Source organism: Andrographis paniculata, unplaced genomic scaffold (assembly GCF_009805555.1).
Source record: "Andrographis paniculata isolate CXL003 unplaced genomic scaffold, ASM980555v1 Contig71END, whole genome shotgun sequence".
Classification (NCBI taxonomy): domain Eukaryota; kingdom Viridiplantae; phylum Streptophyta; class Magnoliopsida; order Lamiales; family Acanthaceae; genus Andrographis; species Andrographis paniculata.
In genome coordinates this window covers 2,278,241-2,350,329 of record NW_026137608.1, presented here as the reverse complement: position 1 = coordinate 2,350,329, position 72,089 = coordinate 2,278,241, and the positions used below count along the sequence as shown (strand labels likewise).

At 36.1% G+C, this 72,089-nt stretch overlaps 4 protein-coding genes across 5 annotated transcripts; 1 reads left to right on the top strand and 3 right to left on the bottom strand.

Moving 5' to 3' along the window:
- Positions 1–17,957: 17,957 nt before the first annotated feature.
- Positions 17,958–19,097, bottom strand: LOC127264800 (uncharacterized). The gene has a single exon (XM_051294344.1). The coding sequence runs from the start codon at positions 19,095–19,097 to the stop codon at positions 17,958–17,960; it is 1,140 nt and encodes a 379-aa protein (XP_051150301.1).
- A 15,391-nt stretch (positions 19,098–34,488) lies between these two features.
- On the bottom strand, positions 34,489–47,021 carry LOC127264984 (uncharacterized). 2 transcript variants are annotated; one of them, XM_051294606.1, is made up of 20 exons: positions 46,378–47,021; positions 46,083–46,278; positions 45,725–45,894; positions 43,959–44,108; positions 43,701–43,814; positions 42,839–42,899; positions 41,546–41,865; positions 40,391–40,522; positions 40,021–40,128; positions 39,809–39,895; positions 38,373–38,501; positions 38,136–38,256; positions 37,941–38,063; positions 37,210–37,344; positions 36,684–36,832; positions 36,369–36,509; positions 35,946–36,263; positions 35,379–35,515; positions 35,019–35,158; positions 34,489–34,870 (listed from the first exon to the last, which is right to left on the bottom strand). In XM_051294606.1, exons 1-18 carry the CDS (start codon positions 46,432–46,434, stop codon positions 35,420–35,422), a joined length of 2,607 nt encoding a protein of 868 aa, XP_051150563.1. In that variant the 5' UTR covers positions 46,435–47,021; the 3' UTR covers positions 34,489–34,870; positions 35,019–35,158; positions 35,379–35,419. The 2 variants fall into 2 exon arrangements, with proteins under 2 accessions (XP_051150563.1, XP_051150562.1); XM_051294605.1 differs by having other exon boundaries at positions 34,490–34,870; positions 43,674–43,814.
- A 9,253-nt stretch (positions 47,022–56,274) lies between these two features.
- LOC127264799 (uncharacterized) lies at positions 56,275–57,267 on the top strand. Its single transcript, XM_051294343.1, has 2 exons — positions 56,275–56,605; positions 56,717–57,267. Exons 1-2 carry the CDS (start codon positions 56,275–56,277, stop codon positions 57,265–57,267), a joined length of 882 nt encoding a protein of 293 aa, XP_051150300.1.
- A 3,068-nt stretch (positions 57,268–60,335) lies between these two features.
- Positions 60,336–63,943, bottom strand: LOC127265022 (receptor protein kinase TMK1-like). Its single transcript, XM_051294671.1, has 2 exons — positions 61,173–63,943; positions 60,336–61,099 (listed from the first exon to the last, which is right to left on the bottom strand). The coding sequence occupies exons 1-2, from the start codon at positions 63,511–63,513 to the stop codon at positions 60,582–60,584; spliced, it is 2,859 nt and encodes a 952-aa protein (XP_051150628.1). The 5' UTR covers positions 63,514–63,943; the 3' UTR covers positions 60,336–60,581.
- Positions 63,944–72,089: the final 8,146 nt, after the last annotated feature.

Genomic DNA, 72,089 nt, shown 5'->3' with positions numbered 1-72,089 from the left:
GATAGTGGAGCTACTTGCCATATATGCATAAATGATGAGTTGTTTGAAACCTTAAAGCCTTTAACCTCAAAGCCCAAAATCTTTCTTCCCAATGGATCATTTCTTACTGTTTCTTATGCAGGAACAGTAAAGCTAAGTTCTCATATCATATTAAAAGAAGTATATTACCTTCCTGCCTTTAAATACAATCTTTTATCTGTAAGTGCTTTACTTAAACAATTTGTCTGCAAACTCACCTTTTTGTCTGACATCTGTGAAATTCAGCACCTGAGCTCTAACCAAGTTTTGGCCATTGGGAAACAAGAAAACAACCTTTACATTTTAACCAAAAAATTCTTCCCTACCAATCACTTTACCTCTGCCCTTACCTCAACAAAAGAATCTCTACTTTGGCGTAGAAGGTTTGGACATGCCTCAGATGATACTCTTAAGCACTTACCTATGTCCATTGTTTTTAAATGTAAACCATGCGACATTTGTCACAAGGCTAAACAAGCTAGGTTGCCCTTTAATAAAAGTATCTTTTATGCTACATGTAATTTTGAACTTGTGCATATGGACTTATGGGGACCTTACATAACACCCACCATGAGTGGATGTCACTATTTCTTAACCATTGTGGATGACCACTCAAGAGCTACTTGGACATACCTCATACCAAAACAAGCAAAATGTTTTTCAAATTATTGAAACCTTTATCCTCTATGTCCAAACTCATTTCAATCACACCATCAAAAGAATCAGGACTGATAATGGTTCTGAATTTCTAAACCAGCACTGCAAAATGATATATCAAAGATTTAGTATCGTGCATCATCATTCCTGCCCTTACAGCCCACAACAGAATGGTAGAGCTGAAATAAAACACAAACACCTTCTTCAATTAACCAGAGCCTTGCTATTTCAAGCAAACTTGCCATCAAGATTTTGGGGCGAAGCCCTCCTACATGCTACTTATATTCTTAACAGACTGCCATCTTCTGTTCTTGGTTGGTCTACCCCTTATGAAAAACTTTATATTACAAAGCCTGATCTATCCAATCTAAGAGTATTTGGATGCTTGTGTTATGCTGTCAATAATAAACCTACTAGAACCAAACTTGACCCAAGAGTCTACAAGTGTTTGTTTCTTGGTTTCCCAGTTGGCCAAAAGGGTTTTAAGCTCTATGATATAGAAAGCAAAAGGTGTCTTACTGCTAGAGACGTTGTTTTCTATGAAAATGAGTTTCCTTACCAATCTTTTGTTAATCTTGCAGTTCCTCAGCCAAACACTGATCTTATATATCCAAATAAACTTCCCTTTAGTTACCCTTTAGGCACTCCCACTCTACAACCAACACCAAATCCAACTACCAGCCAAAACACAGAACCTCAAGAACTGCCACCAGTTACATCATCTTCATCACCCATCTACCCAAACACACCATCCTCCTTCCCTGATTCCACAACCAACAACCCCATATCTACTCCTACATTGACTCAACCAACCCAAGAAGTCCTACATGATCCAGCCTCTAATTCTTTCCCATCCACTCCAGCTAAACCCAAAAGACAAATCAGAAACCAACCTGGATGACAGATTATATCAGCCCCCTTGCCATCATGCCTTCCAGCTCTAACTCATCATCTTTATGTATGTGGCATGGTGCCTTTACTGTTGATATGCAGGAACCAATATCATTTGTGCAGGCTCACAAAGATGCTGGCTGGAGAGCCGCTATGGAGGAAGAACTTGAAGCTTTACACAGGAACAATACATGGGAAGTCATTACATTGCCCAAAGGAGCAAGACCAATCTCCTGTAAATGGGTGTATAGAATTAAGAGAAATGCTGATGGAGAAGTACAAAACTTAAAAGCTCGACTTGTCGCCAAAGGATACTTACAGATTCTAGGGAAAGATTATAAAGAATCATTTGCACCGGTTGCTAAAAGTGTGACAGTGAGGATATTCTTGGCAATAGCTTCCACCAAGCATTGGAAAGTTCACCAACTTGACGTGAACAATGCATTCTTGCATGGCTACCTTAAAGAAGAAGTTTATATGACACCACCTCAAGGAAGTCATATCTCCAGGGAAAGTATGTAAGTTGAACAAATCCCTCTACGGACTCAAGCAAGCTCCTAAGCAATGGTACAAGCAATTTGCTGCTAAGATTGTTGAGTATGGCTTTCAACAATCCACATTCGATCATTGTTTGTTCACTCTATCTCGTGGTCACTACTTTATTGCTTTGTTGGTGTATGTTGATGACATTCTTCTCACCGGCACTGACTTTGTGGAAATCATAGCAGTCAAGGAATTCCTTCATCAGAAGTTTACTATTAAAAATCTTGGAGAGGCTGATCTGTTCCTTGGTATCCAGATCACAAACACACCTGCTGGAATCAGTGTCTCTCAACAGAGGTTCACTGACGACATCCTTGATGAAGCCGGTCTTCGTGATACCACTCCTTGTGCCACACCTTTCGCTACTGGATGCAAATTACAGCATGATAAGGGTGATCCTCTACCAAATCCAAAAAACTACAGACGCATTGTTGGTCGCTTGCTCTATCTCACAATGACTAGGCCAGACATTTGCTATGCTGTGCAACAACTCTCTCAATTCATGGCATCCCCGACATCCTTACATTGGAAGGCTGTGCAAAGGATTCTCAAATATCTCAAAGGTACCAAGCATCTTGAACTTCTTTTTCCTTCTACTGGGGATCTCAATTTGGTTGTCTACTCGGATGCTGACTGGGGATGTTGCTTAGACACCAGAAAATCTCTCACTGGTTACTGCATATATCTGGGCTCTTGTCTTATTTCTTGGAAGAAAAAAAAGCAACCCATAGTCTCTAAATCCTCCGCTGAAGCCGAATATCGTGCATTAGCTTCTACTGTGTCTGAACTACTTTGGCTCACCTATCTCCTCAGGGATTTTCTCATTCAGGTGTCCCTGCCCATACCACTTTACTGTGACAATCAATCCACCATTCATATGGTTCACAATCCAGTGCATCACGAGAAAATCAAAAACATTGATATAGACTGTCACTTTGTTCGGAGTCACTTCCAATCTGGACTCATCGCACCTACATTTGTGCCTTCTTACCATCAACTAGCTGACGCCTTCACTAAACCTTTGTCTTCTGCAACTCTTCAAAAGTTTCGTGTCAAGATGAACTTGGGCTCCTCAATCCAAGTTCCTCTTGAGGGGGGAGTGAAAGAAGAAGAAGATGGATATGTAACTGATTGGGCTCCACCTTGATGGACTAATAATTTGATCATCCAATTCAATCACGGTCCAGCCCATAGAATTGTCTGGAATCATCGTTCTGTTATTCTCTCTCATGTAATCTCTGCTACCACTACAATTTTACACAGAGTTTGTTAGGAATCTGTCAGAATCAATTGTATATATAATCTGTGTATCAATTAATGGTTGTGATATACAAAATTTTACCTTACTGCTTCATCTGAGTATTCTGTTCTTCTCTGTGCTTCTTCCTTTTTGCTATGTAATTCTTCAAGGCGAAGGGTCCGTCGGCCCACCACAATCGTCGCCCTCGTCGCCAGAAAAGAAGGAGAAGAAGGGTCCACAGGTCTGCAGTCACTGTCGCCGTGTTGTCGTCATCACAGCCGTCATTGTCTCGCCGCCGTGGCCGGAGAAGAAGGAGGCGAAAGATTTGCAAAGAAGATGAAGTAGGAGGAGTGGGAGGAGAAGAAAAAATTTTAGGGGAAAGAAATTTTTTTGAATTTGGGGAGAGGGAAAGAGTAGGGTTAAAATGCAGTGGGTTATACAAAAAAGGGGGGATGGGCTTCAACCCACCCCCAAAATCCCCCCATTTTTGCACAGTGTTGCTCTATTTTTTAAGTACTCCATTCCATTTTTGGAGTGCAGTTTTTGTGGTGTTTTTAATATTTTTGGTATTGTTTTGGTGTATTGTGTAATTTTAATTTTTTAGTAGATGATATATAATTTTATATTTTAAAAAATTGTATGTAATTTTATTTTTTTGAAAAATAATGTATAATTTTATTTTTTAAAAGTGATATAATTTTAATTTTGGAAAGTAATATATAATTTTATTTTTTTTGAAAAATAATAATGTATGTTTTTGTAATAAATTGTTATGAAATAATAATATTATGTTATCTTTGTTTAATTATTATATCATATTTGTCTTGATAGCATTTAATTATTTATTTAAAATTATTTTATTTGTAATAGTTATTAATTATAAATATTAATTTTTATATATATAATTTTTAACTAAAATATAAATTATATGTGAATGGATATAATGTAAAAATAAATTAAAGTTGGAGTGTAATTTATAAATATGAAAAATTATATAACATAATATAAAAAAGAAATATATAGGGAATATATTTTTTAGAGTAAAAATTGAAGTTTATGGTTAAAGTAAAATTACTGTAGATCAGCTGCATTTTTACTGTAGTAACTGAAAAATGAAGTGGAGGGTTGGAAATAGCATAAGAAGAGAAAAAAATGAAAATTTTGAGGAAAAAGAAGATGGGGAAAGAACCGGTGTGGCAGCCGCATTTGGGCGTTTTTTTTTTTTTTTGAAAATTAAAATTTATAACATAAACTAAGAGGGCCCACAACTCCAATTGAAAAAACAAAAAGGCCCAAAAGCCTTAGGTCAGCCCAAACTAAATCATTTTGGGCCCAATTAAATCCAACCCAAATAAGTTCAATCCAATGGCCCAAAACAAAAATGGCCCAACAAATATTAATAATCCTAAAAGGGCCCAAGCAATTAAACTCCAAACCCACTACATTAACAATTATAGACAAGGACTTTGAGAAATTCCTACAAACTAAAAAATAGAATTGGACCTTTACACAAATCCTAACAATCTTAACCATATACACAGCAAAAAAAAAAAAAAAAAAAGTATTTAGCCCACTTAAACCCATAGTGTAAAATCTCTCTGTTGTAATAAAAAATAAACTTCCTGAATTGACATAACACAATCTGAAGGCAAAGAAGCAAGGGAGAGCCCACCTCAAACCTGTCATCGCAGAGACTGTTAATTGCTTGACTGATGAGCCCGGAGGTTTGGAAGGCCCACTTTCAACGACAACAAATCTTTTGAGAAACCGAGGGGTATCTTTCACTTTGAACACTTTGGTCGAGTTTGGGGTGCAGGCTTAATTCGCGAGCCAATAGGCGGCTCTATTACCTTCTCAAAAGATATGTGTAATCTTAAAATCCATGTATTACAACATTAATTTGATGCGGATGAGGGTGTGTTGGAAGGTTCATCTGCCGGTAGGTGTAGCAACATTTGTGATAAGATTAATGCACACCTTAGAATCGGTTTCCAACTAAACAGGAGTAAGGTTTCTCTCCGTCGCCAACTCCAGTCCTCGAAGGATGACATGAAGCTCTGCGTGTGTGTTGTTTGTGTAGTGGAAATGTTCTTAGAATACAAAAATCATTGATCCTGTGTGGTCACGGAGGAGTCCTCCAGTACCAGCCAATCCTGAATTGTCATGCGCCGCACCATCTGTGTTATATTATACGACCCAAGAGTTGGTTTATGCCATTTGACCAAAAGAGGAGGTCTCTCGGCCTATGTGACAAACAACAATCCCATCCGGGCAGCAACGGCATAATCACCTTTCCAATGTGCTCGTTGTAGTTTTCCACAACAATAAGCAGTCCTGAGATATAGTTAATCTTCAAAATGATCCTATAATTAGAAAAAATTAGTGGCACAATGTTTTGGTCATTTCTTTTGGTCCAAATAAACCAAAGGACAAGCATAGGTAATATCATTCGAATGTGCATATTATGCAACCATGAGCAGGAAACCATCCAATAAATTAATTTGGGGGTTTGGATTTTGAGTTGAGATTTGAATAGTAAAAATTTTGAATTTGAATAGTTGTATGATGTGATGTTTTAAATGTAAAATTGATTTTTATTATAATATAAAAAATAAAAAATAGATGTTTGATTTGATATTTTTGGGGGGAAAAAATTCGATGACTAATGGATTTATTGACAAATCCCCCAAACAAACACACCCTAAAAGTTGTCGTATGAAAGTAGAATTGAAGGGAGAAAGGGTAAAAGTAGTATAGAAGTACCTCCATACCTTAGAATATTGCATCCCGATCATGAAAAGATTTTCCACCAACTCCACCCCCCGACAACATTGCACTTAGACGCAAGACATATACCGATTTTTTTAAGAGTAAATCAAAGAGAGAGTTTGGACAAAAGAAGGCACATAATGAAAATGGACATTGTAAGGGTGATGAGAGGATTCCAGATTTTTCTAAAGAGAAGACTTCTAATACTGACATTCCAGATGTTGTTCCAAGCCGACATAATAGAAAATCGACCCGTAATGGAATCCTTCCAGATAGGGTATCACTCGCAGCCGCAGAGATGGGCACCGAAATGATCATTTCCACAATATGGTTCAGAAGTAAAGTAGCAAGCTGGGCAGTATTCCATTGCCTATTCTGCCAGAAATTACTCACTTTAATATAAGGATGTAGACCTTCCATCAAAGCCGATAAAGGTTTATCCCCGCACCAATGATCATTCCAGAAGAAACATGCGCCATCCCCAAGAACCCAAAATATCTTAGACTGAGCATCAATACAGATAGAACACAATCTTTTCCAGTAAGAGTTGTCATGATCTTTAACCGGGCAGTTACCAGGGAAGTAACCCTTCTAATATTTTTGTTTTATCATTTGAGCCCAAAGAGATGGTTGTTGTCTCAGTCTCCACCACAGTCTATAAGCAAAGGTTGTAGTCACATCTTCCAATCTTCTCAAACCAAGACCACCTTCATTTTTAGGTTTACAAACACTTAGCCAAGAAATCCAACGTCTCGATCTTCTTCTATTGTAGGAGTCCTAAAAATATTTGGTGATGAGCTGCTCTAAAGCATGAATTATATTCTTAGGAGGGTGAAGAATTTGGATCATAAAGATCGGCATTGAAGAAAGCACACTTTTAATAAGCTCAAGTCTCCCTCCATGATCCTTTTATTCCCAACAAACAAATGAGCTCCCAGGTATGTAATAGAAAGGTCAGCACAGTTGAAAGCAATGTGAGATTTCAAATCCAGTATGATATTATTAGGACAACTTTTGGGCAGTATCATAAGACTTTTCTCCTTGTTAATATTTGGCCCGTGCTAATATCATATTCAATAAAGAAATCCACAATTTTGCTAATACCAGTGGGGCAGAATGTCGTGAAAATGATGATATCATCCGCATAAGCCAAGGGAGTCAATTTACCTTCCTTTTTTTTTTTATTATAATACATTGAGGCCACCTCATTGAACAGCTTGTTGTATTTCTTGGAAAGTAATTCCGCAACAATAATAAACAAGGCAAGGGATATTGGATTTCCTTGGCGTGAACCCCGGGTGGATTTAAAGAACCCTTCCAGTTTTCCATTGATCAACATTGACAACCAGCAATTATTGAAACAGTTATCAATCAGATTAACCACATTGAGGCTGAATCCTAATTTTTCAAGGATAGTACGGAGAAAATTCCAATCAACTATATCATAAGTCTTGCTCATGTCCAGTTTCAGAACTATATTGTATAGCCTATGCCTCAAGTTAAGATTATGAATCATTTCTATAGCCATCAAAATGTTATCATAAATGGACCTGCCTTTCACGAAACCATTTTTGTTGGGCTAGATGATTTGGGCAGAAGTTTGACAATGCGGAAATTCAATAACGTAAAGATGATCTTGGTTGTGCATCGAAGGGATTAATCTGAGAGGCCGAGCTGGTACTAAACGCCATCATCTCCGATGTTCAACTAGATTTAGCTTCATACGTTTTGGGTTTATTATACAGTGGTATAAATGAGTTTTTAGGGAAGCTCTCTGTTTTGACTTCCCGTGAGCCAGTGGCAGCCAATCCCTTATGGTTCATCGAGCTATGGGCGCGGCTACACTTTCATGGTTTAATTAGTCCGCATCTTGACCTTCCGTTAGATCGACTCACAGTTTTAGGCCCACACTTTATGTTGTACCCTTCTTCCAAGGGTAATCTCCATTCCGTGACATATTCCCTCCTCTATGAGACCGATCGATCTCCAGGTGAATTTTTTCCTCTAGCTAGCTACCCTGCAGTTCCCAGCACTGATGTTCCTACAGACGCCGACGCCCTCTGCACGGTATGTTGGAATAAGTGTTTGACCTTCCGGGTCTTGATTGGAGGCTTAGCAGTGGGTTCCCGATATAATCCGTTACTTGGAGAAGTTTACCAACCCCAATATTGCACCCGCCAATTCGGGTTGGCTCAAGGAATCCCTTTGTTCGGGTTTCTTTTACAGACCTCTCTCAACCGGGGTCAAAACTTAGGGTCATCCACTGTTGATGCCTGGTGCACTTACATTCATAAGTTGGAAGGTCTCCCGCATTCGTCTTATCCTCTCGACCCGAGTACCTTACCTTCCTTTGTCCGATGGTGGGCAGACTTCCTTACCCACATGAACCTAACCACTTTACAACTATCATTGGTTAAACTAGTAGACGAGCATTTGAGTGATGAGGATTCGCCCGATGCTATTTCCAAGGGAGTAAAGGAGCTACCCGCCCCCCCAGTTACAAGTAATCTTTCCATTTACCATGCGATTTGGTGATGTATAGTTATGTAATTATTTTTCCTTGTATCGCAGGCACACCTTCTATGTCGAGTATTCGATCTGTATCATTCTCCGCAGTTCGGCGCTCCCGAAAGTTGATCTCGAAGCCCACCGTGCCCAAGTCGCGACACAAACAGTTTATTAAACGGCAGCTCCGTCGCCTCCTTCACCTCAGGTAACGCCTGAACGAACTCTCACTCAAGAGACAGGTTTTTATTTCCTTTATGATTGTGCAGGTTTCTCCAAAAAATGCTACTCCTTTATCTGCTTTTGCCCCGGTAAAAGAATCGCCTTTGTCACCATCTCCTCTTCAGGTATACTTTCTTTCCCTTCTCTTTAACTTATGATCATGTGATGTATTATAATATTTGTTGTCATGTAGACCCTCCAGACGGAGGCTATTTCTGAACCTGCTGCCAAGTCAACGGAATGATTCGTTTCTCCACCGTCTTCTTCCAAGTACTAGCTAGTGTATGTTATTGGTTTACTTTCACAACCCGCTCTAATTGGTACAACCGTGAAGGTCTCTCACGAAGAGATAACCCCGGAGGCGGTGATCGAGTCTGCCCAAACTCATTACCCGGCTCCAGCCGGACCTAACAGTATAAAGATGTCCGCATCCTAGGCTATCCGTCCTATTCCAAGGATGATCCTTGCCGACATGGAAGCGTATTTCGCTCAATATCTAGCCGGGGACATCCTTCCCCCTCCAGTTTTCATTGGGCTAGATCAGGATCCTTTTACTGCTTATCAATCCTCTCTACCGGAGAATTCGGGGATTCTGGACTCCTTGCAAGTATTTGTTTTGGCTATAGTTGCATCTACTCCTCTGCATTGGGACCGTAGAAGGCAGCAGGAGGATCTTGCTAATCGTTTGGGTGAAGCCTCCGAATGACTGAAGGTGTTGCAGAGCCTCCGCAGCATAAATGACGGCAAGCTCAAATAGCTGACGGTCCTAGAGGCGGAGAAAACAACTTGTGCCCATAACTTCTTAGATGAGAAACAACGAGTTGAGAACGAGATGACCTATGTAGCCTCCTGATGAGGTCGCTCTGTGGGCTGAATTGTGCCGAATTTAAGAACAATTGAATAATATTCCATTGAAATTGGATCAGGTGTCAACGAGCCTTTCCGCCAAGGCTGTCTGGAGAATGGAACTATATGATTGGACGCGGGCCTTGGATGAGCCCTTGTCCGGGCTTCACGGACAAAAAATAGTCTTCGAAAAGAATTTCTAGCAAACCGAGAGAGGATTAGAAGAATTGCATCTGGCTTAGCCTAGAATGATAGCCCAGTGGACCTCTTCGCATCCCGAGTAGCCGAAAGGCCTATTGATGATCGGTTTGTCTATGTTCTGATATCGGTCATTACCATTAGGGAATTGGGAACCATAGATACAGTGTCTGTATCATCAGCCGAGGGTGTATCTGTTGCCAATGTCGGGCTTGTGAATATAAATGTTAGCCATGATTTAGGCTTAAGATGACCTTCATGTCGATTAATATATCATCTTGTTGTAGTTTTCCTTGCGCGTGACTTGTTTTGACTTGTTTTTTTGTTCCTTTTGTGTTAATCTGCAAGTGCATGGGATGAACTGCCTTCATGGGTACTGAACAGTATGGCACATGTTTTGTTTTATTGATGATCGGTTTGTCTATGTTCTCATAGTCTGCTTTTACGTCTTGATTGTCCTCGAAAGATCCATAATTTCACAATCTCTGATCAAACAGGTTCCTCTTCTTCCAGTTCCCAAAAGGAAGGATAAAATCTTTTTAATATATTTTCCATTGATAAATGTTTTCAGTTCCTCTCCTTCGGGTTACATCACCCTAGATGTGCCATTAGGCGACTTGGCCGATACTGTGAATGGCCCTTCCCATTTGGTACATAGGGGACCATTTCTCAAACTTCGCATCTTTTGGACCTTCCGGAAGGATGCCTTTCCAAACCATGTCTCATTCTTGAAAGTTTTGGGACCTCACACGCTTCTGGAAGGTCGATTTGGCTTTCTTTTTTTGAAGTCAAATGAGATTCAAGGGTCTGCAACCTCTCTCGGGAAGAGTATCGAGCTCTTGGAGCAGGGCTTGGTCCTGCTCTCCCATCGGAAGGTGGTTCACCTTCAAAATTCGGAGGACAAGCACTGTAATTTTCAATGGAAGCACGGCATCATGACCGTAAGTCATTTTATAAGGGGTATTGCAGTCACGGAGGATTTGGTGTTCCAATATGCCCATAAAGCCTCTTCCAGAGTGTCATGAAAACCCCTCGGATTGTCCTCTGATGCCTTCTTGATAATGGAAATTAAGATTTTATTCGTTGCCTCGGCCTGCCCGTCTGAGGATAATCTGGAGAGGAATGAAGTACTTGGATCCCATATTGGGCTATAAAGGCCTTGACCTTCATGCTCATAACTACAGTCCTTAGTCGGTGGTTATCGTCTTAGAAATGTCAAGCCTGTGAATAATGTTATTCCAAATAAAACGTATAACATGATGCCATGATTGGGAGTAGAGTGAATCTCGGATAGGAACAAGCGAACCACAAGTATTCAGCATGTCATTTGATTTAACAAGATTGGAGTTGTCTGGGTATTGTCAACTTAGTTCGCTTAGCAGGGATTTTTTTTTTGATTAAGGAAACCTTCAGCCAAAGGGCGCGGAGAATATATATATATTTTGAATCGTGAGTTTCAAACAAACATTGTGTCTGCTCATGATCTTATTAGGTTCTCACACGCCTAGGCCTTTTTAGTTCCTTTGTAATGATAGGTCCTCCCTGCTTCGCTTGCATCGTATCTTAAACCAAATTTAAGGACTTCTCTTTTCAAGTTATGCCTTATGAGCAAAGTTGAAAGACCTGGTCATTTGCCTTACTGAGTATGGAAAAGTTGAAACGAAGGGGGCACTAGTTTTTTTCACAGGTCTCTTTCGCTGTTACTTAGTCTAACACTAGTGTTCAAGTTATGGTGAAGTTCGAAGGACAAGTACTTAGTCCGATGTGCTTAGGTTGTCTAACTCTACTCTAGAACATATCACAAAGTTAGCCAAGCAGAATATCACAGGAATTTCACATAAGAGCACATACTTCAGGTTATGTTAGGCATACAATAAAGAAAAATTGTCACGAGTTACCAAAAATTGTTGTTTCCTTGATTGATGTTGTGTACAGCCCTTGCTATTCTCAATTTTTTTTATATGGGGGAGGACCTTTCTTTACTTCTTCTTTTCGCTTGTTGGTCCCCGCCCTTGAGGAAGGTTGCGTGATATCTGCCGCACTAGGTCTTCCAATCGAAGGAGACTCCTGCCTGTATCAAGCTGTTGTTCCATTAGGATGGCGTTTTGTTAGGTAAGAGCTGCGAGACCTTTCATAATTTCCTGCAGCGTCGTACCCATGCTTGCAGCCAAAGTCTCTAGCGCTTCCACCCTCTCTTCTAGTGCGGCGGTCGCTTTCTTTCCAGCAGTCAGTTCAGCACCCAGACTCCTAGCATATGTGTCTATTAATGTCTGAGTCATCATGTATTGGGTGAGAATGGCTGAGTCGAGTTCATCCAATCTTCTTTTAATATTTTCCAGTGATGAGCGGGGAGCTGATGGTCCAGCACCCGCCGCTTCTGGTAATTGTCGCTCGCTCTCAGCTGAACTGATTTCCACTGGCTCTTCCTCTTTTTGGGGATCGGGTGCTGGCTCAGGGGAGACATCCCTGAGGAATACTAGCTGCCTCGCTGCTTCGTACTCCAGCTGCTCTGCTTTCTTCTGTTGTAAATACCTTCTGAATCGCAGCTGGGGTTGAGTCAGCGGTTTCCAGTATTTTAGCAGCTTGACCAGCACTTTCATTTTCCTTTTTCTTTCTCGCTCGAGCTGCTGCATTCGTTCGATTCGTTGTACTGCGACAAGCAGCTGAGCTTTCTGTTCTTGAAACTTCCTGTCCTGTTCCTCCTCCTCCTCCTCTATAAGTGTTTTATCAGATTTGGTTGAGGCAGGAGTCAGAATTTCGGCGGGTGTCCCGATCATGGTAGGTGTTCCTGGGCTGCTCGGGGATACCTGCAAGATAGGAAGATTTAAAATCACTGCCTCCACCTCCTCGGCTTCATTGGCAGCTTCAGCGGTTGTGGCAGCGGGGACCTCGGCGGGATATTCTTTGTATGACTCAACGGTGACATCAATCCCACCAATAGTTTCTTCGGTCAGTATAGTCTCCCGCTCCTCCTCTGCTCCAGCAGCAGTAGGCTCCACCGTTCCCGGCTGGTTAACGGGTGTGGTTTCCTTGCCTGTTCCAACAGTAGTTGGCTCGCCTGCCCCCTGTTGGTCGAAGGGAACAGGTTCATCGCTAGATGGGCTTGGCAGCCTTGGTGACACCTCCTCTATTGCTGGCCGTGCCGGCGAAGGTCTCTCGGGTTGGGCGGTGGGTTCTCTGATGACGATCCCCTTCTGTAGCCTGGAGAGGGGAATCGTGTCCTCGCTTGACTCTACATCCACCGCTTTCCCCTTCCCTTTCTCCTGCCCCGTCGCTCGCCGAGGGGGCGTTGGATTTTTTCGCAATGCTTCTTTTACCCTCGGCTTCTTGACAGGCGGTGGAGCATGGTCTTCTTGCTTCTTTGACCTCTTTTCGCCAGCGGCCGCTCGCGGCGCCTTTCCTTCTTTATTGCTCCTGGTTGCTTCAGCCCCAAATAGATTTTCCTCAATCTCCCGAGCGAAGCGGAGGGCTTCCTCTTCCTCATCGCTGGGAGCTTCATTGGAAACTGTTCTCTCAGAGTCGGGCTCGGTATGGGGTGTCACATCTTCTCTTATGATTTCCCCCCTTCACATATCTCATCTCTCTTTTTGGTGGAGGGGGCGCTGCCGCTTGTGCTTTCCTCTTTTTCTGTTTGGGGATGAGAGTGAACCCCTTGGACTCCAACCAATTTTTGTGGAAGGCCGCTGGGAACAGCGGCTTCATTTGGAGCTCTAGGGCTAGAGTGGGCAAATCGACACCCGCGCAACGGCAAATTTCTGTGATCAGGGTCCCGTGACCCAATGTTCTGTCTCCACTTCTTCGATCCCAGATATCTAAGCCGATGATCGCGCCTAAATACACATCGTTCGATTCCTCCAAAATTGAGCAAAGGGCAACGAGGTAGTCAGGACGACTGTCGGTGGTGTGAGCAGTGATCATTATTCTGCTCAACGACCACTTCACCCATTCCTTTTTCTCTTCGTCCACCGACCCGAACTTCGGGTTCCTTTTCTCATATGGAGGGGTGGTGGCGAAGGTCCTGTATAGCGACTGCAGTTCAAGTGAAATGCAGACCTCCGTTGCCTTCAACTTATCTTGCATCTCCTGGGCGGGGTAGTGGTGTTCCCATCCCAAGAGTCGGTTGATCTTCCTGGCTGAGCAGTCTACCCATTTTCCCCGAATGTAGACATGCTTTAGACTCTCAGCCTGGTTCAGATTAGCGTAAAACTCCCTCACCAGTGATACATCCACTGGTTCATTGGGGTTTCTGATCAACCAAGACAGGCCCCGCTCCTCCAGCCAGTCAGAGAGCGGGCCTGTGATCTTTTCGGGGTCAAATCCTCTCTCGTAGAGGATCCCCATCGCCTTCATCCGCTCGTACGCCGCCGCTGTGTCAATGTTGGAAAAGTGCAGCTTGTCATACTGCTTCGATCTTAACACGTCCTTTGCAGCGTCGGCAGCATTCTTCTTGGAGATATTGCTCCGGAATGCCTTCATTTTCTTTGGCGGTGCTTCTAGGCAGGCAAATTTGTCTTTGAGCTCCTTCAGCTGGTACTCCTTCAGCTACTCGTATTCCGATTCTTCTAATTCCAGCCACCAGTCGCTCACCGGATACCTCTGCTCTGTTTCCTCAGTGTATTCGAAACTGAGGTATTCCTCCGGGAACTCTGGGATGAATTTTCGGAATGGCAGTGACTTCAGCTGCCTGAGCTTCCCCCAGTCTTCTGTTAACTCCAACAGTCTCCTCCTCTTGTAGTATGCCTGAGGTGGCACTGGTTCTACTAATTCTGCCCCTGAGGTTGTTGTCACCACCTTACGTCCGTCCGTGGATTTGATCCTTTGGACTCTTTGTTCGATCCTCTCCTCAACTTTCTCAAACTCCTTCTTCAACGTTTCTTGCTTTGCTGGATCTATTTTGCTAAGCCTGTCCTGAACCTAGGGTTTCCAGAATTATTGTTTATCATACGAACTCTATGGATCCTGCCTCATTGTCTTTAAATGTAAATAACATCCATATATAGGCAATCACATTCACAGTTCCGGTGATTTTAACCCTAAATCCTCCCCCTCACAACGAAACAGAACATTACTGTAAGCGTTACGTTGTGAAAAAGGGAGAAAATCACAAACAAGACCTAACCTACAGATTAAAGTAAAATTCATCCGTAGAAAGCAAGTATATCAGTTATTGTATCTAAATCTAGCATATAACAGACTTAGATTCACAGAAATCAAACAGATAAACATTTTCGCAAAAATGAAGAATAGTAAAATATCGTGAAAATAATTTGCGATTCTGTGTTTCTAAACGTTAAATCGGCGAGAATCAACCGTAAAATAGAGTTTATGTACTAAGGTTAACCTAGATCTTACCTTAGATGAAGCTATTATTGGTTGAAATGGTGAGGTTTTGAAAAATTTTCGCTTTGAGAGTGGCGGTTACTAAAGCTTCGGGAGGAAGTTACTGTAGGGCAAAAGTGGAAAAATGATTGTGGACTGGGGTATTTATAGATTTTCTTATGACTCTCTAGAGAGCAAGCAGAGCGATGCCAAGTTCACTGTAAATACTTATAAAGGTATAGGGGAGGGTATTTCAGGGCGGATGAGCGGGTAAAGCAACTGACAAAGAAGCGATAATGAAGGTGGTGCTGAGTGAGCGATAATGCTCCCCCAGTGAATATCAGGGTGAAATAAGCGAAGCGGTGGTTGACTTGGGTCAGGCTTAGATTAGAAGTTAAAATGCTAACATTAAACTATTCCTATAAAGCGATAATCCTATTCTAATGAAAGCGATGAAATTATGAAATCTTTTTATGAAAGCGGTAAAGGAAAGTTTGTAAATTTTTTAACTATGAAAGCGATAATTTCTAACTAGGAAAGCAATAAAAGAAAGCTGTAAGTTGGCGGATATAAGATTAGGCTTCTGGATTCTTTTTACGAAATTCTATCATTGCTTGAGCTTCTGAACCTCCATCAGATTAATCTCTGCATTGGCCTGCTGCAACACAGGCCCTTCAATATACGGTTTCAGCCTCGCTCCATTCACCAAGAAGGAATCTTTTTCTCCGAGGGTCTCCACATTGTTAATCCTTATGGCTCCACTTGGCAGCACTTGTCTGACAATATACGGCCCAGTCCACCGTGACTTCAATTTCCCTGGGAATAAGTGAAGCCTAGTGTCATATAAAAGAACTTTGGATCCCACCATAAACTCTTTCTTTTTCAACTTCTTGTCATGATAGAATTTCATCCTTTCCTTATAGATCTTCGCGCTTTCATATGCAAGGTATCGGAACTCGGTCAGACCGAGCAATCTTTTAGCGCGCTTCTCCTGCGCTGGGAGAAGATCAAAATTGAGATACTTGATAGCCCAGTACGCACGATGCTCTAGTTCCAGCGGTAGGTGGCAGGCTTTTCCATATACAAGCCGATAAGGGGACATTCCAATTGGAGTCTTGAAGGCTGTTCTATAGGCCCACAGCGCATCATCCAATTTCTCTGCCCAATTCTTGCGACTTTTATTTACTGTGGTCTGGAGGATGTGTTTGATCTCTCTATTTGAAACTTCCACTTGACCGCTCGCTTGTGGATGATAGGGGGTAGTTAGATGCTGGCGAACACCATATTGTTGTAGGCTAGATTGTAGTGCCTTATTCACAAAATGGGTGCCTCCATCGCTTATTATCGTTCTAGGGACCCCAAACCTTGGGAATATGGTATATTTTAGGAAGCGGATCACTGATTGAGCATCAGTTGTGGTGAGCGTTTGCGCTTCAACCCATTTACTCACGTAATCCACCGCCACCAGAATGTATTGTCTCCCATTAGAAGGTGGAAAGGGACCCATAAAATCTATCCCCCATACATCAAATATGTCCACAAACAAGACTCCAGTTTGGGGCATCTCATCTTTCTTCGAGATGGACCCCAATCTTTGGCATTTGTCACAAGATTTGGCAAAGGCATCTGCATCTTTTTGTAGGGTAGGCCAAAAGAAGCCTGACTGCAAAACTTTGGCCGTTGTGCGCATGCCAGCGAAATGCCCTCCTACATGGGACCCATGACATTCGTTCAAGATCAGCGGGATCTCAGACTCCGCTACACAGCGACGGATTATCCCATCTGAGCCGATGTTGAACAAATAAGGTTCATCCCAAAAATAATCCTTTGCCAAACTGAGCAATCTCTTCTTTTCCCGTTGTACAGTGTGTGCGGGAAACTGTCCTGTAGTTAAAAAGTTGGCCAGGTCAGCGAACCATGGCTCTTTCGCTTGCACCAGAAACAACTTCTCATCTGGGAATTGTTCATTGATCCCAGGAGATTTGTCCTCCTCTTGTCGCAACCTACTGAGGTGATCCGCCACATGATTTTCCTTTCCCTTCTTATCCTTGATTTCGATGTCGAATTCCTGGAGCAACAAAACCCATCTAATCAAGCGGGCTTTTGTCTCCTTTTTCTCCATCAAATATTTAATGGTTGCATGGTCAGTGTGAACAATGGTCTTGCTTCCGATAAGATACTGTCTGAATTTCTCAAAAGCGAAGACAATAGCTAGCAGCTCTTTCTCCGTGGTAGTGTAATTCTTCTGAGCAGAGTCCAACGCTTTACTTGCATAATAAATGACGTTAAGTTTAGACTCCACCCTTTGTCCTAGTACAGCGCCGACGGCATAATCACTCGCATCCGTCATTAGCTCGAATGGCTCACTCCACACTGGTGCTGAAATTATAGGAGCAGAGGTCAGCTTATCCTTCAGTATTTGAAAAGCCTCCTCACACTCGCTTGACCAGTAGAATTGAGTATCCTTGCACAGTAGTGATGTGAGTGGTTGTGTGATTTGACTGAAACCCCTGATAAAACGACGGTAAAATCCCGCATGACCCAGAAAGCTTCGCACTCATTTCTCATTCGAGAGCGATGGAATTTTTTCGATTACACTAATTTTTGATCTATCTACCTCTATACCGGCAGACGAGATCTTATGGCCCAAGACAATTCCTTCATTCATCATAAGGTGACATTTCTCCCAGTTCAGCACGAGATCAGTCTCTATGCAACGGAGAAGTACTTTTTCCAGATTATTCAGGCATCAGGAAAAGGTCTTGCCATACACCGAGAAATCATCCATAAAAACTTCAATACAGGAGTCCAGGAGATCACTGAAGATATGGTACATACATCGCTGGAAGGTGGCCGGAGCGTTGCAAAGTCCAAACGGCATCCTCCTATAAGCGAGAGTCCCATATGGACAAGTAAATGTAGTCTTCTCACAGTCCTCCGGTTTGATGGGAATTTGATGATAGCCTGAATAGCCATCGAGGAAATAGTAGTATTCGTGACCTGAAAGCTTCTCAAGGCATTGATCAAGGAAGGGAAGTGGGAAATGATCCTTCTTTGTGGCTAAATTCAGTTTTCTGTAGTCGATGCAAACCCTCCATCCAGTGACAGGTCTTGTCATCAAGACCTCCCCATCGTCGCTTGTCTGTTCAATGAATCCTCCTTTCTTGGGAACCACCTGGGTTGGGCTAACCCACTGGCTGTCACTGATAGGGTATATGATTCCTGCATCGAACAATTTGATCACCTCTTTTTTGACTACTTCTTGCATATTCTCGTTCAAACGCCGCTGAGGCTGTCTACATGGCTTTGCATCAGCTTCCAGCCTTATATGGTGCATACACACCGCTGGGCTGATTCCCTTGATGTCTGAGATTTTCCATGCAAACGCCGCTTGATTTCTTTTGAGAAGTGAGATGAGCTGAGCCTCTTGATCCGGCAATAGTAAGGCGGAGATTATCAGCGGGTAACTCTCCTCCGGCCCAAGGAATATATATTTGAGGTGCTCAGGTAATTTCTTCAGCTCATCCTTATTGTTGGTCTCGCTCGCTGGTTCCCTCGTCGCTTGTTCAATGGACTCAGTGGGCGCTTGAATATCGTCGCTTGCCTCAGCTGAATCTTTTTTATCTTCCAGTTCGAGCGATCCATTATCTGAAATTCCTTCCAGATTATCAAGTGTAATATGGTTCTCAAAATTTATTATTTCATTTAACTCATTAATAAAATCACAATCTTCTTCCTGAGGTTGACGTAGCGCTGAGTTCATGGAAAATGTGACTTTATCACCACCAAAACTCAAGGATATTTTTCCTTCAGCAACATTTATTGTAGCTTGAGCGGTGGCTAGGAAAGGTCTCCCTAATATGATTGGAATGTCGTGGTCTTCGCTCATTTCCATAATAATGAAATCTGCAGGGAAAATAAATTTGTTCACTTGCACGAGTACATCACGAATGATTCCTTTAGGCAATCTTATTGACTTATCGGCAAGCTGAATTACAGTTCTGCATGCTTCTAACTCATAAAGCCCTAATTTAGAGAAAAACAAGAAGGGCATAAGATTGATACTTGCACCTAAATCACATAATGCCCTAATCGGCTCTAAATTTCCTATTGTACAAATAATGATAAAACTCCCAGGATCGCTGAGTTTCTTCGGGAGGTCCTCCTTAAATACGGCACTGCACACACTTTCCAGCTGCACCACTGCCACTTCATCAGGAAATGCCCGCTTGCGATTGATTATATCCTTGATAAACTTAGCGTAATGTGGCATTTGAGACAAAGCATCAGCAAACGGTATAGTAATTTGAAGACTACGGAAAGTATGTACAAACTTATCAAACTCCTTGGAATTGTCCTTCTTCCCAAATCATGCGGGAAAGGGGGCTCGAGCCAAAGGCTGAGCGAAACCCCTTTCATTCGGGTCAGACTCCTGAGCGGCTGGTATCGCTCGAGGTTGAGATGGACCTTGCTCCTTAGACGGAATTTCTTTAATCTCATCCTGCACAGGCACATTAGCAACAATAGGGGAAGAAGATTGATTAATACCTCTGTCTGGCAGTGGTGGCGATTGCGTCCGTTTCCCTCCTCTAGTTTCGATGGCCTTCGCTTGGTTCGGGACAGTCTCGACTGTCCCAGGCAACGTTCCTTTCTGCTTCAGCTTCAGCGCTTCAGCAATCTGCCCGACTTGTACTTCCAGCATTTTGATCGAAGCAGATGTATTTCTTTGGAACTCCTGATTCGCTCGCTCTGTGTTCCTCCAGAGTTCCTCCAGAGTTCCTCCAGACTCAACGGGGCTTGTGCCGCTGTGGGAGGTTGAGCGAATGCATGTGCCTGCTGTGGGAAATGGGGGGGTTGATTGTATTGTTGTTGATGTGGATAATATCCCCCTTGGATATATTGTTGCGCAGCGAACTGTTGTGGCCTCTGAAATTGTTGCTGAGGACGTGGTCTAGCGGGGCCTTGAACTTGCCCTTTTTGGAACTGCTGGAATTGGAAGGCATTTCTGCCAGCCATATAAAAGACCTCCGCCGGGTTCTGAGCTTCCTCATTTGAACACTCAGCAACCTGCGAACATTGTTGGTCTTCATAAGCTCTTTCCTCGCATTCCGCGGCCTCATGCAGTGCTTGTTTTCCTTTATTACACAGGTCCTGCTTCATGAGCTTAGACAGCTCCTTCACTTGGATTGACAAACTGTCGATCCTTGCATCGTGAGATACGGAAGCAGGGACCTGGTACAGACCCCTCGATGGCTCGGGCCTGTTGGACTCTGGCCAACTTGACTGATTGGCCGCCATCTTCTCTATCAAAGCCCTCACTTCAGAGGCACAACGCCCCATAAGCGAGCTTCCTGCCGCTGCATTTAAGGACATTCTGAGTTCATGAGTAATTCCTGAGTAAAAAATCTGAAGCTCCATGAAGTCTGGAATTTCATGATGAGGGCAGTTGCGGAGTAGTTATTTGAATCGGCTCTAGGCTTTTGGAAGGGTCTCATCACTCGCCATCTTGAAGGTAAGTATTTCATTCCTCTGGCGAATGATCTTTGATACAGGATGGTATTTGCTCACGAAGGCCTGCGCTGCTTCCTTGAATGAGCCAGGGATCGGATAAAGATTATCAAACCATTTCCTGGCTTCTCCTGTTAAAGAAAAGGGAAACAGAATCAGTTTGGCAGCGTCCTCCGTGATGCCGTGCGATTTGGAGGTGGCAGCGATCCTATTAAAGTTCTGTAAGTGTTCGTAAGGGCTTTCATTGAGCAGCCCATGAAATTGGCTCTGGCTCGCAAGGCTGACGAGCGCTAGTTTCACCTCATAATGGCCAGAGCCTCTGGGCGCAGAACTTGTAATTAAAGTGTGATCCAGAAGGGTCTGGTAGTGAACATCCATGGGGACTTCAGCAAGTGGGCGATCAGCAGCCCTGTGACCCCCAGCCCTCTGGTAAGGCTCAGCAGTAGGTGGTGGGGGAATGATGGTTGCGGGTATCGCAGCGGTGGTGGCAGCTTGTGCCGCTTGGGAAGCAATAAATGCTCCATGCGCAGCTTGAGCTTGTTACACCTGAGCGAGGTGCGCTTGCAGCCCCGCCATTCCTTGTTGGATGCTACTGAGGGCTCTCAATAGTTGCTCCTCAGTCTGTGAAAGTGCAAGAGGAATGACAGCAGGGACCACAGAGGGGACGTGGAGCGGCACCTCCTGCGAAGATGCAGATGTGGCGGAGTTTGAAGATGTCCCAGCGGCATTCTGGAAAGCTGGGATGACAATAGGAGGAGCGGTGGCATTTCTTTGATTCGTCATGAGTTGTTCTCGCACTTCCTCTCTGAACAGACGTCTCTGTGATCGAGCGGAAGGAGTAGGACTCGTGGGACGCTGAAAACGCTTCGGACCCCTACAAAATGGCAGCCACATACAAAAAATAAAAGTTAGAAGAATTTAATTAAACACAAAAGGCACGAGTACAACGAATTAAAGGTAAATTATGGCGCTTCAAAAGATTTCCAACAGATACTTTTCATAAGTTTCAAATCCCCGGCAACGGCGCCAAATTATGACAACTGTTTATGATAACTAGAATTTGTTATTGTAGTTTGTATATCAATTCGCAGGGAATTTTATTCGAAAATCAATTAGTAGAGTTTTTATAGGAGAACGATCAGATATAGTAATTGTGTGGTTGTAGACCCTGGATAGTTATCACAATTATTTATACTCTTTTTACTGGTGAGTTTCCAGGTCGAACACAAGGATTTAAAGTCATGAATTTCAATGGTAAAAATCTTGGAGAAGCGACAACAAAAAAAAGAAAGGGTCCGCTTGGAGCGGGCTTGAATCTTTTACTACTGAAAGCGGTAAATAAAGCAGTAAGGATGAGGTGAACGTAGACGAGCGAAGCGAAAGCGAGAGGCAGAGTTCCAGTAGTAACCAGATGATCGGGGCATGGATGAATCGCGGTTACCAGAGGATTGGGGCGTGAGTGAGCGGCATATTATATGTATATGTATATGAGCAAATTAGAGTGAATGAGAGGTGCTGTGTCTGAAATGTGCATTACTAAATGGGTAGATTTCCCTGGATATAGCGAGCGAATGACGTAAGTGTGTTATCGGAAGAATATATGTATATTATGAAAATGATGATAGAAAGATGTTGTAATTATATAAACTGGATTATAAAGAACTCATCACACTGGTATTTTTGGCCTGGGGGGGGATTTACAACAAGACTTCAATGATACCCAGAATTAAGACATTATAAGAAAGAAACCCTACTGTCACTAGGAATTTCTACGACCTAATAGACCCCCGTCTATGTCCCGTTAATTTTCCCAATTTCTGCCTCATTAGTGGCTTTACCCCCTGATGTTGCTACTATTTTATCAGAATCAAATTTAGCACAGTAGTTAAGTAGGTCGACAAGGCTCCCGCGTACTTAACTACATTGAACTACCTTGAAACCGCTTTTGGCGCATAACAAGGCTTAATTAATCAATTCTTCTCTCGCTCTATACCAGTGATATGAAATTCTCTAAAATTGATTTATATAAGTATGGAAAATTGTGAAAGAATTTAATTTGAAGAAATGAATGATATTTCTTTATATACTACGAAAGTACGGAAAGAATTAGACTACAAAGCTGTAAATGAAAGCAGTAATCTAATCTAAGAAAGCATTAAAAACGTGGCCAAGGGAGAGGGAAGACCCCCACTCCCTTGGCCTTTCCAGTGGAGAACTCCCTTACAGGGTTGGAGCTCTCGGAAACAGGAAGACGACGAACGCTATATGTATGCTGAAATCGCCAAAGAATTCGATATATTTACATAAAGATATATGGCCCTATTTATATCAGGTGTGAAAAGGCGGTTGCAAGTAGCTGTTAGGCAGTTCTAACCACTGGGCAGTTAGGCGGTTGCTGGTGGTTATTCTGTTGAAGCAGTTGCTGGCCATAACTCCCAGGGTGCCCGCTTCGCTTGCGTTGAAGGTTAAGGGCACAGATCTTCCTCTCTTGCTGGAGAGCAGGAGGGCATCAGCGTAGCTCGGCTCGCTTGTGCTAGCTGGAATTGGAATGGCTGTACCGCTGCAGTTGAAGTACTTAGTTGAAATCTGGTGATAGTCTGCAGCGGCGGGTATCTGGACTGTTGCTTGCAAGCGGGAGAGGCTATCGCTTGCGGCTATGAAGGTGGCCGCTTGCTTCTCATGCCTTAGTGTTTTCAAAGTGTGTCCTGGGCGCTTGCGAGCAAAGGCGGTTGTCGCTTGCAGCGTCTGCCTTAGCTTTTCTGGTTCAGAATACCGCTTAAGAGGGCAAAAATTGTTAATAATCTCAACAACGAATTCTGGATCATGCCTAGTGATATAAATCAATATTGTATGCCGATTACGATTTATTTTGATGGTTCTTATGCAGAAATTCGAGTAATACACATTTTTGTCAAGCTAAGAATATGCTCATATTTGGAGTCATCACATGATTATGTTGTACCTTAGTCAATGGAACAACTTCCACCCACTTCGTGAAGTAATTCGTAGCTATGAGAATGAAGGAATGCCCCTTGGAAGATGGAGGGTAAATCTTGCTGATGATGTCCATCGCCTATCCACGAAAAGACCAAGGTTTGATAATCGAATGAAATTCTTCCAAAAGGACTAGTCGAAGTGGTCCAGGGCGTTGACATACTGGACACCCCTGAGCATAGTCCACGCAATTCTGCAAGATTTGTGGCAAAAAATAGTCATATCGAATGATCGTCCATTTCATAGCGGGTTCTGCCCTATGGGCGCCTCCAACACCTTCTTGGACCTCGTCCATGACCTTCATAGTATCCTCGTGACCCAGGAAGCACGCTAAAGTCCCATCGAATCTCCGTTGATACAACTCTCTATCAATTTGAGTGTATTTTAGAAACTGATGGAACATTGCCTTTGAAGCAACCTTCCCAGGGTCTGTTAGACCTTCCAGCAGCAGGTCTCACCAGTCTGTTTCTTGTTCAGCCTGTAAACATTCATATATTGGTTGTACAACCCTTCTTTTAAATCCGAAAGCCCATTGCGCCAAGTCGTTTGCCTTTAAATTCTCTTCCCGAGGTATGTCCTCCAACGTCACGTCCGTGAGCTACTAAAGGAGGTTGTGAGCTTTTCAGAGAAGGTCCTGGAATCGGGGTTCCTTACATTTGAATTCCTTGAGGGCCTGTCGAATCACCAACTGAGAATCCCCTCGAATAACGACCTTCTTGACATCCTTTGCGACCAAGAATCCCAACGCTAATACCAACGCTTCGCATTCAGCTTGGTTGTTCGTGACGCCTTGGGAAAGGTGGTGGGTGAAGCGCCACACTTCTCCTTCTGAACTGGAGATCACCCATGCCTTCTCCGGCTGCTCCCGAAGTGTTAGAGCTATAAAAAATTACCAGCCAAGGTTCAAACCCTACATAATGCAAAGGGACAGCCTGAACCATCCCAGAATATTTGGCCAAGAAATCTTCCCTGGTCTGTCCTTTAACGGCCTTAAGCGGCTAATATACCAACACGAACGTGATGCCAATTTTAATGCCCATTTAACTAAACGGCCTCGGAGGGCTGGCCTGTTTAATAAATTGCGTAAAAGATCGACTTTGCATATGACTTTAGTTTCAACAGGCATCACAATAATACTCTAATTTTGTGCATGAATTATATAATGATAAACAAAGTTTTTCAATACACGAATAACGAGTTTCAACATCATTTAAGGTCTTACTAAGGTAATAAATGGCTCACTCCCAACCTTCTTCGTCATCTTGGGCAAGAAGGCAGCCCGTTGTGTCATTGGTCGTAGCTATGTACAGCTTCAGCTCCCTTCCACTAATTGGTGGCATTAACACCGAAAGAGATGCTAACGCATGCTTATCAACCATTTGCTCATTCTTCTCGACATCCAGCAAGGCGCTGATCCATGTCATCCGAGGGGATGCCTCGTCCCCCAGATTGACCTCCTCAAATGGATCCTGCGCTTTAAAAGGTGGAGCAACTCTTTGAATCGGTGAATGAATATCATCTTCGCCTTGATCGTAATTAAGAGGCTGTAAGGGTGTCCTTGCCTGCCCGTCAGGAGGTTGAGCGGCATGATTTTTAGCCTGTATGAATGGACAGCCAGACCTGCCTACCCTCGCCTCAAGATCCTGCAAAATCAGGTTGTTAGACATGATAACTACCTGGATTATTAGGCCATGCGTTGCCTCGACTTTGATCTCAAACCCTTTCATAGTTAGATTGCATTCTTTCCACATTCCAACATTCTCCAGCGTCATGGACAACAGGTATACATCTGAGGAATAATGAATAGCCTCTACGGAATGGACCTCCATAGCCGGATCAGCCTCGGCCTCCACCGTCTCGACTTGATCTCTATTTCAAAACATGACTTTTTGGTGCAATGTCGAAGGGACGCACTGAGTAGTTTGGATCCAATCCCTCCCGAGAATGGGCAAATAAGTTAGCTTTCCTTCGATGAAAAAGAAGGCCATCTGGTCCGTCCTTGTTCCGACCGTCACTTTTGCCACCAACACGTCTGCTGTCGTATACGTATTTCCAGTGAAGTTGGTCATTCGCATGGTTTTCAGGACGAGATCGTTTATGTTTTTCCGATCTTCCTTAGGATAGACAAGGTCATGACATTGACGGAAGCTCCTCCATCGAATCGGACATTGCTGACCGTCTGCCCATCGAGATATACGGTGAGGAACAAGGGCTTCAAATAACGCGTACTTTTTTCCGTTAATTTCTAGAAGATTACTAGTTCGGGATCTCATTTTTGAATGTCGGCATTCTGGTCCACCCAACATAACAAACCAGCTCCTTTCAAGAGAACCTCTCTCTAAAAATAGTCGGGCTGGACTGAAGGAGTTTTGAATTCTCAAGGTAACACTCATATCTTATTAACCTTGAGATCTCCCTCATAGCGTGGAGATTGTTCAAGGTCGTCGGAAGAAATAATGTCCAAGCTAACTTCCGACGCCACATCGCAATCAAGATCACTGATCATTGGCTCACCCTCAGGAATCTTTTCCCTCCCAAGTGTTACGGAAAATGAGGTTCGGTAGGGTATTCAATCCTTTCAAAAACTCATTTTCTTATCCATTTCTTTCGGGCCTAAAGCTGGTGATGAAGGTCCTTCCGACCAAGCTTCGGCCTTCCAGCAACGGCTCCTTCTAAGTCTCGGGTTGGCTGCCCCACAGCCTGAAGTTTGTGGCCATCAGTCTGCTGCCCCTAGTCTGGTTCTCCTGGGAAAGGTTAGCGGCCAAGCGTTGTCGCTGCATTCTTCTCTTTTGAGTCCTAGTAGAAGGTCGCATCACCTGCTCCTTATGGTTCCTCTTGCTCAAATTCCGTCATCGGTAGCCTTCCCAGTAAGGCAAGTCTGATGGGGTGTGATTACCACCTGATCTACAGAGGTTACTCGCCAAACCTTACCTCCCTTTTTTAAACTTACTTCCACAACCGTGTTCATGGGGGAAAGTCTGTCCCACACCGAACTCCTCCTCAAAGGTTTAATCGACCTTCCAAGCCTTTCAAACACTGATTTTTTAAGGCCTATTCCCCAACCATCTGCTCCAAACCTTGAATTTGACTTTATGAACCTAGCTGGATGCATTCCGACAACATTTATTGGCACGGGGAACGGCTCTGTATCTACTTTCATGTCAGGTTTATCGACCAGTTTGAGGCGGCGGCCTTCTTTGATGGCTTTCTAGACTGTATTTTGGAAGGTAATGTGGTTCCCGATCTGATGGTCATATACTTCACGCCACTTACAAAATGATTTTCCATTCAGCTCCTCTTCTGTTGGCATTTTGTGACCTTTAAAGAGGAGCTGGTTGTCTTTCAGCAAATAGTCAAAAATCTGTTCCGTCTTAGCAATATCAAATGAGTAAGATACATTCGGATTCACCTCATTCCGTCGGGGTGGCTTAAAAGCGGGCATGTAAATGCCTTCTCTTGAAAAATTTCAGCCTAGAAAGTCTCTTCCTACTCCTCATCAACCTCCACATCCCCTTCTTGGACAAAGACGCAATGATTTCCACTTCAAAACCTCCGATTTTAGGCCGTTTGAGCTTCTTTCACGAGCTGCTCGGCCTTCAAAGCTTTGGATGTCAACTCCCGGAAGTCGTGGTACTCTTGGAGGGCCAAGTTATCACGCAGCTGATGCATCATGTTTTCAATTTCCATATTCACTTGGTTCTCCGATATGTGAAGTTGAAACCTACTTTTTGACCTCCTGAAGCATTCTACGAACTGCTCTACAGATTCGTCACAACGCTAACGTAAATTTGTCAAATATGAGACGGCCACCTCTAGAAGAGGGTTGTAGAAGCGCTCGTGGAAGGCCCTCTCCATGTCTACCCACGTGGATATAATTCGGAGGCAGCAACGTGTACCATGAAAAAGCTGGTCCTGTCAAAGACAAAAAAAAAAAAACTGGATTTTATACCAATCGTTATTCTTGTATTCTCCTCCGCATTGAGCCGTAAATCAGCTTACATGTTTGATGGTGGAGCGGGAATCTTTCCCTAAAACAGCGTGAATTTGGGGATTCGAGCATTGCGGGGTAGCGGATAATCCAGAGAAATATATCCCGGGAAAGGCCGTTGGTAGTGAGACCTAGACGGTAAGTGAGACCATAAATCTTCCAAATTGTATCTTCGATCCCTTGGTGATTTAAAAGTGGATGAGGCGGCGGCACCACTTCTGCCTGCCCCACAGGCTGTTCGGGAGCTGCATGGACGGGTGGCAGATTGCGGGATGCTGGCTATGGGAAATGAACTCGAGGATGTTCCGCAACTTCTATGAACACTGGGGTTTGTTGCACTGAAGGATTTCCGGGGGCTGATTGGGCAGAAAATTTGTAATTCTGTTGTACCCCAGAACCAGCAATAAACTGACCTTCCGTAGCAGCTACCTGCCCCCCAGTGTATTGGGATATCACCGGGACAGCTCCCTTGGTCCCCGCATCGTTCCAAAAGGTGTCGGGGCAAAGGAATGTGCTGGAACCACTATCGGCCCTGCCCCCAAGCATTGGCATTCCCTTGTCCGGCCATCGGATTTCCTTGGAGATCCGGAACAGGAGCTGGGGTGCTGAAAGTAGCTGCGGTTAATAAAGAATTTGGCTATCAATACGAAGCTGATGGTACTGACCCAAAGGTCATGCCAAATCCGTCTATAAGAGACAACCCAAAAAATGCCTGCCCAGCCGGTGCTCTAGATTCTCCGAGCTTTCGAACGTTGAACGGAGGTTCTCCAGATCCGTTTTTGCTGAAGATTGTAACATGACCATACTTGAGCGCCTTGGAGGTCGGGTCGCCCCGGAGTTGGTTGTAAGGTTGGCGGGAGGCATATTTCCGGTGAATTGGAGCTGGCCATCGGGGTCTTGCCTTTTTTAGCTTCCTCCTCCCAAAGTAGTGCGAATTCAGTCCGGATAGTGGGCTTCAGCATGTCATTGATGTACTTGAAAAGTTCCAAGGCAGATTTGTGGAGGGAAGATTGAATTTTCCCCTGGATTTACTCCCGTAGTATGCTGGCTGGAAGGCTAACGATGGGGTCTGGCCTTCCAACCGCCGCAGAAGCTTCGTCATGTGGGGCGGCTTCCTGCGCAGGGTGCGATGATGAGTCGCCGACAATTTCTTTGTTTTTCGACATCTCCATGGTTGTCGGCGGTGTCAGTTTTCTCTTTGAAGTTCTATGAAAAAGTCTCGAGATGTCGGTATCCCACTGGGCATGCCAATTATGTTGTCATTGAAAAATTGCCTCCGACAGCTTAATCGGAAAAAACCTGCCATAATCAATATGTTCGAAGGGTTCCCCGGCCTTCTTAAGAAGGGATACGGGCTATTTCATGATAAACAAATAATTAAAGTAAAAATAAAGTAAAATAAGGGTGATGAACACGAAAGAAAGCTGTAAATTAAATTAAAATTAATGGAAAAAAACTGTAAAAGTCTGAAAAAAAAAATACAGTAAAAATAATGCAGAGAAAATTTATGAAAAGAAAGAAGAAGATGAATGATCAATGTCATGTCTATCTTGATCTTCGATCTTAATTTTGTTTGACTTGTTAATTTTTTGTTTGGATAAAATATTATTACCCATTTTTCTCCCAAGTTCCAACTTCCTCTCAAACCAAACCTTGTTCATTTGACTACTCCAAGCTGTACCAAATTTGTTTGTGTCCGATGGGCCAATCGAGCCTGTCGGCCATGATACGAAAATATTGGGCCATATATCTGGTTGGGGCCGTCCACCACCTGCACTGGGCCTTTACTGATTAATATTTGGGTGTGTACGGGATGAATATAGATAGAAAAACTAAAGAGTCGTTTTTATGGTTATTTTTGTGGTGTGTTTGCTTTGGCTTTAGTGTATCTGTATTTTACTTTTGATTTTCTTTTTTAAAGTATTCTTATTTCACAAGTTGAGATTTATATGCTACATGTATATATTTAAAATCGGTGGGCTTATTTATTTATTTATTTTTATTGAAATAATTTTCTATCCATTCAATTGAAATATAGATTATAAAATAAATCACTAATTCTACATTTAAACTTTATTTTATTTATTTATTTTTTTACTTTTTTACTAGATGACTTTGATAAAAAAGAAAGGATGAAATCACGTACCACAAAGTTAATATTTTGTGAATGTTGTGTTATTTTTTTGTTATTATTTTTTCTAATGAAAATTGTTAGGTTGGTTAGATATATTTTCTTAAAATCTATAGACTTATTTTATTTTTATTGAAATCATCTTCTATCTATTTATTTGAAATACATAATATAAAAAATTACTAATTTTACATTTAAATTTTATTTTATTTTTTTATTAGATGACTTTGATAAGAAAATAGTGACGAAATCTTGCTACTCTTTGTTTACAGCAGAGATAATATTCTGTGAATTTTATGTTACTTTGGTTATATTATTTTTTAAAAATAAAATTTGTTAGGTTAGTTAAATATATTTTCTTAAAATTTATAGGCTTATTTCATTTTTATTGAAATATCTTCTATCCATTCATTTGAAATACAAAATATATAAAAATCACCAATCTTATATTTAATTTTAATTATTTTTTTATTTTTTATTTGCTTTTTTTTATTAGATGACATTGACAAAAAATAGTGATGAAGGATAGTGTGATAAAGAGAGAGATTCGGGAAGAATAAATTGGACACCATCACCATCAGACCTTCGTATACTTATTGATTTGTGCGTAGAATGGCTTAGCAAAAATAAAAGAAAATTAGGTGCAACAATCTTACAAGGGATGTGATGGAAAAAACTTTAGGAAGAGTTTCAGAAAAGGACACATAGGACTTGAAAATAAAATAGATTAAAAAATAAGTATGATTGGATGAGAATAAAATGGAGTCTCTGGAAAAAGTTGAAGGGAAAAGAAACTGAATTATGATGTGATCATGAAAAAAAGAATAGTATGTGCAAGTGACTAGTGGTGGGATACTAAAATTCAGTTTAGGATTTTATTTTATTTTACTTTGCTTTATTTTATTTTATTAGATTTTTTTAAGTCATACAAATCTTATTATATACTATTATATTTTTTTATATAGAAAAATAATAATTTTAGAATTTTTCGAGAAGAAGGAATTGATCCAGAGTTAAAATCTCAAATGGATTCTCTTTTTGCTCATTCAATGGCGACAAGAGAATATAAGCATACTCCCGAGAATTATTGCTCACAGGATAACAAGGAACTCAAATCTCATTTTTACCACGTACGGTTAATATCGATGACTCAATATTTGGTGATGCACCACATGTTGATTTATCATATTACCATTATGATGATCCTATAAATGATGGTACTAGCTATAACCAATCTATTGATGGTGCTTGGGATGATATTTAGAAAGAATTTACATATACTTTTATTGGTACAACAAGTAATAATGGCGTAAAAAACAAAAGGAAAGTTAAGTCTTGAAAGAAGTGATATTGAAAGTGAAAAGAGCGCAAAGATTGATTCCGCTAAAAAATTGAGAGGTAGGGACTTCATCAATGAGAAGTTTGACCAAAATTTTCAGTCAATTGCAAATAGAAATGACTCGATGAATTGTTTTTTTTTCAATCATCGGGTGCAATGATTGCCCTTGCATCCCTGTCTTCCAAAGATAAAGAAGTTATGAGTGTTACAAATGCCTTGACAAAGTTGTGTATCTTAAAAGATTCAGTACTTGGTAGTGTTGAGTTCAGCTTTGCTGTCACAATGATTAAAGATCCACGAAAGAGACTAATTTTAGCTAATATGTCAAGTGATACAATAATTGTTGGATAGATTAAGTTCATGTATAGTGAACGAAAGAGAGAGTAGAACTTTCTTTGTATTATTAACTTGTTTGTCAACTTGTTGATTTTGACTATTTGAGGTGTGATTCACTAGTATGTTTTGATTTGTTGGCATTGAACATTCATTTGTTTGACTATTTGAGTGATTCACTAATATGTTTTATTTGTTAGCATTGAACATTGATTTGTTTGACTATTTGAGTGATTCACTAGTATGTTTTCATTTGTTGGCATTGAACATTGATTTGTTTGAATATATTTTTTTATAATTTACATTGTTATATTTTGTTGTTATTTACGCTTGCAGATATGGATAATAATAATCTCGTAAGCATACATCGACGCCTCTTACAAGACAAACAATTTTGTCAGTAGTTTCTTCAAGTAATAGATTTTGAGAATAATTATTGGGATTTCATTGCATGTGCAATGGGTTATCTTGCACATTACTATGTTAATTACTTACATAAGGAGCCATGTTTCACTTCGTACTTCACCCGTGAAAGATGGATGAATGAATTACTAAGTGGACATGAAAAAAGACGTTTTAATACTAAAAATTAGAATTTGAATAGTTGTATGATGTGATATAAATAGGTGTTGATGTGATATTTTGAATGTAAAATTGATTTTTAGTATAGTATAAAAAATAAAAAATAGGTGTTTGATTTGAGATTTTTTTTTTAAGGGGGAGAAAAATGGGATAAATAGTGTATTTGGGGGAGAATCCCCTAAACAAACACACCCAAATTAGAAAATTATGCAGTGAGTTAGAAAATAAGTACGGATTGAAAGATTCATATAGAATGTCTATTTTGGAAAAAGTAGGAATATTTGTTTTTGTACTTAGCAAAGGCACTTCAAATAGAAATTTGCAAGAGCGATTTCAACGTTCTGAAAAAACAGTGAGTCGAATCTTTAAAGAAGTTTTAGATGCTATTGATCGTCTTTCGAGGGATATAATAAAACCAAGATATTAGGGATGTCAACGGGGCGGATTCGGGATAGGTTTTGCAATCCCCGAGACCCGCCACGCTAAAAAATATTAAGACCCAAGATCCGCCCCAACCCGCTTCAGCCCGGCCCCAGGACCCGTCCCACCCCGAACCCTTCGGGTTCAAGGCCAATGCGATAAACCCGCTTTTCTTTTGAAAAAAAAATAAAATATAATTTTTTAAAAATAATTTAATACTAAAAAATGTATGTATTAAAGTAACAAAAAATTATAGTTCTAAAAATAAAAACAATCAAATATTGACAATAGTCTGCAATGACGGCGGTCAGCATTACTTCCGATTATTAAGAGAATTGTACAAGAAACAAATGCAAAAATATATTTGATTTAGAATTAAGGTTCTAATTTATGTTTGAAATTTTTTAAATAAATAAATAATAGTATAATTTACATTGTATAAAAATATAAATAAATTATAATAATTATTTAAATATTCAGGTTCGGGTCCGGGTCCGAAGAGGGGTGGATTTTTAGTAAAACCCGTAACCCGCCTTAAATCTGGCCAGGTCTAAAACTCAAAATCCACAACCCGCTCCGAACAAAAGTTTTCTAACTCGAACCCGCCTCATTAAGACCGACTCCGGGGCTAACCTGTCCCATTTGACATCCCTACAAGAGATCCTGAATTCCACAAAATACCATCATATATCGTCAAACAACTCTCAATACATGCCACATTTTAAGGTATTTGTAATATATTGCTTATTTTATTTTCTTTTCAAAAATTTTGTATTGGCTAAATTTTCAAGTTTATTTGTAAACTTTGTGTATTTTGTTAGGATTGCATTGGAGCTATTGACGACACGCATATTGTTGTGGTTGTTCCAGAAAAAATACAACTACGATATAGAGGGCGAAAAGGAACACCAACTACAAACTATTTGTACATGATGCATAGATATTTCTAGACACCATCAATGATTCTAAGTTAAATTTTTCGTAACCTTCTACAGGTAGTTTGTTTGAGTTCCGAAATATTTTTATTTGTTTATTTAGAAATAATTATTATATTATATAATAATATTATTATATTTGTAGAAAAATATTATTTGGCTGACAAAGGTTATCCAGAAAGAGATGATTTTTTGACGCCATATTAAAAAATAAGATACCATCAATCAGATTTTCGTGGAAATGGTTCGAAAAGATATCAAGAAACCTTCAATTACCACCATTCATGGTTAAGGAGTTGCATTGAAAGAGCTTTTGGAGTTCTTAAGACTCGATAAAAATACTTAAAGAAATGTTGATGTATTCAGTGGAAGTTCAAAACATAATCATTTGTGCAGCCTTTACTTTGCATAATTACATTAGGCTAAGAAAGATTGTTGATTCGGCATTTAAATTCATGGATGATGATCATAATTTTGTCCCGTCTGATATTCTCACTGAATATGGTGATTTCAAAATTACTTCTGAACATGACAATGTTGAAATATCAACTTCCAAATAGATATCAAAAATTCGAAACAATATCGCTTATAATCTCATATCAACTTGCTAATAAGCGTAGATGATTTTAGAGTATATTATATTTTGTATTTATTTTAAATGAGATGCATTGCATTACTAATTTTTTTTAAAAATAATACTTTTATTCGACTCTCATGACATAAAAGTGGTAATTATTATTTGTTCTTTTTGTTGATGCATTCCAGTAATTATTTTGATATATATCTATATATATATATATATTTAAGTTATGATTTTGATTCGATAAAGTTAAAACAATTAAAGCAATTAAAATTATCAATTCTATGATACATTAGTTATTTTATTTATAAATTTAATACAATTTAAACAAAAAATATATAAATATTATTAATCTATTTACATATATTATCACATAAATGTTATGTTTAAAATAAATAAAATAAAATAAAATAATTTCAATATATAAATATAGTAAAATAATAAATTTAACAATATTTAACACAATATCTATTCTAAAAATAAAATACTCAAATGTTTTAATTGTCATTTTACATAGAACATCTAATATCGAATAACTATTTTACCAGCACTTCATCCAACAGCAGCCAAACGGCTCACAAATCTAAACAATATCAATGAAAAATATCTATTTGGGCACAAACACAATCAAACCATTAATAAATTAATCAATCTGCAATCAAGTAAATATTTCTAATCTCTCTACTCCAGCAATGTTTATACCATTAACATCTACCTTAATAAATACTATTACTCAATTCTTTGGCTGCTGCAAAATGGACCAAGTTCCCCATTGCTGATGTCGGGAGCACATCACCACACCACACTATGAGAAGATGAAAATTCAAGGGGTCTGCTGTGATGGAAGGCCATCTGTTGGAACAAGAACATGTACAAGGAACAATAGTGTTCTCGGATCAAAAAAACAATACAGAGTATTCTTCCCAATCGAAAACAAAAAAAATAAAATAAAAAAATACAGAATGAAAAAGGTATTCACCCTACAATGGGACGTGCTGACCTTTAGAGAAGAGAAGCGTTTCACAAATTGTAAGAGTGGACCACAGATGTAGAACTTGGCCTTGCATGTACAAAGCAACCACAAGTATGCTACCATTGGATTTGCTACAGAATGATTCCAAAGCCAGGAATGCAGAATACCTACACAAATAGTGCAAAAGTAAGAGGTGTTTCCATTGGTGAGCTTATGCCATGCGTCCATAACCAATATTAATACAACGGTAATGAAGTTGGCTTTAGTCTTCTACCCCATACAACATATGACACGATAAAGATATATTAGTGAGTTTATATAGACATGCTCATGTTCTATAAAGTTACAAGTAATCCATTACAGAGAAAATTAATAAGGAACACATACCCAGTTGTACCATCGCCTTCTTTCTTGTTATCTGTGTTCTCTTATTTCAGGATTGGCATGACAATTTCTCTCAGCCGGTCATATGAATTTTGAATTTTGTGCCTTTCCTCCATCGTCAGTTTTGTGCATTCAGAAGACTTGCAAAAATAGAGAGACCGTGTCATGATGTTGCAATAGGATTAACTAAAGAAATGGAGACTACTTAGCCTTTATATAGCTACCAAAGGATGGAAAAAAATTGCACCGAACGATGGCCAAATAAAAAGGAAGAACCGGGAAGCAGGAACATACAATAGCAAGCAAAAAGTACGACTGTTATCAAATATTTTGTCAAATTTCCACTATTTACTAATTTATTTCCCCAAAAACAATCAAAGCACACACTTGGTTTTAATTTCTTATATTGTACTAAAAAACAATTTTACTATTTAAATCCCAATCCAAAAATCCAAACCCCCAAACAAATTGGGTGGTGGTGGAATAGATTGGTAATGAAAGATTGAAATTATCTCAAAAAGACCATTTATTAGAAAAGGCTTGAAGAGGTAAAGGAAGATCCAAACATACCTGTAAATTAATTAGATTCTGTAAAATATTCTTGATTTCTATCTTGAATGTCAACAAAATTTGCCTCATCTTGTCATCTTCATACATGTGGAGGATTACCATACTGATGGCACATGCTAGAGTTGAATGGTTAACAGAGGAATGGGGAAGATCAAAACCAAATACCAAATTGCTGTCCAACACACAAGAACCCATAAAATTCAACACACGACTAGAAAGTCTTTCGCTTCTGTGAAACAGATGAAAGGAAGGCAACAAGAAATATCTTCTTTTTGCATAGGTCAGTGATGTTGATTCATGTTTATCGTCCCCAACATTCTGCATTGAAATGAAATTGCATGTGGAATATAAGTGCTACATAAACAACTAAATAGACTATGGAGAAAGACAAGCTTGGGGAGAAATTCGTTGAGAAATACTTACAAATATAATTTTGATCAAGTATTGAGGTAGGACGCGGCTAATCTTCACAATACTCAGATCAGAAAGTCTCGTAGGATTTGAGTCTAGAGTGACAAGCAATCTGAGAAAAGCACACTTATTCTCCATTGGCATTTCACTGCACTGATGGCATTTAAGGTGAATGTAAGACTTCCACACACAAGGATGGTCAAAGGATAAGCAAAAAGTACTAGAAAAGAGAGAATTTAGAACTTCCCACATAAGTATGAATGTTGTTAATATATGAACTAAATTATTGAAAAAAGGAGGTTAAAAGAATGCGGCCGAACAACATACTATCTGATCAACAATTGGCCTCTCCAGCATCTGAAATACAAGATAACTATCACCAATCTCTAACATGTATGAGCAGACCCTCTTGGTAATATACTTGAATGTCAACTGGTTGGACTTTCCATCAGCTTTTACAGAAGAACTGAACTTTTCTGAAAAATTCAAAGTCTAATATTAAGGAACAAATCTACAAATTGCAAGAATAAAACAAATGTATGGCACCAGAAATAAATTATAGATCATCCGTAAAATTCAGAGGCTCCAAGCCCCCCCTTCCCAATGCAATCCAAAAAGAAAACAGTCTTTTTATACTCTACAATTCCATGTTATCCCGGAAATATTATAATATGAAGGACAGGAAAGAAAAGTGATAACAAGAAACCCTATTTTGTTTCATTTGTCTGAAGAAAAAAAACACTAGGGTATGAACATAAATAGAAGTTCCGTGGAAAAAGGTACGACTGTTTTGAACAGCTTTTAATGAAATAAGAATAACCATAAATAAGATGTAAATGAATTCAAATGATACCAGGATAAACACGAAACCGTGAAAGTAAAGTTAAGTGGAAACTAGTGTAATCTGCAAGGTGTATGCGTCCAGCTCTAAAGACAGAGTGAAGAACTTCTAAAATGCAGATGACCAAAGATGGATCTAACTCATCACCTGCAACAAGAATAATGCAATATAATTATAATCTGTCAAATCACTTTTCATCACATTGCATGGTGTTTTTGTTTCTCATTTAATAGCACCATATATATATATATATATATATTCATCAGTTTGTTCTTCTGATAATAATGATATGAATGCATAAAGTAGTTGTCGCACGAACGAGTACGAGCAGCTTTGGGTTTGCATAGAGCATGAGAACTATTATAGCACATATTCAATTTTTAAAATTGACGCAAACCAAACCTTATACCCATATTCCAGCCACATCATTTTGCACAAGCAGCAATGAGTAATTCATTTTGGCCCATAAACTAAAACAATGGTGGATTTCCAGCTATCTTATTTGAGTGTTTTAATACTGTCAACAACTAGAGTGGCTAAAATTCTTAATAGACAGAGAAGTATTTGACAAAAGTGTTTTTGTATGTTCCAAAGACATCTACAATACAGAAACTCTGGGATTAAAAAATGAAAAAAGTTTACTTTAATTAACAGGGATACAAACCCAATAACATTTGTTGGAAAAAATAATAAAATTGAAAACAATTACAAAATTGACAAAGTGTTTGAAGTTATGAACTTACATAAGCAACATGAAACTAGTGACTGCAACAGCAGGGAGTCTCTATATGTGAAATAATAAAGGCAACTGAGAGAAAGCTCCTGAATATCTGCATCAAGCCTTACGAATGGACCAAAACATATGGCTGCAAAATATAAAAATATGTTAAAGCATGTGGATAAATAGGAAAAGAATTACACTGCCAACACCTTTTTACCATTCTCAATTTCTGTGCTGAAGAAATTTTTGAAACTGTATTGCAGACTGTCGAATAGAACATGAAACTGAGAGTTCACTGGAAATGTTTGTGCCACAAGAATAAGAAGGCGCAAAATGGTCTGAAAAAAGAACAATAATCAGTAAGAAATTCTAGCACTGCAAAATAATAATTTCTGGTAGGAGAAACCATCTGGGTTACAATTTTTGAAACTAGCATAGAATCACAGAAAGGTACCTTAGAACATAATGGATTTTTGTCATCCAACATAATTAGCAATGAAGGAAATTCCTTTATCCATGCAATTTGGTAATGTAATAACACACGATCTGGATCATTTGCATCAGTGTAATTTAAGCTTCTTTCCTGTTGCATGAAGACATTGGTTACAAAATGTAAAATGCCATAATCAGAAGAATTAGTAACATTTCTACAACACTAGGTCCACATTACTCCCTACTCAAAATATTACCAGTTCTCAAATCAACAAGTAGCCTCATGTCCAGGCAATTCAACTACATTAGAAGATTAATCAAATTCTTGTAGCCAAGTTTCCGACTTCAGGAAAATTGTCATGCTAGGTAAACATACTCTAATAATGGGGAAGCACTGCAATAAATCAGTTTTTACTTGATCAGGTTCGTCATTGTCCAACAACAATTTTAGGATAATACCTGTTAATGGATTGTTATAATGAAGTAGACACTCTAAGCATAATCCCATACTTCAACATTTAAAACTAATTATTTGATCTTGATTTATATACATTCCCTTGGATTTTCTACAGTTGGGGATCATACGATCAAAACCAAGAATGAGATATTTAATGACCAGCATTAAATTTCACCTTATGGGATTAAATTGACAAGCAAATAACTCATAAGATGCATAGTACAATATCTTCATTTGTTGGATCAGCTAACTAAAAATAAATACAAAATCATACACTTTACTAAGAATTTTAGACTCCTAGTTAAGATGCCATGCCCTTAACTCTTAGAACATGGTATTAGGGCAGAGCATACAAATTGCACATTTGCAGAATTATGATTTGCAATAAATTGAATTTTCATTATATCATAATTTCAGTATGCCAAATTTGGGTATGAACGCTGAACTCACACTCTGGTTCAGTTTGGCTGTATAAAATGAAATGAGCTCAAGTTTTGTATTGAGGTGATGTCAACAAGGTTTTTAAAGAAACTTTTAGGTTCCAAACATGTCTTCACCAAGTTTTAATCATCAAAGAGGTCAGAATAAGATTATAGATAGTTTCTGTATGTAGTGATTGAAATTCAAATCCACTGATGAGGGAGCAAACATCACAATTGCATTGCAGAAAATTTCCAACCATGATAACAATACAAATGTGGCTGAAAGACAACAGAATATATATATATATATATATCATAAACTGATAATGGGACTCCTTGTTAACAAATGAAGCTTATATGCCTCTTGATCATTTATCTCATGTGTTGTGAAATCAGTGTTAACAACTGAAGCTTAAATGAGTGTTTGCCATGAAGGCTCTGTAGAAGATCACCTATTTATGTGAACCAGGATGTTGAAGTATGTAAAAAATAAACAGTATAAAATGGCCCAAATCACATTATGTTAGGTGAAAAAGTCCTAGTGCAATAATACAAAAGAACAGAGAACACACATCTTACAGGAACAAGCATTTCTTCAATTGCAGTAAGGCAACAGAATTTCATTGGCGACTCCGGATTGCAGTTCCTGAATGCTTCTGTGAAACCCTGCATAAATAAAATAGGATTAAACTGTTATAGGCTACGATGAACTGTATGATGTGTTAAAATTATATAATGGACAGCACATAGACTCAATTAGAAAACAAATTGTTTAATATAAAATTACACACCTCTAGAATATGAGATCTCGAGTCACCAGAAATTTGCATTACCAATTTTGGAATGTATGGTATAATTGGAAGCAAGTGTTTCTCATAAAACACTTTGCCTAGTTCCATCTGCAAAATATGCATGCATCAATATGGATGCTGGCCATGCAGCTCATGTAACAATGCAACTTGAGTTGAGTACTGAGAAACAATCTAGTAGCAGATGCATTTCTATACAATCCAAATAAACTGGTGAAGTGCAACATCATATATGTAGAATCATTGTTCAATCCAAGAAAAATGTAAACAGCTCTTAACAGTGTACATAATAGAAGGTTTTAACCATACAATCTTATACTTGGAAGTGGCAATTACAGAAACAGAAGCTAACCTTTGTAACTAGCGAGCTTCCAATGAATTCCAAGAACTTCTCCACCGGAGTATAGGGCGAGAAGGCATTATTACTCAACTGTAAAAATACTTTTGTAATTGCAGTATTTACCATAAAGATTCTATCATTGTCCTGCAAGGTGTAAATCAAGAAAAAATCAGAGATTTATGCTACCCATCCCCCCTAAAGAATACCAATTGATGATGTTGCAAAGTTAACAGCCCTGTAGTGAAGTCATCAGTATTTTATCCGGTACAAAGTAGATGTAGATGTAGTTACTAATTATGTGTTATTTAATAGGATTTTACACAAATTTTACTATTCATCAAAAAATTTTCCCTCAAAAACATTCAATCAATCACCTTTTTTTATTTTCTATATTATACTAAAAATCAATTTTACATTCAAAACATTACATCAACACCTATTTATATTAAGTTATACAACTATTTCAATTCAAAATTTTTAATGTTCAAATCCCAAACCCAAAATCCAGACTTCCAAACAAACACACCCTAAAAGTACAGCTTGGATATCAAAACAACAAACAGTAACATGGTACAAAAGTGGGGTATCAGTGTTTACCCAAACAACTACATAAACTTAACAGCAATATCTCTAAATATAATTTGCAGAAAACTTTGGGTTGTGTTTAGGTATGTTCTAGAAGTGTTTTGGAGAGTGCTGAGAATGGTAAAAGGTTGAATAAAAAGTAGATATTAGACTTGACGTAAATTGGTGTTGGATGTGATGCTTTCTATAGTAAGTAAATTTTTAATGTAATATTTTAATATAAAATAAATACTTCCTCCGTCCCAATTCAAAGCACATTTTTTACCATTTTCGTCTGTCCCACATCAAAGTATCAATTTCCTATTTTTAAAAAAATAATCATACACTAATAGCAAAATACCAACTTTTACTTAAATTACAAACATATCATTACACACAATTACTTTATACATAAAGTCAAAGGGCAAAAATATCAAAAGCTCTTACACACTTTCACTGACTAATAAAATACTATTATGTCTCAATCTACTACAAAACCCCACAGGACCCTTTAATTTGGGACGGAGGAAGTATTTAATATGATGTTTTTTTATAAATACACGATGAAAATATGATGTATTGAATGGAGAGCAATAGAAGTACCTTTTCAGAAAGATGATGAGCGAGCTGGAGGGGAAAAACATCCCACAACTTGTTTAGTATCGTTGGCGAGATAAATTGATCATATGCAATTGTATCAGGCATTTGACAGTGTGGAAGAAATTGAGTATCTGATAAAATTTTGCAACTCTCACCAACCAAAAACCCAACTATGAGATCCAAGCTCTTAAGTAAAAGTAGCAGACAATCACATGACTGCAGATCTAGATTTAGGTTTATATGCAACATTGGCATGAAATCCAGAAAACTTCCAACTAGAATGGATATAAGATCTTCCAATTTCTTGGAAATGTCAGCGAACCCTACCAAAGATAGAATTTGATTAGTGTCTGGGTGCTTTTTTGCCAAATTCAGAATAAATGCAAAGTTTCTAATTTATTATTCCCTCACATAGACCATATAGGAACAGTACAGAAGAACCTTCATGACCAAAAATGTCCAAATAAATGAGAATAAACAATGCAAAAGAAATGTAGCATCTTAGAATTTTTAAGTCATTGAACAAAAGCACCCCCATTAATTTGTCCCTGATTTCCAGCATGGGTTATTTATTTGAACTTTCTGTTGAGCAAAGTTGAATTGCCTGAACTTTACCCACTTTATTTTTTATGGAACCAAGCATTTTCAACAATCCAATGGTGATAACAGAGCAATTTTTGGATTGCTACAAAATATCTGATACATAGATGCCAAAATGAATTGTGTACCAACTCAAGTATTATATAGCAAGTGCAATTCATTTAAAAATTATTAACCTTTCAAATTGAAGGCATGTGGTAAAAAAGGTTTACCAAAGTAGAGTGGTATTTGAAAGATGCAACAAACTCTGCATGGCATTTTATATTTTTCAAAACTGAGATGCAAAAAGATAATAAAAACATGCCAAATGTATGGAACATAAAAGTCTAACTACCCCTGCCTCAAAACGGAAACAACACTGCTACTTTTGCAGTGGAACAATCATATGTATTTCTAAACCAGAAAGAACTAAGATTAGGCATCCATTAGACTTAGTACAACATATACTGATTGGCATACACACTTGCAAGCAAACATAAAAATACAAAGTAAGTTTCAACACATCATACCAACACAAATATGCAATGAAAGAAATACAAAGGTAAAACAACATAAATTAAGTGCATTGACCAACACTCTAATATTGTTATATAATGTCTCAAGAAAACTTATAATTTAATTATAGGCTGGGATAAAAACCAGATGACAATACATATAATTCACAAGGAAGTTAAAAGGAGGGTTTTAACAACTCACCATCAGATTCATTGGCAGTCTCAGGCTCAAAAGCATGAAGACAATGGGGCATTGAAGTATCCTACAAATAAAAGGAGCCAAATGAGTAAGTCTGGTTCCTCTTTCCACTAAGCTTAGCTATGTATTATGTACTATGCTTCAACTTCTTCCATAATAATCTATTCTACTTTACAAAAACAGGAGTAAAATGAGAGTAAACTCTGATAGGAAACAAGAACTAACGAAATTCAGCAAACTAGAATATTGACAATACCACAAAATGCATTACAGTGCCAACTTATACTAACATAAACAATAAATACATAACTCGAACCAGCACACATGCACAAACAAAAGCAAATATAAACACACCTCTGTTAATTGAATGTGTTAAAAAAAATGATACGGAAATTTTATATATCAAAGGAACCCAGAAAATGAAGAATGAGAAGAAAGTTCTTAGGAATCTCATCTTAAACAAAAATAAATAAATAAATAACATTGCTTAGAGTCTAGGAAAAATTATATAACATTACATATAGGCCTGCGAAATCTAAAATGGTAAAATTTACATTTGTCACTTGCTAACTGTGGTCAGTTTCGAGCAGTAAAAGAAGGAAAAGTTTGGTTCTACTTGAGACGTTGAGTAAAAATTTGGCAACAGGTCCAGCATTACTAACACATGATAACTCAATAAGGTCACAAGAAAATTCCTATTATTTTCACAAAACAAAAATGTTGGATCGAACTTTTTTCTGACATCATCAGAAAATGTTGACTAATATCAATACTTTAATAGACTATGCTTAAAAAAAATTAACGTGACTAAATAACACTTCGAACCAGAAGAGAGTACATTTTTAACAGAGCGATCTCCTCTCACATGACATGGTAACAATGATAAACAACGAATCAATCCAGTAAGAATGCTTTTTAATTTGCTTTTATCCTCCAAAAATTGGTTCTGTCGTAATATATCTCCATAGTTTCCAAGCATCTGCAAATAGGAAAAAAAATTAGAAACTAGAATATTGATCAAGAATGCAAGTAAAAAAGGCAGAGAAAAAACATAAATAAATAAAGAGTAAAAAGAAAAAAATTAGAAAATTCAATATAAGAAAACAAGAACAGTTGAGCATACCTTCTCAGCATATGAAGAAAATGAAGAGGGGTAAAACTGGACAACAAGGTCAAAAAATTTGAAAGCCATTACTCGCACTTCAAACGCTAAATGCGTCATGGCATCAAAAATACATGATGTCATCAACGAAACCAATGATCCTTGATTATCCTACAAACATAAAGCAAAATATTAACTCCACATGATTTCTTTTTGCTCAAGAAAATAAACAAAAAACAAGGAAGTAGATTAGAAGTTGAGAAAGAAATCGACATACAAATAAGAACTGAGTATATCCATAACAGATATGAGAGAAATAAATGACTTACCAAGAACAAAGAGATGCCAAAATTGTAAGAATAAGTATGAATAGAAAGTTGAATAATACTAATGTCATCTTCACATATGCTCAAAATGCAAGGACTTATTAATGTTAACATTTTATTTTTAGGTATAAAGGAACACCTTGCCAATGAACTATATGCAGATAAGATTGGTTAGTGTTTGTTAATTTTACATTTAATAAGTAAATAAACGAACATGACCAAAATATCAAGGTTTGTTCTGAGTTTTCTTTTTCCTTTTTTTGTTTTTACTATGCAATCTCTCCATTCCCTCCAAAAATATCACACCCAATAATTATTTCACTTCAAAAACACCAGAACACATACGCACAAAAAGGAACAGCAAGTGAACAAGCCCTTAGTGTTGGTTTCAAGAACATGTATTGTTTATGGCTCAGTTATTTGTTCATTTTAGATATATTATTTTTGTTGTAAATGTCACTTTATATTCTCGGTAAAGTATTTTCCACTTTTACCACTTCACACACTAGTAATATTTTAAACAAGAAAAGATTATATATAATTGAAAGACAATTCAGTCTTATTATTGGCTCTTTTTCTAATTTTCTTAATGACTTAGAAAATGCTAAAATGAATATAAATTTGGAACAGGGTGTAAATATACATATATAATGAGTGAAATATGTCATTTTTTACTGTTGGAATATATATGTTTATTTGCTCTTTAATTTTTAAATATATCACATATAAGATAAGTGCTAGATCATATCCATTTATCCAACAAGTTTGTCCTTACTATTCGTGAACTGAATTGTGTTCAGTGAGCCTCTACAGACAAATCAAGCTTTAATACAAACACAGATTTAAACATCAAACCCTTGTTCATTTACATAAACAAACTAAAGCCAAAACTAAAGCCAAATAATCATTATTCACAAGTTCACAAGTAAATCTAAAAGGGCTGTTTTGAGTTCATTTATATTTTGTTTGATTACCTGATTTCCTTGATATTGAATTTGAAAATATTTTGAAAGGAATATGATAGAATAAGTAATTATAAGAATCACAATGTAAGGATCAGTAAGAATTATTTTTTCTGGCATTGTTTAAATTATTTATTATTTTAAAAAAAAAAATAGAATGAGCTAAAAATGATTTCTATTTTTATTTACATCCAACACTCATTCCCAAGAGAAATAATTACCAATGTATGATCCCCTAGAAAAATCAACTTATCCCATCTATAATTTAAAATTCAATTAGCTTACAAGCTGATTTGCCACACAGAATATGATTACTAATGTAAGGCACTTTCTTAGTCAAGCTATGTAAAATTAAATCTTAGCAGAAAACAAAGAAATCCACTGGACAAAGTTAAAAATCATAATCGGAAAATGTGTAAATCAAATGCATTATGCTAACTATATAAACTAGAAAATCATAGATGAAATAATCATATTGATAAGAAAATAAAAGCCATACCTTTGCACAGCCGGGTAATATTACGGACTTGAATAGTTGATACAATGTTTCACGGACAATCTTATCATCATCACTAATCCGTTTACGAAGTTTCTCCACAACTGCAAGTTTATGCAACTTCAGCTCAACTGGGTGCTTAAGCAAGATATCCTTCATCCCCAGCAATGCATCTGAGAAAGAGTAATAATCAGTGTTTACCAGTTATAACAAGGAATAGCGCATTGAAGACAACGTGTATTACTCCAGAACGTGTTGCAATTGAAACTATCTTTCCCCAGAAATCGAAAACCAAAAACAAGAAGACTATTATCTAGACTGGATTAAATAGCTTAAACGAAAAATAAATAATAAGCTGAACCTTTCCGGACTTTGGCATTGTGATGGCTAGTCTGCTGAAGAAGCTCCTTGAGTGTCAGTCCTTTCTTGCTGACCGCTAAACCTGCTTTTTCAGACGCTATACTCTGTTCGGGAAGAACAATAGCTTTGGATTTTATCTCGGTGTTTGTAGTATTATTCGGAGGCGGCAATTTCCTGCCAATCTTCCGCTTAATTTTCTGCAAAGTCAAATTCCAATTGTAAATTCGGAACCCAAACATCACCAAATAAAACCTTGAACCGAAAATTGAAACATCAAAAGAAACAACTGTCGTTACTTTGAAGTCCACCCCTCCTTTTTGTGGTTTTTTGGATTGTGATTTGTGTTTAACCATTCTCGCTCGGCCTTCTCTCCGTTCTCCACCCAATGTTGCAGAGGAATCGGCTTAATCGCAGAAAAATATACTAAGAGTTTTCACGACGACGGCGGAGAAGAGGAAGAAAGCGGCGGGGGATTTGAATGGAGTTGAAAAGAAGAAGAAGAATGACGAGTGAAACCGTGGGTTTATAAACAGAAGAACGGAATTAAAATTGTTGAAGGATTCACATATGATATAGGCCTCAGGGCTTGGCCAGATTAGATTTGCCTAAACCGTCGGTTCGAACCGGCGGTTCATAGGTTTCTGAAACGCAAATTACGGTTCAAATCGAAACCGTACCCAAATCGAATCGAAACCGTGGTTTAGCCGGTTCGGCTTCGGTTTGAGCTTTTCCCAAACCGTGAACGTTCAAACCTCGCCGGTTATTGCTTTTTTTGAATCTGCCCGACCGGGTCGCAAACGCAGCAGAATAGGTGAAGAAGGAAGGAAGAAGAAGAAGAAAAGGCGGAGGAGAAAAGGAGGACTGTAGGAGGAGCGAGACAGAGAAGAAAGGAAATAATTGAAAAGAAGAAAGAATCGAACGAGTGCGCTGCGGGTCTGAGGCGGTCGTGGATATGTAAAATATTGTTTAGGGCAAAAGTATTTTATAATAATAAATAATATATTTATAATTAAAATTTTATATAAATAAAATAATATTAATATGAATTAAATAATGCTCTAATATAATTTTTTATTGTATAATTATATTTAATTTAAATTATCTTATTATGTCATATTACATTAATATTTTTATAATTTATTCTTAATTTAAAAATCAATTTAATTATTTATTAGATTTACTTATATTATTTATATAATTTTTATATAATAAATAAATAATATCAAAAAATAAAATTAATTGTTTAAATAAAATTCAAATTTAGAAAAATAAAAAATAAAAAAATATATTAAAAATAAATTTATATAAACCGGCGATTCAAACCGTAACCAGCAGTTTATAAACAAAAACCGTCGATTTATAAACCATCATCGAAATCATCAGAATCGTAATCAAAATCATTATTCAAAATATTCGATTTCGGTTTAAAATTATGACAAATAGTAACTAGTGGTTTGGAACTGGATCCAACGGTTTAAACCGTTTAAGCAAGTCTAAGCGAGATGGTTAGGTTAGCTCATATTCATATTATTTTAAAAATAAAAAATAAAAATAAAGAATTTGTTCAATCAATATATTTTTTAAAATATAATTCTATATAGATCTTCAAAAAACTAATATATAAATATATTAAAATAATCATATCATATCTTATTTTATATATATACTATTTTTTTAATCCTACTTAAAACATCCATTTTTTCTATTTCTATCTTCTCATATAATTTATCATTTTATTTTTTAAAATATGATTATAAACTTTAATTATATTTTTAATTTTTTTAATTTTAATTAAACATTTAGTTATCTTAAACTATATCACCGGTGCAAATAATTTAACTCTACAAACAAGACTTGACCGTATTCATAATACATTTTGTAATAATTGTCCGATAATTATCAACAATTATTTCTTTTATTTTTTTTTTATTAATATCTTCTTTCTCCGTAAATTTCTTACAAATATAAGACAATATGTATTCAATAAATTAAAAAATTTAACACAAAAAAATAAAAAATAAAAAAAATCAATCTATTCTATTCAATAAACACAAAAAAATATATATTATCAAGCCAAAAAAAAAATGCAATCGAGACATAAAACAAACAAATACATTGTGATAATATTTTGAATATTTTCAACATAAATGACCAAACAAAATAACTACATAAAATAAATATGAACATATAAAACACAATAAAGAAGTAAATAATACTAGAAAATGAAATTAAAATTAGAAAATAACATAAAACTAAAAATACACACTTACTTTTGACGGGGAGCCGTTGTGGGCGGTATGGTGGACGGTGGGGTAGGCGGATGGCGACGACGGTAGTGGCGATTACGATCAAACAAACACTGTTAGGGTAAAAGAATATTGCACGGGTTGAAGGTTCTAAATATGTTTGGTAATTTTGTGAATTAGTGTTTATAGAAGAGTAAAAATAAAATTTTGGAGTTAAAAGAAATATAAATTTGTGTAGAGAGAATTTTAAGAAAAGAAAATAGAGAAGTTATAAAGAAGTTTTTGATAGCTTATGTATTTATCTTCAATAATTCGGGTATGGTACTGAATAGAATATTCATGACCATCTTGAAAAAATTTCAATCGTCCGATCAAAATTTTAATCGACGGATGAGATTGCAGTTATGGGTAGATATGTAATTTGTTTTAATAATTAATAATTCAATACTTTGTTTTAGCATAAATTAAGGGAATATAAATTCATATAGATGCAGATCGTATTCATAATTTTAATAAGTTCACATAAAAAAAAAAAGAAAAAAAGATAACTTCATATGTGTCATGAATATACTTCGTACTTGTCCGGAGGGAACAAAAAGATTTTTAGAAATAACTGTGTTGATATTTTTTTTCTAAAAAAGACTAATCAAGAATGCACATATACTCATTATCACCATAAAAAAAATATTGAAAACACAACCACCAAATTTGTCCGTTTGGCCGAAAGAGTTTCTTGTTGTTGAAATCATCTGCTATTTTTTTTGGCACATATGGTACTTGAATGTGCTTCGTTCTCTTTGTTTTGAGCTTAATAGAAGTCTCAGGATCTCGTTTAGTTGAATTCATCATTGGAAGATCGTCAAACGTGAAATTTTAAATAAAAGAGGAATTGCGCGTCGTCGTCGACTTCCGTCAAATGCGGATGTGCAGATATAGAAGGAATCGATGGTGGGGCTGGTTATTTGACGCCGGCGGGCATGGCTGGAGAGGTCGGCGGCGGCGGAGGCAGACTGTGTTGTAGACGGAGGCAACGGAACGGAAGAAGGGGTATCTGCATGGTGAATTTAGGACTTGGTAAATAAGATGTGACGTGAATGATTAAAAAAGTCAATATTATATATATATATGATTTTTAATGAAATAATTGTTATATCATAATCGGCGAGTTGATAAAATGTATCATAATATATTTATTTGGACATCGTTTAATTAAATTATATAAGAAAAGTATTTCGTGGTAAAATATTATAATAGAATTATAGAGACATCATTTTGTGATATTGTATACATCATTATAATTTGAATGTATACAATTTTGAAAGTAATTATTTGCAAATGTTTCTGTTTTGTTTAAGAAAAATTTAATCCCGAAATTATAGGATATAGTTACAATAATTTTTTCTAATTGATTTTTTTAATGAGATATCTTAATTAGTTTTTTGAATTATCAAAATACCCTCAATCAAACTCAATCGTTGGATTGCCAATAGAAACGATCCAATGGATTAAAAATATTCAAGATATTCCTAAATTTGAAGGATACCAAAATTCTATCTTGAATTATTGGTTAAAATCCAACTCATCCCACCCCTAGCAGTAGACTTATCAATAGGTTTGATGTTTTCGGTTTGAAACAATAATTTGTATTTATTCATTTTCTAATTTTTTAAATTATATTTTTATTCAAAAGTTGTTAATTTTGTTTTTAATTTTATTTAGATATATATATTAATTAATTATTATTATATAAAAGTATATAAATAATAATAATTAATTTAATTTTCATAGTATAAACGACGATTAAAATAATAAATATAATAATTAATTAATTAAATCTTGAATTTAAATAAATTAATATGAATTTATAAAAATATAATGTATTAAATGATAATATAAAGTAACTAAATATAATTATATAGTAAAAAAGAGCAAAAAAAACATTTTTGGTAAAATTTTATATCATAATTATTAATTTTTATCTCATTACTTTTTCTTTTAAAAAAAATTATTATTTTTTTTATTAATTTGATCATATTAAAATTAAAATTTATCAATTTTAGTTTCATAACAGCTGACAGAGACTGAATACGGCCCTATTGGATTACTAAAAGAGACTGAATACGACCCTATTGGATTACTAAATAAGGTGATTGAGCAATTCAAACAGCCAACACGGTTTTGTTGGATTCAACATGGTCATGTTTATTATCCTCCACTAAATATGACCATGTTCATGCCCTTATTCACGAGCATATTCTAAACACGACCATATTCCTACCCATGTACATATCCTTGTTATCACACACGGTCATATTTATTATCATGTTTTAGGTTTTATTCATTATTACCTAATACTTTTTTATTCAAATTATTTGATATATATATTTATATTTTTATTAGTTATTTGATATATATATTTATTTATATTTTTATGAAAATATTTTTTACAATTATTTCATAATAAAAATAATAATTAAATTTTAATATTTCAAAAAATAATTGCAAAAGAATTACAAAAATAATAAATTTATATTTTTAATAATCATACTTATATATAATTCTCAAAATTTATAGTAAAATTCTTAAAATAATTTTAATTTATAATTTAAATATAATAAATATAAATATTATTTTTAAAAAATTATAATATTTTAATTAGAAAAAATTGAAAACAAAATTAATCATTTATATAATTCATGCATAACTAAAATTTTTTAAATTAAAGTAATATTATATATTTTATTTTTAAAACTATAAATTTCAATTATTTTTAAATATTTAATATAAATTTTAAAAATTATACTCCTTCCATCCAAATGCAAAGTACAGTTTTCACCATTTTCGTCTATCTCACTTCAAAGTATCATTTTCTTAAAAAAAATTGTAGAAAAAATAATAATACATTAATACCAACATACCAATTAACTTTTATTTAAATTACAAACATATCATTATATGTACAATTACTTAATATATAAAATCAAAGAAAAAAAATATTAAAATTTTGTACACACTTTCATTAACTAATAAAATACTATTATTTTTTAATCTATTATAAAAGGCGTATTTGATTTAGACCCGAGGGAGTATATAATTATAATTATTTAAAAGATATCTTCATTTATTATTTTTATAGTATTTTTGCTATTAAAATATAATCATTTTTTCTATTTTTATATAATTGTAAAATATATTTTCGTTGAAATATAAATATATGTATAAAATAATTTGAACAAAAAGTGAATATGATAATGAATATGACCATATTCAAAACAGGGCCATGAACATGATTATGTCAAGAAGGTCATAAACATGGGTAGGAATATGACTGTGTTGAGAACAAGATCGTGAATATGGTTGTGCTGATAACACGGGCATGAACACAGACAAAAAAAAATGACCGAGTTCAGAACATGGTCATAAATAGGGGCATAAACTATAATATATTGGAGGGACGGCGATTGTGATAACAAATTAGGGTTTGTCCATTTTAAATGAATTAGATTGAAGGTAGTTTTTTTTTTATTATTTATAATTAATATTAAAATATTTTGTGTATATATCAGTTGTAATTGAGATAAATTTAATTACAAAAATAAAAGTCTTAAATAAATTAAACAAAATAGCCAATCAAATACTTTCACCGATTAAATTTTTTAAAAAAAAATTCAAAAATGCTAGAAATTCAAGTTTTTCACTTTGGTGGGTCCTACACTGAATTCAAATATATATATATATATATATGATAGGTGATTCAACTAACTTTCGTGAAGTTAATGATAGTGAATCAAATTATATACATATGATTGATCATGATCACGAAGGTATTTAATTTAAATTATATATTCAATTTACATATAACTTTTATTTTATTAATTATAATTATTGGTTTTTAAGATGAAGAAGTAATCCCATCGTCTATTGAAGAGCATCGTGAAGAAGAAAATGCAAATGACATGATAGTAAATATAAATCAAGGTAGCACTATAATAAATTTATTTACTGTCTGTATTCAAATACATTTAATTAAAAATTTTATTTACAAATTGATAAATTATTAAGTTTATTAAGAGTAATTTAAATTTGGGTATTTCAATATTATATTAATTCATATCCAACATTTTAGATATGCAACTACTCGGTCAGCTTATGTCTAATTTATATACTTAAAATAAATAATTTATATAATAATATATTGTGTAATTTTTTTTTCATACATTTTATATATTTACAGACATGAATTTTCATGGCATCGGTAACGAAGGATTAGATATTGTGCACATGAATAGCCATGGAGATAGATGTACTATAAAAATTAAAAAAAATATTGTTAAATATTTTAACTACATATAACTCATATTTTACTATGATTATAGTATGTTTTAGTAATTTTTTACATTTTATATATTTTTAGGCATGAATTTTCATGGCATCGGTAATGAATGATCAGATACTGTGCACATGAATAGCCATGGAGATAAAGGTATTATAAAAAAAATGTTAAATTTTTTAACTACATATAACTCATATTTTACTATGATTACAGTATATTTTACTAATTTTTTACAATATAAATTATGCATCAATTATACTTAATAATTAGTATATGGACTATTGTTCTTAGATGGAGTGATTGTACCACTTTCTACTGACTATCATCGACAGAAAAATACAAATTCGGCAATCGTGAATAGTACTACCGAACAAGATAATAATATATCAAATTTATTTATTCTTTACAATGAATTTATATTTTTATTTAAATAAGTATCCATAATACTTATCATTAATATATAAACTTACTTGAATCTTGTGCTATGAACGGTAAAATTATATTAACTTTATTGTAATATAATTATATATTCCCTCTGTCCCGCAAAAAGGTTGTCATTGGCTTTTTGCGTGTTGATATTTGAATATTAATTATTATATCAATACATAGTACAAATAAAAAGAAAATGACAAAAATACGTTTATTAGTCTCTTATAATATGAATACAATGATATTTGTTGAATAAATTATTCAAATATAAGGATATTTTTAATGTTAAGTACAATGACGCAAAAATCAAATGACAACCTTCTTGCGGGATGGAAAGAGTATGTATCTTAGTTTATAATTTATTTTTTGCATTTCTTATTCTTAAATAATAGTAAAATATTGTCAAATGTATATTTAAAATTATATATATAGCCCATCTTCATGTCTGAAATTGTGTACCCGAATTTGTCTGACATTTGATACTTTCAATAAGCTTGATATTTATTTTTTTACTTTTAAGTTGTGTGTCAAACTATTATACAATTTTAGTTGATCTTCAATATTACTATTTTTTAAATTATACCTCGAATATTGTCAACCCGTGCTACAACAACATCAATTTTAAGTGAAAGAAATATTATTTGTCAGTTTTGTGGCGCTTTTATGTGGTTGGAGGAAAAAGTCATTCGTAGTTCCAAACAAAGTCCTAAGTTTGGTTTGTGTTGCCAACGTGGAAAGGTGTATTTGCCTTTACTGCCAAATCCTCCTGAGTATCTAGATGGCTTATTAAAAGATCGTAATTTTATGGAAAATATCAGATCATTCAATTCGATCTTTAGTTTCACATCAATTGGTGGAAAAATTGATAGATCAATTCAGGATGGGAGAGGACCATTATGTTATAGAATTTCTGGAGAAAATTTTCACCTAATTGGATCATTGATTTCCTTGGGAGGAAAGCATAACAAATTTGTCCAGTTGTACATTTGTGACATTGAGAACGAAGTGCGCAATCGACTATCTGTCTTAGGAAGAGATAGGTGTAATCCCGAAATTTCTTCTATAGTTAAGGGATTAAAACTTATGTGGGATGATGTGAACCTTTACGTTCAAATTTTCCGTTCAGCAAGGGATGCATTGCAACATGATAGTGGAGTTGATTTACATGTACGGATTCTGAATAGTAGAAGCAATCGATGGTACACAATGCCTTCTACGAATGAGATTGCCGCACTGATTATTGGTCAAGATAGAAATACTGTACAAAGTCACGACATCATTGTCTGCAAAACAGATGGATATCTAAAGCGAATTAGTGAGACCCATCCTTCCTATATTCCATTACAATACCCATTACTTTTTCCGTATGGGAGTGACGGGTGGAGAATTGGGATTCCTTACAATGTGGAGTTACAACATAGAAGAATAAAAAATGTTTCAATGCGAGAATTTTGGGCATTTCGCTTCCAACACAGATCAACAGAAGACACAACTCATTTACGATGAGGGCGTTTGTTTCAACAACTTGCAGTGGATTGTTATGCAGCAATTGAACAACAATGTTTGAAATACATAAAGACCCATTAGGTTGAGTTGCGCGCAGATTTATATCAAGGTCTCGCTGATGCCTTAGTTGAGGGGGATATCAATGCTAGTGGGGTGGGAATGAGGATTATTCTACCATTTTCATTTACTGGAGGTCCACGAAACATGTTGCAACATTATCATGATGCATGGGCAATATGTAAAACAATTGGACCTCCAGATTTTCTCATTACGTTCACATGCAATCCAAAGTGGCCAGAAATTTCTAGAGAATTATCAAAACTTCCAAATCAACGTACTGAAGATCGTCCTGATCTACTGGCAAGAGTATTCAAGATTAAACATAAAGAAATGTTGAAGCTCTTGACTGATAAAATGTTCTTTGGCCAAGCAATTGCAGGTATGCTATAATGTAACTTATTATTTTGAAAATGATTTCAATATCTACAAAATAACTATTTATTCTTATTTATCTACAACAGATGTTCATGTTATTGAGTTTCAAAAATGAGGATTGCCTAACTCGCATATTACGTTGTCTCTTCAAGAGGGATTTAAACCAATCACTCTAGAAAAAATTGATAGGTACATTTGTGCCGAAATTCCTGATAAGAATGTTGATCCACTTGTCTATAATATTGTTATAAGACAAATGGTTCATGGACCATGTGGAGTATATAACCCCAACGCTCCGTGTATAGTCGATGGAAAGTGTAGTAAACACTATCGAAAGAAGTTTTACTCATATACTACGATAGATAAAATTGGATTTGTTTCATATAGACGTAAATATGATCCTTCAAAGATATTTTTTGTAAATGGTATCGAATTGGACAATCGTTGGATTGTTCCATACAATCGAGACCTACTTGTGTTTTTCAATGCTCACATCAATGTAGAGAAGTGCGCATCTCCAAAATTAATGAAGTACATGTACAAATACATGTGTAAGGGGACAGATCGGACAATTATTTCTCTTCAAAGAAATGTTGAAGATTCAATGAAAAATGATCAGAGACGCAAAAGAATTGATGAAGTCAAACAATACTTAGATTGTCGTTATGTATCGGCCATTGAAGCTTGCTGGAGAATTTATGAGTTTGAACTTCAAAAGCATTCTCCAACTGTGGCGCTTGCAATATCACTTGCCGAATCAACAATATGTAGTGTTTCATGAAAGAGATAGTTTGGTCAGCGTTGTCGATCGTGTTGGTGTGCAATATATGATGTTGACTAAGTGGTTTGAAGCCAACAAAAGTAGCGGTGCTGCGCGAAGCCTAACTTATGTGAATTTTACTACTCCATGGGTTTGGAAAAGACGTACAAAAGAATGGGTTATAAGACAACGGGGTAGGAGTATTGAGAGACTTCCATATGCACATCCAAGTTCAGGAGAGAAATATTATTTGCGGATGTTGCTTTACATTGTTTGTGGATCTCAATATTTTGAAGATCTTCGAACATTTAATGGAATTGTTTATTCCACCTTTAAGCAAGCATGTGATGTACGTGGTTTATTGGATGATGACAATGAATGGCATGAAGCATTGTGAAGCTGCAAGTTGGGTTTCTTCTTCAAAATTGCAAAATATGTTTGAAACAATGCTTATATTTCCTGAGCTAACCAACCCTGTTAACCTATGGGAACAACATTGGAGTCAATGGTTGACTATTTGCTCTACAATTTAAGAAGAGAGTCAGGGAATGACATTTGTATAAGTGATATGGATCTCAAGGATTGGGGTCTTCGAGAAATTGAATTGATACTTAGCAAAAATGTTAGGAGTCTTGCAGATTTTCCCCCGATGCCACAACCATCCGGTAGATCATTTACCTATCTATCAAATAGACTGATACGAGAAAAGCTCGATTACAATGCATGTAATGAGGAGCATTCATTTCATTCATTGCATGTAGGATTGAATATTGATCAACTCCATCCTTACAATGAAATTATTGAATCTTACGAGGGTAAACATGGAGGGCTTTTCTTCGTCAATGGGAGTGGGGGAACGAGAAAAACATATTTGTAGAAGACCATCATTGCTAAATTTCGATAACATAGAAAAATTGTGTTATCAGTTGCATCATCTGGAATTGCAGCTTTGTTGCTGCCATGGGGTCAAACCGCACATTCACGTTTCAAGATACCAATTGAATTGGATGATTCATCACATTGCTCCATTGATGTCAACTCAAATTTGGCAGATTTGATTCAACAGTGTTCATTAGTAATATGGGATGAGGCACCAATGATGCATAACCATGGATTTGAGGCGGTGAATAGGAAATTGCAAGATATATTAAAAATTTCTGAAAATTTCTGCCCTAATAAGCCTTTCGGTGGAAAGTTATGCATATTAGGGGGAGATTTTAAACAGATCTTGCCAGTCGTCACTAAAGGAAGGCGTGAGGCTATTTTGGAAGCTTCTCTTCATTATTCTAATTTTTGGAATCAATGCAAAGTTATCCATTTGAAGATGAATATGAGATTGACCTCACGAGATGGCTCACGAGATTTACTTGATGAAATACGTCATTTTGCCGAATGGGTAAATATGATAGGTGAAGGAAAAGTTAAGTATCTGAAATTTCAAGATGGTGAGGAATCTGATTGGATTGAAATACCATAGTGGTTTCTATTCAAAGATGGAGATAATAATATCAAATCTCTAATAGCAGAAAAATATCCCCATTTGATTGAAAGGTATAAAGACTCGACTTGTTTGAAAGAACGAGCCATTTTAGCACAAAAAAATGAGGATGTTGACGAGATTAATTCCACGATGTTATCTATGCTTCCTAGTGGTATCCGGAAGTATTACAGTGCCGATACTATAGCACCGAATGAAGCTCAAAACTCAGAACAACATTTGAACCCTCCCAAGTTATTGAATATGATAAATCTTTCTGGGTTTCCCAATCATTGTTTGGAGCTTAAATAAGGTGCACAAATAATTCTTCTTAGGAATATCAATCAACCGTTGGGTCTTTGTAATGAAACTCGACTTATTGTTTTAAAGTTGAGTGATAAGGTTCTTGAGGCTCGAATCATCAGCGGTTCGCATGTAGGTGAGGAAGTATTAATTCCATGGATCATACTGACCACAACTCAAACACAAACATATGTTCAGATGAAAAGGAGACAATTTATGATCAAACTGGCATTTGCGATGACAATAAACAAAAGTCAGGGTCAAACACTTGATAGTGTCGGGTTATACCTACCAAATCTTGTTTTTGCTCATGGGATGCTTTATGTTGCATTGTCGCGGGTGACAAATCCATATGGATAAAAATTGTCATCCAGAATAGAAATGGTATCCCATTCAATTTTACGAGGAATATAGTGTATCCAAAAGTACATGATTGTATTCGTAATTAGACTTCATTTTCTTTTCTATCTTTGATAATACCATGTAGTTAATGTTGTGCACATTTGCGATGAATTACGGCTTTATTAATTACCTGAGTTATTTTACTGTTTGATACTACTATTAATTTATTTATAACTTACAATTGGATATGTAATTATTCCGATGATGCAGATGCAATTGTTCATGGATTGAAAAATTGTTCATGGATTGAAAAATTTAACGCCAGAGTGTAGTAACATTACTATTAAAGTTCGATTAATTAGATTATTGGATGTGCGAAATCCAAAATCTAATGTAAGAGTTTTGAAGATGTTGTTTGTTGATGCTAATGTAAGTATATATATATATTTGCAATTGCATTCTATAGTTAGATATCTACAGTTTTGATATTATTATTTTTTTATTGTCATAATTTATAATATTTTCTTACGAAAATTTTCACTGCAGGAATTTGTCATGGAAGGCATAGTTCATTGGATTAATATTGATCGATTCAGTTCATGTCTTACAGAAAGGACTATTTATAATATTCGTAACGCACAAGTGATAATAGCAGTAAAATATACAGATTAGTACCTCACCGTTACCAACTAATATTGCGTCATAATGTGACCATCGAAGATTCACATGATTCCGACGAAGATTTTCTGCGCGAATTCCACAATATTGTCCCTCTAAATGAATTAGATTGCCATGTGAATAGAGAAGACCAACTCATTGGTATATTGAACTATAAGCGTAAATATATATATATCTATAATAGTTTGCTAATCTTAAATTTATAATTTATAATTTATTTTCTTACATTGTTCTGCAGATGTAGTCAGACTGGTTATTTACGTGAATGATTGGTGGTACTTATCGGAGAATGGTTATCCCATCGTGAGATTATTCTTCTTGATACAAGGTAAATTGTTACTTTCTATTTTATTTTATTTTTGTTTTGTTTTTGTTTTCGTTTTTTTAGAAGTATTTTTTAGTACTATATTTACTTTTGTTGCCTTTATATATATATATATATAACTAAGTATGGCAATCATTTGCATAATTTTACGTATCAAACATGCTATGGATGACGGTAAAATGCTAAAGAATATATTTCAAAAAAATATTACTATATAGACATGTGGTGTTATGATAAAGAATTTTGAAGGTATACAATGAACTTTCTATTATATTTTTATTGAAATTATATTGTTATCTTTACATTGATTATGTTAAATTGTAATTTTTTTTTTTTATTTACATACTTATTGTTTACAAAATTTTATAGGTACGTGTATTTACACGCATCATTATACTAAAATGTATATAAATCTACCGACGAGCTTTAGCAAAACTTTTCATAATTGGTGAGTAATTAAACTTAATATTTATATCAAATATATTTTTTTCTCAATCTTCTAATTGTAATTGATTTTAACTATTTTATTTAGGTTTAGAGGCGATTGTTGTGCGAAGAAGTTGGTGTCATTGTTTAGGTCAAAGATATTTTCAATATCAGATTTATTGAAAATATCAAATGCCAAACGAATTCGGATACGTGACTTCAAACATCAAGATGGGGTTAGATATATAATTTTAAATATATCTTCAACTACTCGTTTAATATTATTTAAAGTAATTACTCTATTTTTTGCAGGTAAAATTTTTCCGAATGATTGTTCGTGTCCAAGAAATTGATGTTGATAGCATGTGGAACTTTTTAACTAATTTTGTATATCAAGTTTACATAAAAGCGTATGATAGTAGTGGGACAATGAAATTCAAGTTATTCGACAGACATCTCAAATATATGTTCTATGTTGAAGATCTATCTGTCAAGTCTATGACGACCCACGTATATTTTATATATTAATTTTATATAATTTTATACTATGAAATATATTTTATATATTTTACTTATATTTTCAGATAAATAGGAAGACAATGTTAAAAAATTATTTGACTGATGCTCTATCTCCGGTGTTTCAAGTTATGAAAATAGATTGGTGTGAAGAATATACACACGTTATAAAACGATCTCTATAATTATAATTCTTTTATTTTTCTATTTTTTGGCACTTTAAAATTTGATGATAATTTATAAAAACTACTTTTATTTAAATTTTATAATTTATAAGTTTTTACCGTGTACTTTTTGTTTTTTTTTTTTTTTGTTTTTTACTTTTACTTGTATTTGTATATAATTATGTTACAATATATCCGACGTAATTTCACCACCGTGGCACCGGATTCACATCAGTTATATAAATAATTAAGGGATGGGGTGGGGTGGGAGGAGGGGGGCTAGCCCCCTTGCCCCTATGTATTACGCCATTGACTCAACTGCAACTGCAGCTGCAACTGCAACTACAGGACTATTGCACTACTATATATGTCCATGCCATGAACACTTTGGAAGTAACAAGCACTAACTAAACAAATTAATTAAATCACAAATTTGATAAGAGAAGAAAAGAGAAGCCAACTCCAAGCATTTGACTGGTACGGGTACGGGTACGGGTACGGGTAAGGGCATATTGGAGGCTAGGTCTTAGTAAGTTACTAAGTAAGTAACGGCTAATTAATTAACGGCCATCCGTGGATGCGAAGGAGTCGGCAAATCCCGCAGGTCTAGCTGGGATGCTGCCCTTGCTATCATCCAAGTCCACGAAGCAGCAGCTAGAATCCTTCTCTTCCGCCTGCTGCCAGTCCTTCACCATTTGGTCGAGCGGAAGGCTGTAGTCGATCCCACAGCACTCCTCCCCATCGTCGTCCACCGGTCTCCATTTCTCGGCCAGCGACGCCAGCACATTCACCGCATGCCCCATCTCCGGCCTCTGGCTCGGCTCCCTTGCGGTGCAGTGACCAGCCAACTCTGCCACCACCCCAACCATCTTCTCAAACATTTCTTCCTCCCTGTCCAGACTCAGGTCCACCGCCCCCATCAGCTTCTCCTTGTCCGATTTGATGCTCCAGAACCATGACGCCAAGTACTGCCTCTCCTCCACTCTCTCCTCGTCCAGTGCCGTCATCCCCGTCAGTAGCTCCATTAGAACCACACCGAAGCTGAACACGTCTGCTTTCGTCGTGATTTTACCCATAACTACACATACATACGTACATACAAATCATGTCGTTGTTTTTGTCGAAAATTAGTTATGTAAATGATTAGTTACCGGCGTATTCAGGTGCCAAGTAACCGAATGTGCCGGCTAACCGCGTGACAACAGATCTCTCTCCATCGGGTGCGAGTTTAACAAGACCAAAGTCGGACACTTTGGCTCGAAAATCATCCCCGAGCAAAATGTTGGAAGATTTTAGATCTCTATGTATGAAGCTCTGATGAGCTAATGTGTGGAGGTACTCCATTCCCCGGGCGACGTCCAGGGCGATATTCAGGCGCCGTTTCCACGATAGAGGCTCGAGCTGAAACTTGTTCCAGTGGAAAAGATGCTTACTGAGAGCCCCCTGAGGCATGTACTCGTACACAAGAATTCTTTCGTTTCCTTCTATTGAATATCCCAGAAGTGATACCAAATGCCTGTGGCGAACTTTGGAAAGTACTGTGATCTCCGATTGGAATTCATCGAGCGCCTTGCTGCTCATCACTCCCGCTTCCATCCGCTTCACAGCGATTTTTGTGCCATCGTTCAGCTCACCTTTGTAGACTGCCCCAAACCCACCCCGCCCAAGCTCGTTCTCAGGGGCGAAATTCTTGGTGACATTGCGGAGGACCTGGACAGATATGATGAGGTTTCCGGCCTCGACGATATGCGACTCGCCGCTGTTCACACTTGCAGCAGAGCCAGTTGTGATCATTGAGGCAGCGCCGTTGTCTGCGATCGCAATCTTCACCGTATTATTGTCTGCGTCTGATGGATCCCTGGGATGAACAACAAGGGAGCTAGGAGCTAACTGATCATCCTTCCTCCTCCTCTTCTTCTTACGAAAGTATACAGAGATCAGGATGATGACGAAACAAATTAACAATGCAATGGCAGCAAGAGAGGCAATGATGACAACCAGCTTATAGTTATAGCTTGTCCCTTTCCCATCCCCGAAACCATCATTTGACATTGACGAAGATTGGGGGACATGCAGCGGCGGGGTTCCATTGGAATGACCTAACAGAAGATTGCCTTGCAAGAAAAGGTTGACCTTGTTGCTAAATTTCGGGACATCACCGGAGAGATTGTTCCCGCTCAAATCCAAAAGCGTCAGCGATTTCAGACTAGTCCAGTCGGAAGGGATGGGACCCGACAGATTGTTGGACTGCAGATATACATGGGACAGCGAATCAAGAGCTGAAATGGAAGGGCTTAACACACCCGAAAGGTTCCAATTAGGCAAGTTTAAGTTGATGATCTTCCCAGCCGGATCACATCCAACTCCGAGCCAGGAACAGGGCGTGTTACCCGACCAGGAAGCCACGAGCCTGGCAGGGTAGTTCACCCCGTCGAGAAACTCTAACAGAGCCATAACAGCAGGAGCACACAAGGCCCCGGGAATGGGATCAGGCTGCAGGCAGAAGGGATTGGATGAGTAGGTGGCGTTGAATCTGAATTTAGGGACAGGACCCATGAACTTGTTGTTGTTCAGATCCAAACGATTCAAGGCACGCATGTTTGCCAAGCTGGCAGGAATCAAACCAACAAGATCATTGCCGTTGAGATTAAGATCCTGCAAAGAAACCAAGTCACCAATTTTGTCCGGGATTTTACCTGAGAAATGGTTCCCATGGAGCCAGAGAGTGGTGAGGGACAACATACTTGCGACAATGTCGATCGGGCCGGTCATACCCGACCCGGATTGCTCATTCAGCCAAAGCGTCGTCAGGAGAGACCCCCCGAGGGTCTCCGGGATGCCCCCAGTCAAGCGATTCAGCGACAACTTTAAAACCTCCAAGGACGACATCTTTCCTAGGAACTCAGGCAAAGGGCCGCCCAAATTGCAGCTTATCAGAGACAGGTTCTTGAGGCGAGCAGAGCCCTGCAAGTCCGCCGGAAGGGACCAGGAAGAGGATGAGTTGAGAAGGGCATTGTGGTCCAAAGCCAGGGACTCCAAACTGATTAGCCCGCGAAAGAAATCGGAGGGGATGGAGTCGAAATTGTTGTAGTCCAAATAGGCAAACTGCAGTTGAGACAAGCCACTGAAGCTGGGGAGCTCCCCGCTGAGGTGGTTCCTCTGGAGGCCAAGGTTCTGCAACATGGACAGCTGGTTCAGGCTCCGAGGTAAAGGACCCTTGAGACCCAAACCCTTGGCCTGAATCTGAGTGACTCGGTTGCCCGAACAGAACACGTACGGCCATCTGGGAGACCCACAGGGGTCCCCGCCATTGGCCGGCCATTTCAGCAGCTCCCCATTCTCCAAACCCTTCCGGAACTCCTGCAGTACGGCCAAGTCATTTGGGTCTGTAGCGGTTAGAACGACGGCGGCGAACAGCGAAAGAGTGGCAGCAAATGCTGCTGCAGTGATCATCATCATCTTCATCTGCCCTGCATAAGGTAAATTCTCCATTGCAGGAGGTACTGTGCAAGCATAAGCATTTAGAGATCGAGTTAGTTGGAGTGAAGCCTTTCTGTTCACTTTGGGAGATCGATCGAAACGAAACCCATCTCACGAATGAAAGAAATCTCGGGTTGGGTGGGTGGGTCCTATGATTTGTGTGTCAGGGAGAGTGAGTGATCACTGGAGTGAGAAAAAAATGCTGCAGAAAAACTGGAATGAATGATGGATGAACCGAGAACAAGAACGAAATAAAAATTCCTCAAGATGAAGATTGTTGTTTGTCGAAGGGAAGGGAAGGAGACGACGACAATAGGAAAAACACAGGCAGGCAGGGAAGCAGATTGATCTTTGACGAAAAATAGTTGATACAATTCAAGATCAACCAAAAGCGAGGAATAGTTAAAACGGAGGATGACACCTGAGCCTTGATTAGCGCTTGTTAAACGGTAGAAAAGGAAATGAAAGGAGTGGAAATGTGTGAATGCTAACTTTTGTAAAGCAATAATGGTTAGGGCATTTCCGTCTTTGCACGTTGCCCTTGCATTTCATTTGTGCGGCCATGCCTCGTGAGACTGCCTGCCATCAAGCATTAACTAGCTAAATAGAATTTTTGTAACCTTAATTTATTATTTTCAATTTTAATTTTAGATTATGTTATCAAATCATATAACAACCCATGGAGTGTTATGATATATAGGTGTCGTGCATTAAGATATGACAACAAAGTTAAAAAGATGACCAACGATGATGTAACTTGCCAATAAATAAGGTATTTACACTCAATTGGAGATTAGATAATAGTGGCGCCAAATTTTGAATTAAGATCCGGATAAGTTAATATGGTGCTAATTGACCGAGTCAACCTATGTCACATAGGTGATCAATATATATTTATATATATTTCAGCATACGATAGTGTTATAAGATAGTGAATTCTAATATAATATATATTGTATTAAAATATATATAAATATATATTGGTCATCCCTCTAGTATATGTTGATCCATGTGCATCATGTTGACTTGATCGGATCAATAACTAATCTATGCCGGATAATAATATACGAATTTTACTTCATTTTCGCATTGAAATCTATTCTTTTTTTCTCCCTTTATTCTTGTATGTCCATCTCACTCTATCTCAATTTCTCTCTCATCTCTTATCTCTCTCTACGTAGATATATTGTACTAGAGGGGAGTCGTGTTATGCACGGATAGATATAAATTGTATTGAATTGTGAAAATTAATTATTTTTATTAAATATGTATTTTAATATGAGAATCATTTAAATAAATTAAAATATTTCATACAATTAATTTTTAATATTCTAAGTATTTGGAGATTGATGAATTAATATAGATATTACAAAAATGATATTTATACATAATATTAGTGGTGTTTTATTTATATTTTTATAAGCAATTTTTAAAATTATTATTTAGTTGAAAATTGTGTCGATAGAAAATTTAAGATATCTTAACAGATCTAGAGTTAAAGTCAAATTTTATTAACTTATCATTGTCATTTTAACATAATTAAGTTATAAAATAAATTTTTCATTCGGGATATTATGCCGTATTTTTACCCGTTAACTTATGCATAATTCATTTATAATACAGAATTATTCACCAATAATTTTATTATCCTTATTTCTTAGTCTGCATGTCCAGGTAATATAACATAAAAAGTCCCAACGAATGAAGTAAAAAATAATGTATAATTTACTTGTTTATTTTATATTGAACAATATATAGTTATATCGGTTAATTTATATATAACTATCGAAAATATGATTTATCATCTTCTCAATATATTTATTTTTTTAATATTATATATTTCTAAAAAACAAAAAAAAATAAAATAAAATAACACATAAATAAAATCGCAGTCAGTGCCTTTTTTTCTTATTTTTTAATTTTATTTTATTATTTAAGTAGTAGGTTTCACAAGAAAAATAAAAAAAAAATAGAAAAAAGTATGTGTTGCCACGTGGCAACACAAAATCAACGCTAAATATATATGTATATTAGATTAGATATTAGATTAGATTAGATACTTTTTATATATATATATTAGATATTGTATTATTATTATTATATTTTATATTTATCAGTATGATTCTTTGCATATGAAGCACTAATATAAATATAGTTTATTATTTATTTTTATTTTTTAAAGTTAGTCAAAATAAATTGTGAAAATTGTGTTCAAAGAAATTTTCATCTCAAAGTTCTGCCTGTATACAATAGAGGATATCTCAATCTTGCCGAAATTAGAGGTAATTATCCAAAAAGATTTCAATATATGTATGACTTAACATATAAAGATTTGATTTCCTTCCACTAGCTATTACAAGGAAAAGGCACCTGAAGATGGTAACAAATAAATTTATCTGAAAATAATAGTAGCGATGGTGATAATTTTATTAATAGCACAAATTTATATGTGTGATTGCTTTAATGTACACATAAAGTAAATATTTTAATAACCTTGAAAGTTTGTATTTTGAAAACCCTGAAGGTTTATATTTTAAAAACTGTGTATATTGAGAACTCTGAAGGTGCATATTTTGATACCCCCAATATTATATAATATGTACCTTGAAGGTGCATATTTGAAAATTCCCAATGATTTATATTTTGAGCACCCTGAAGGTGCAATGTGATAATATATATTTGAAACTCATTATATATAACTATTTTTACTCTCATATTTTGTAATAAGATAACAACTATGAATTTTGTTCAAACTACTGATATATTTATTCTTATGAATGGTGAGCGTGCTATAATAAATAATATAGAAAATAATTTATGTCTCATTGGTATCATGCACACCATCCTAAAGTATAAGAAATATTTCACCAATCTAAAGGTTGAAAAAATTTATGTGAATACTATAGATGGTTGTGCGAAATTGATTGAAAACTACAGAAGAACAATAATATTTCTCCCCAAAGAAGTAAAATTTGATATAAAAAATACACTATATTCTAGCAAATCTCAAAGAAATTTGCTAAGTTTTAATGATATTCGCATAAATGAAAATCACATTGAGACATCAAGTGAGAAAAATAATGAATTTTTGTTGATTACGAAATTCATTGATGGACACAAATATATATTAGAAAAATTATCTTCATTATCCTACTGATTATACATTACATAAAGATTAATGCAGTTGAAACATATATGGTAGACTAGAAGTCTACAGATTATATGATTTGATATGGCCGGTTTGTACATCCCGATATTAGTATGATGAGACGAATTATTGAAAATACTCATGATCATTATTTGAAAATTCAAAGGGTATTAAATACAAATGAATTGAAATATATTGCTTGTTCAAAAGAGAAATTAATAACTAGACCATTATCAGCAAAAATGAGAACTGAATCTCCTGCATTTTTAGAACAAATTCAGAGTGATATATGTGGTTCAGTAGATCCACCATGCAGACCATTCAGATATTTTATGATACTTATCGATGCATCTATTAGATGGTCGCATGTATGTTTATTATTCACCCGAATTTAGGGCGATATATGTGGGCTAGTAGATTCACAATGCAGATCATTCAGATATTTTATGGTACTTATCGATCCATCTACTAGATGACATGCATGTTTATTATTCATCCGCAATTTGGCATTAGCAAGGTTGCGTGCTCAAATAATTAGATTACAAACACAATTTGCAGATAACTCAATATAGAATATTTTTCTTGATAATGTTGGTGAATATTCATCAAAGATATTTGATGATTATTACATGTTTATTGGGTTTGATATTGAGTATCTCGTACCGTATGTACATAATTAAAATGGTCTAGCTGAATCGCTTTTAAAGAGGCTGCAATTGATTGCAAGACTTATGTTGATAAAATCTAAACACTCCGTATCTGCTTGGGGACATGCAGTTATGCATGCATCAACATTAATAAAATTAAGACCGATAAACTATCATAGCTACTCCCAATTACAATTGGTGTACAATAAAAGCCTAATATATTACATTTTCGAATATTTGGGTGTTAGTTTATGTGCTAGTAGCACCTCCACAATGCAGAAAAATGGGCCTTCAACGGAGATTGGGGATATATGTCGGGTATCACTACAAAAAAAATGCTTATTTATAGCGGTTAAAAAATCGCTACAAATGGTCATTTTTTGTTATAAAAAATTATTTGTAACGATTTTGTAGTGGATTTTGACCGGTGCCTATACTCGAGCTACAAAAATTCGTTGTACCGGTATTTCCCGTAACAAAAAAGAGGCGGTCTCCGCACTTATAAAACACGTGCAAAATCTTGTTGTAACGATTTTTGTAACGGTAGAAATGTATTTTTGATTTATTTGTATCGGATATTTCTCGTAATAAAAGAAGTGTTACAATAATTGTTCTTGCATTTGTAACGAGTATTGTTACGGTATAAAATTCGCTACAATAAGTTGTATGTCAGAATAGTATTTTAGCAACATTCATATTTTTTTGTAGCAGTATTTGTAACGACAATAATTTCGCAACAAAAAAGAGTATTCTCATTTTTTCAGTAACAACCAAAAAATCAGTTCCAAAACTGGAATACCTATACAATGCGAGAAAATATTGTGAAATAACATTACAAAACATAAAAATATTACATCAAATTTTTATCATCATCAGGTGCACCAAGTACGCACAGTCTAGAAGTATTAATATTTCCTAAAATGACCAAACATACACTACAAAAAAAAAAATGGAGCTTTTGTAGCGGACTAATGTTCCATTACAATTATTGCGTCACAAAAAGTGGTTTTTGTTACGATTTATATCGAGACAAAAAAAAATGATGGTCAACCTTTTTTTTTCTTTTGTTATGAAAATTTATCCGTAACAAATACAGTTTTGACGAAAAATCGTACAATATATATTTGTAACAAAGACACACGGTAACAAAAAATATCAATATTATAAATGAAAATAATACTAAAAATTGAATCTAAAATTGTTTACAAACACCCCCCCCCCCCAAAAAAAAATACACATTTTTCATGACTTTCAAAAATTATTTATAATAGATCTTTGAAAATTAAAATAAATTCAATCTAAAATTATTTACCAAAAACAAAAACAAATTAAAGGCGTGAACACGCTTTCTATGACTTTCATATAGATTCATCTATACTTAGAAATTTGAAGTGTTTCTCTCCATCGACGAAATTACAGAGTCGCCTCCGATCCAAGCCGCCATTGCCTCCGTGCATTCTCCGCCACCGCCTCCACCCTCGCTCCACCATCGCTAGTGGAAGGTAACCCAGAAATCACCGTAAGCTGGAAATGTTTCTAATAGTAGGATGTGTATTGTAAGCTACGACGCCGTGGCTGCTGCTGTCTTCGCCCTCCAACCTAAAAAAAACAATCTCAAACCCGTCGTCGATGTGTCGCTCTAGTGAGAATTCCTCCTACAATTGGTTTATTTCTATTGTCTCCAGAAGATTCATGAATTGAAATTAGGTCTGATTAGTCGAATAATTTGTAGGTCTTTTGCGATTAGGTTAGTCCCAATCGGCTTGATGATTATCAATTTTTTGAACGGATGTGCAATAAAAAGGGCTGAAATTTGTGGCTATGCTAATCACTGTGATAAAGATAACTTTATTCTTTATGCAACAATCAAATTAGGTTTTTATAGAAATAGGTTTATTGATAGTGAACATCTTGAGCAAGATTGTTTTATTTCAATTTTCGCCCTCAAAAATTTTAAATATTTTTCTAAATTTGATGTTTGAATTAACAACATTTTTGTGAGTGAAATTGAGTTCACATTGTTGGAGTACCGGTGGATTCAATAGAACTTTGAATTTGAGTTTTTGCTTGAATTTGAGTTGTATAGAACTTTATCTTTAGGAAATTTGTTGTTCACACATACAAAGAAACAAGAATTTAGGCACCTTTGCTGTGATTATTTTCAATCCTAAGATTGCTGGAAATTACGAATTGGTGAGGCCAAAGATTCATGTTATTTTTTTATTATCCTTATGCAGACAATATTTCTTTTATTTTTAATTACAATATATATGTATAAGTTTTTATGGATTCATGTTAGGTATTTGATGCACTATAATATGCGTTTATGGTTTCTAATTATGGAAACATACATTTGTGGTATGTTATTCTAAATTAATTTTTTTAGTATTGTATTATATAAAAGTAACGACGTTTGTGTAATATATTATAAATTAGAAGGATATTTGTAATATTAGGTAGATAGTACAATTACTAAAAAATTTATTTAAATTTTATTTTTTAAAATTTATATTTATAATAAAAATATATATTTGATAATAATGTTTTTTTATCTTTATTTTTCTAATTTCCTAATTAAATAATAGAAATAAGTGACAAAGTGTCAAATTATATTTGTTTGCTTTATTTTCAACCATCTACTTTTATTATTCATCTCGAATAGCATACTCATCTTATTGGTTTGAAAACTAATAATTTTACAATTATTTCAACATTCAAATACAAAATATCAACTTCTTTTACCAAGGGTGTGTTCGTTTATAGAATTTTACTCAATTTTTACTATTTATAAAAAACTTTTATTTAAAAATATCAAATAAAAAATGTATTTTTTAAAATTTTTTATATTACAATAAAAATTAATTTTATATTCAAAGTATTAAATCAATAATGATTTATATATCATCATACAACTAAAATTAAAAATAATATCGACTATGATTCAAATAACTAAATAATTTAATTAAGATTACGAGAATTATAAATTATAAAATTTAAAATATGATTAAATAATTAATATATATTTTTTTTAATTCTATGATATTAATATTTTATTATTTATATTTGAGATATTAATTTATTTTCATTTTGAAACTTGCATAGTATTTGAGTGAAATAATAAATAATTCATGTATTTGTAGAATTTTAATTTTGTGTTTTGATTTTGAGGAATTTGAGCATTGAAATTTTAACATGTATTTTCTTTGTAAAATTTTGAATTTTAATGATTATATTGAATGTAATGATTAAGATTTGATAAAATAAAATAACATTAATATAATTTATTACCATAGCTAGACCCGTAAATTATAGAATAAAACAGTTTACCAAAATAAATTATATTTATAAAATTAAATATAAATATACAATTAAAAAATATATATATAATATTAAGAATACAGCCCTACACTCCTCCCTCTTCATTTCTCCTTTTGTTTTTATTATTAAGCGAAATTGTTCATAAATCACTCGTAGTTTCGAAATTCAGCGAATTTCTCTATACTTTAAAAAATTGCATAGCTTTCTGTAATATTTTAAAAAAATTTGCATGAAACTCCATCCCTATGAAATCTCTCTTGTATGATGAGAAGATGAATTTATATCTATACTTTTTGCATAGCGGAGGTTCCATGCAATATTTTTTAAAGTATAGGGGACCGTCATGCAATTTTTAAAGTGAAGTGGAGATTTACACTGAGTTTCAAAACCAAAAAAGAGTTTCATGCAACATTTTTTAAAATATGAGAGAGTACCGCAAAATTTTTAAAATAAAAGAGGATTCACGATGGGTTTCGAAATTACAAGAGAATTACGGATAATTTTGCCTTATTGTTATTTTAATGGTTAGTCTAAAAAAATGAAATGAAATGAAATAGATCAAAAAAGGACCGGTTGCTATCCCACCCTCCCAGCTGGCCTCCCCTCATCCTCTTTTTCTTTATTTTTTATTATTAGGTAAATTGTGGGGCTCACACTAAAAAAATAAAGGAAAAAAACAATCAGCAAGTGGTCACGTAGAGATACACTTTCGTCTCCAAATATATATAGTACAGGATTATAAAAATATTATGAATTAATTTTTTTGTTAAATCATATTACAAATTTATTGAATCATACTAAAAGAAATTACTTCTTCCGTCTCAATCCAAATGACTAATTTGGAGTTTTATAATAGATTAAGAAATAAAAATATATTATTAGTTACTGAAAGTGTGTAATAGATTATGACATTTTTGTCATTTGATTTTATATATAAATTAATTATATGTGCAATGATATATTTGTAATTTTTTTTAAAAAAAATTAAGGGTTTGATATTAATGTAGAATTACTTTTTCTATTTTAGAAAATAATAGGCAGGCGAAACTGGTAAAAAATGTACTTTAAATTGGGACAGAGAAAGTATTAAATAATAATGCAAACTTATTTAATATTTATATAATTTGGCCATTCACATAAAGTATAGGTAAAATAATATAAGTGGTTTGATTGATTTGAGTGAAACTTTTCATGATTTATAGCGTTCAGATAATCTATAGTTGTAGAAAATTTCACAATTGCCATTTATGAATGTTCATAGTAATAATATTGTTATCGTTGAAAAATATTCTTCTGACGGTACATTGCAGTTTAGCCGGTTAGAATATTTTTATGGTGAATTCTCCAACTTACTTGAAAAAGTATTTGAATTCGATCTCGAGTTTAATATTCATAAATAATTAGGAATATAATTTAAGTGATAAGACTATGCTAATTAAAATTAACTAGAATGCACACTCTCTTAAAAAATTGAA

Excerpts from the sequence above, each read along its gene's own strand:
- LOC127264800 (XM_051294344.1), bottom strand. The coding sequence starts at position 19,097 with ATGAGCGAAGACCACGACATTCCAATCATATTAGGGAGACCTTTCCTA.
- LOC127264984 (XM_051294605.1), bottom strand. The coding sequence starts at position 46,434 with ATGGTTAAACACAAATCACAATCCAAAAAACCACAAAAAGGAGGGGTG. Across the intron at positions 36,264-36,368 it reads ACTTGATCAAAATTATATTT|AATGTTGGGGACGATAAACA; the intron begins GTAAGTATTTCT and ends ATTTCAATGCAG. Across the intron at positions 35,516-35,945 it reads AGAATCTAATTAATTTACAG|TCTTCTGAATGCACAAAACT; the intron begins GTATGTTTGGAT and ends TATTTTTGCAAG.
- LOC127264799 (XM_051294343.1), top strand. The coding sequence starts at position 56,275 with ATGGGAACAACATTGGAGTCAATGGTTGACTATTTGCTCTACAATTTA. Across the intron at positions 56,606-56,716 it reads AATTATTGAATCTTACGAGG|TTGCATCATCTGGAATTGCA; the intron begins GTAAACATGGAG and ends TTGTGTTATCAG.
- LOC127265022 (XM_051294671.1), bottom strand. The coding sequence starts at position 63,513 with ATGGAGAATTTACCTTATGCAGGGCAGATGAAGATGATGATGATCACT. Across the intron at positions 61,100-61,172 it reads CTTGGCACCTGAATACGCCG|TTATGGGTAAAATCACGACG; the intron begins GTAACTAATCAT and ends ATGTATGTGTAG.